Source organism: Triticum urartu, chromosome 5, assembly GCF_003073215.2.
Source record: "Triticum urartu cultivar G1812 chromosome 5, Tu2.1, whole genome shotgun sequence".
Taxonomy (NCBI): domain Eukaryota; kingdom Viridiplantae; phylum Streptophyta; class Magnoliopsida; order Poales; family Poaceae; genus Triticum; species Triticum urartu.
The window spans coordinates 621,681,102-621,752,008 of NC_053026.1; the positions used below are offsets into that span (position 1 = coordinate 621,681,102).

A 70,907-nucleotide genomic window follows, 5' to 3' on the forward strand; every position below is an offset into this window, starting at 1 on the left:
AAAAACTGCAACTTTTGGTACTTAGTGTCTAATCACCCCCCCCCCTCTAGACACCTCTTCTCGATCCTTTCAAAGGGCCTCAAGGGTTGGCCGCGCCCCCCATGGCAAGTCTGAATTGGACTAGGGAGGGGGCGGCGCCCCCCTCTCTTTCCTTCTCCCTCTCCTACTCCTTCCCTCTTGGAAAAGGAAGGGGACTACAGCTAGGATTGGGAATCCTAGTTGGACTCCCCCTATAGGCGCGCCTCTCCTAGGTCGGCCTCCTCCTCCTCCTTCCTTTATATACGTGGGCAGGGGGCACCCCAAAGGCACTTCAAGATTTGTCTTAGCCGTGTGCGGTGCCCCCCTCCAAAGTTACACACCTCGGTCATATTGTCATAGTGCTTAGGCGAAGCCCTGCGCCAGTAACTTCATCATCACCGTCGCCACGTTGTCGTGCTGACGGAATTCTCCTTTGGCCTCAACTGGATCAAGAGCCCGAGGGACGTCATCGAGCTGAACGTGTGCTGAACGCGGAGGTTGATGAAGCTATGTACCTAGGGTAGGGTCATGGGCCTGTCCTAACTGCTCTACCCAAGGACATCTCTAGAAGAAACCACCTTTCAATCGACTTGGAGGTGTTCCACTCGACAGACTCGAAGACGCTCGACCAAGAAACAATCGCTCAACCAAGATCCAACCACTCGACGGCTAGGAGACCTGAAGTCACTCCGCACGCTAACGGTCGGCCATTAAATAGCTTTTATGGTCATCATAGCACTTTATTACTAGCGTTACCAGTAACGCTCTGCCTTAATGTACATTGAACCCTTTGTAACGTGGGCTGGCCGGGGTCCTAGCGCACTCTATATAAGCCATCCCCTCCTCCGAGACAAGGGTTCGCACCTTTGTAACACATATTCATATAATCCAGTCGACCGCCTCCGGGCTCCGAGACGTAGGGCTATTACTTCCTCTGAGAAGGGCCTGAACTCGTAAACCTTGCGTGCTTACAACTTCCCCACAGCTAAGATCTTGCCTCTCCATACTTACCCCCCTACACTACTGTCAGACTTAGATCCACGATAGTTGGCGCCCACCGTGGGGCCGGTATTTTAGCGTTTGTTGGAGAAGTTGCGACTTTTTCCGACCCGAAACATCATGGTTTTCGGCGGAGTTTCGGTGGAGGGCCGCGAGATCCATCTCGGCGCGCTCACGTTCATCGTCGACGACTCTGCTTGGCTCCAGGAGGCTCCGCTCAACGTGGACGCACTCCCTGCTCGCGGGGCAACGCACTTTAGCGCGTGCGTCCGCGGCGTTCTCCTGCGGCAACCGTCGACCCCCTATCGGTCGGCTCCTATGTTGTCCTCACTCCCCGTTTCCCGCCGGCGCAAGCGTTCCGGTCGGTCGAGACTTCAGCGGTGGGTGAGGCACGCGGTGGCGCGTCAGTCGGCCACCCCCCAGGTCGCGGCGATCGAGCCTGACTAATCCCTCTGCGGCCTGTTCGACCTATCGACTGGCTCCGCAGAGATCGCATCCGAGTGCGACAGCAGCAATCCGGCGGCGGAGGTTCTGATGGTCGATGGACCGCCCAGTCCTCCCGGTTTTCCCCGTACCGAAGGAGGCGCGGGTGGAGGCGACCCATCGCTTCTCCATGAGGAGTATCTTCCCGAGCCTCTCACATCGCTGCAGAGAGAAGAACTTCGCCGCCGGAACGTGGATGCACTGCACACTCCTATCGTTGGAGAGACCCCCGAGGCTCGCGCCTTGGAGGACGCGCGCCTGGCAAACTTAGCCGAGCGCACTCAACTAGAGAACCTCCAGCGAGCACTCGACGAGCGTGCGCGACAACGGATTCCCGAATCCAGTCGACGTCAGCTCTTCCCGCCCCCGCAGGTATATCGAACTCTGATTCAGAATTTAGCAGCTGCAGCTCGCATAGCAGAGTCGATTCAGCCTTCCCAGTCGGAGGCTGGCAGAGGCTTGCTGCAGATCAGAGCGTTACTCCGAGCAGCAGGAGATCAGAATTCCGCTGTTTCTTAGTTGCGGAACAGAATTCACAGCAGATCCGTTGCCGCGGACACAGTCCAGTCGGCTCACAACCCGAGATCGCCCCCGAGGCATGAGGGACGTGGAGACCGGCATGACCAGTATGGGAACCATGAGCAGTATGATCACCGAGTCAATCGAGACGGTCGACGTCGAGTGCCCACGCCTCCCCCGAGGAGCGGGTCGTATGTGCCTCGCCAGCAGGATGACAGGCGCCCTCATAGTGGTGGGCGAAGGATTCCAGTCGACCCCAGAGGGCCAGGCTTTGACGCGAGATCCATTCTCGTCCAGGGTTTGGTCGACAGGAACAGGGCTCACCGAGAAGGTCACGACAGAGATGCACCTACCAGCAGCAGAGTGCATGTTTCGGGGCCAGAATGCTTTAGTAGGGCCATCAGGGCCGCTGTGATTCCTCCCAACTTCAGGTTGGCGACTGGAGTCAGTAAGTTCACTGGCGAGTCCAAGCCCGATACTTGGAGGGCTCGGCGGCGGCAATGATGAAGTGGCCATGAAACACCTCCCTCTCATGTTGGAGGGCTCGGCCAGAGCGTGGCTGAACCAGTTAGCACCTAGCAGCATTTACACTTGGGAGGATATAACACCCTCGATGCGACTATAGCTCCCACGTGTCGAGGCACGACTTAGAGACATAGTCACATTGAAGGCATATGTCGCAAGTTAGGCAATCTTCACAAACATCCCATGTAATGTAATAATAAAAGGGGAGAACATAGTTGGCTTACACTCGCCACGTCAATCAAGTACATAAATAACATTACATCATTCAAACACTCATGGCCCGACTACGGCGCCAAAATGAAAGAGAACCCAACATGCGACACGGTCCCAATCACCCCCATCTGGGCACCACTACTGATCATCGGGAAAGGAAACGTAGTAACGCTGAGAGTCCTCGTCGAACTCCCACTTGAGCTCGTACTCGTCACCTGGAGCGGAATCACCTGGACCTGCATCTGGAGTTATAGAATCTGTGAGCCACAGGGACTCAGCAATCTCGCACCCTCGCGATCAAGACTATTTAAGCTTATAGGAAGGGTAAGGCAGATATATGTGGAGCTGCAGCAAGCGTCTAGCATATATGGTGGCTATCTTATCCGCAAAAGAGAGCGAGAAGAGGAGGCAAAGCACGAGCGAGAAACTAAAGAGCAACCTGCGCGAACATTACTCCAACACCGTGTCCACTTCCCGGACACCGCCGAGAAGAGGCCATCACGGTAACACACTCAGTTGATTCATTTTAATTAATTAAGGTTCAAGTTATCTACAACCGGACATTAACAAATTCCCATCTACCCATAACCGCGGGCACGGCTTTCGAAAGTTCAATCCCTGCAGGGGAGTCCCAACTTAGCCCATGACAAGCTCTCACGGTCAACGAAGGAATATACCTCCACCCGAGACACACCGATCAGACTCGGCAACCCGGTACAACAAGACAATTCGACAGGTTAAAACAAGACCAGCAAAACCGCCCGAATGTGCCGACAAATCCCGATAGGAGCTGCACATATCTCTTTCTCAGGGCACACTCAGATAGGTCAAGCTACGAGTAAAACCAACCCTCAAGTTTCCCCGAGGTGACCCCGCAGGCTGCCCAGTTCGGACCAACACTCAGAGGGAGCACTGGCCCGGGGGGGTTAAAATAAGATGACCCTTGAGTCTGCAGAACCCAAGGGAAAGAAAAGGCTAGGTGGCAAATGGTAAAACCAAGGTTGGGCATTGCTGGAAAAGCTTTAATCAAGGCGAAATATCAAGGGGTTCCCATTATAACCCAACCGCGTAAGGAACGCAAAATCCGGGAACATAACACCGATATGACGGAAACTAGGGCGGCAAGAGTGGAACAAAACACTAGGCGAGAGGCCGAGCCTTCCACCCTTTACCAAGTATATAGATGCATTAAGATAACATAGCAATATAATGATATCTCAACAAGTAAATAAATGATGTTCCAACAAGGAACGGCCTCCAATCTTCACCTGCAACTAGCAACGCTATAAGAGGGGCTGAGCAAAGCAGTAACATAGCCAATCAACGGTTTGCTAGGACATGGTGGGTTAGAGGATTGACATGGAAATTGGGAGGCTGACAAGCAAAAGGTAGGCATCGTAGCATTGGCATGGCAAGAGCGAGCAAACTAGCATAGCAAAGATAGTAGTGATTTCGAGGGTATGATCATCTTGCCTGCACAGTTGTCAGAGTTGACTGGATCCTCACAAGCAAACTCAACGGGCTCCTCGGTAGCGAACTCGTCTCCCGGCTCTACCCAACAAGACAAACAAGAAACAAGGACACAATCAACCACGTGCAAGGATCAAGCGATACGATACAATGATGAAATGATGGTATGCTATGCGGGATGCCATGCGGGATGCAAAATGCAAGATATGACAGGAAATGCATGAACCTGGCCTCAACTTGGAATTCCAAGGGTGCCACTGGAAAGATGAGATGAAATCGCTTGAAAACGATATAAAGAACGCCGGAATCGGAGTTACGGTTTGGAAATGGCAAGCGTTTTAAGAATGACACCGGTCTGCAATTTACAGCAAGTAGGCATCTAAATGCAATGAGATGAACATGCTACAGCCACCAAACATGACAACAAAATACATGGTAGGGATGCACACAAGATGCTTAACAAAATGCTAGCACTGAGCCACGGCCGATTCATCCATTATGAGGTTCAAACAAGCATGGCAAAAACGCAAATGCAAAACAGATTCCAGACAGTGAAATTAACACTTGTCTGAAATTTCAGATCACGAAGCCCTCTTCGGAGCAGCAACACAACATGATACATGACCTGATTAAGACAAGTAAGAACATGGCATGGAGCTACTCAACAATCTTAACAAAATACCCAAAGTGACCTGGGGCCAAAAGGGTTCACAAAATATACTAACGGGCACACAAACATAGCTAAAACACAATCAGTTTTCAGACTTAGTGAAAACTGAGACATGCTGAAATATAACTCACGAAGGCATGTTTACGAGCTCGATGCACTCACCACGGTGCAAGTCATGGCAAGACAAGCATAGATCCGTAAAGAAGGCACAAAATTCTAGCTAGACATGGCAAGAACAATGGCATAGCATGCAAGGATCAACTACAACAACGCCGGCAAAATCGCAAACGAGTTGACGATCTTCCCAGATTCACCATGAAGCAAAAGTAGAGCTCGATTGACTCAAGCTAGGGTGCTCCATAATTGCAAACAAAGATATGGATGGATAGAGCATAACAAGATTAACAAAACTCCCTTACTGATCATCCTCAAAAGAGGCATGGATCACTAGGAATCAAGCTGAACATATGGCATCATGAACTAAATAATCCCAGACTTAGTGAAAACAACTAAGTCTCTGAAAACAGATTTATCGGGTGCCTCACTTTGCAAACTTGCACAAGTCACCACACACATCCTAAAAATGCATGGGTTGCACCTCTGGAAATAAGACAAAATTCTTAACAAATATATGAAGGACTCACAGGCATAGCATGCACACAATAATCATGGCAAAAATGACAAGTCTAAGATGAACTAGCAGATCTGACAATTAACTCACGAAGCCTCCTTCTAACAGCATTTTGGGCATCAAGTTGAGCTCAAATGAAAATGATGCAATGGAATGAAATGATGTACTCGTCGAGACGAACATTTTGATATACTATATGCCCAAAACGGAGCTGCGGATGCAAAGTTACGGCACGTCAAAGTAGGCATAAAAATTAGGGTTAGAGACGAAAAAGTCAACCCCTAGATGAATTTCTCAGATCTAGATCATGCACGCGGATCGAGGTCGCCGGATTCTTCGCCGGAGTTCGTCGGGTCGCCGGAGTAGGGGAAGAAGCCGGGGAAGGAAGGAGCTCGCTGGGGCCGGCCGGACTTGGCGCGGGGCGGCGCCTGCGGGCTGGCGGCGGCGGAGGGCGCGGCGAAGGCGGCCGGCGATCTTCACGGGCGGCGGCGATGAAGCACGGCGGCGCGGGCGGCGGAGGACGGCGGCGCTGGCGGCGGGGAACGGCGGCGCGGGCGGCGAATCGCGCGGGCTCTCGGGGGGCAGATCTGGGCCTCGGGCCCGGCGGCGGCGGCGAGGTGGCTCTGCCACGTGGCGAGCGGCGGTTCGCTGGGGCGGCGGCGGCGGACGTGTCCGGCTAGGCTCCGGACATGTCCGGCGGCTGGAGATCTGTTTTTTTTAGCTAGGGTTGGACGGGGAGAGATCCGAGATTTGGAAAGGGGGGCTATTTATAGGCATAAGTGGAGCTAGGAGAGTCCAAATGAGGTGCGGTTTTCGGCCACGCGATCGTGATCGAACGCTCTAGGACATGGAGCAGAGTTTCGTGGGTTTTGGGCCAAATTGGAGGGGTGTTGGGCTGCAACACACACGAGGCCTTTGCGGTCCCTCGGTTAACCGTTGGAGTATCAAACGAAGTCCAAATGATACGAAACTTGACAGGCGGTCTACCGGTAGTAAACCAAGGCCGCTTGGCAAGTCTCGGTCCAATCCGGAAATGTTTAATCCCCACACACGGAAGAAAGCTAGAAATGACCACCGGAGGAGAACGAAGTGCCGGAATGCAAAACGGACAACGGGGAAAATGCTCGAATGCATGACATGAACCCGTATGCAAATGCAATGCACATGATGACATGATATGAGATGCATGAAAACGAAAACAACACACGGAGACAAAGACCCGAACCCGAGAAATAAATACAACTTAACGCCGGAAACGGCAAGAGTTGGATTACAAATTGGGAAAGTTACATCCGGGGTGTTACAGAGGATCTCTCCCGAGTGTTCGTCACCACATTTGAAGGTACGTGCAAGCGGCCGGCAGGACTGACGGAACTGCGGTCTTGTGTACAGAAGCACAATGAAACTTTGAGGGATTACATCCAGAGGTGGATCACGTTACATCACTCGGTGGAGAATGTGCCTGACCACCAAGCAGTGTGTGCCTTCAAGGAAGACGTCAAGTACAGAGAACTGAATTTGAAATTCGCTCGAATTGGGGATATGTCCCTGAATCAGATGATGGAGATTGCCACCAAGTACGCTAATGGCGGAGATGAAGATCGGCTCAGGAGTGGCAAACTCAAGTCAGTCGCCCAAGAACCCGGGGGCAATTCCAATCGGAAACAGAAGCGGAAAGCCGAGCCAGCGGCTCCCGGGGAAGCCTTGGCTTTAACCCAAGGAAAGTTTAAAGGGAAACCTAAAGGGCCCTGGAACCCTAAAAAGGTTAAAGACCAGGACGGAAATGATGTGTTGGACTTGCCATGCCTCGTCCACACAAAGAAAGATGAAGAGGGTAATTTCATTTACCCGAAACATACCACTCGACAGTGTCGACTCTTGATCCAACAGTTCCAGGGCAAGCAGCCCAAAGATAAAGAAAAGGAGTCAAACAAAATTGAGGAAAAAGAAGATAGCGACAATGGATACCCCCAAGTCAATTCCACCCTGATGATTTTTGCTGATGTTGAGAGCAAAAGTCGACTGAAAGTCATCAACCGAGAGGTGAATATGGTTGCTCCGGCACACCAAGTTATTTGAAATGGTCTCAGACTGCCATCACGTTCGACCAGTCCGATCACCCAACGCATATTGCCACCCCTGGGAGGCAAGCTCTGGTGGTCGACCCAGTGGTTGAAGGCACTCGACTGACCAAAGTCTTGATGGATGGTGGCAGTGGTTTGAACATATTATATGCTGAGACGTTGAAAGGGGTGGGCATTCCGATGTCCAGACTCAGTGCCGGCAACATGAGTTTCCATGGAGTCATTCCTGGGAAGAAGGCTGAATCACTCGGCCAGATTGCTCTTGATGTGGTTTTTGGTGATTCCAAGAATTACCGCAAGGAAAAGTTGACATTTGAAGTTGTAGACTTCCAGAGTGCCTACCACGCTATTTTGGGTAGGCCGGCTTATGCACGCTTCATGGCCCGACCATGTTATGTGTATCTCAAATTGAAGATGCCTGGCCCCAAAGGTGTGATCACTATTACGGGCAATCGGAAAAAAGCGGAAGAATGTTTTCAGAAAGGTTCGAAGATCGCTGATGCTCAGATGGCAGTGGTGGAGTTGCAGGAATACCAGAAGACTGCAAACCCGAGTGATTTGTTGCGAGCCAAGAAGCCCGCCACAGAATCGGCTTTCCAGTCGACTGGCAATACGAAGACAGCTCACATCCACCCGACCGATCCTGGCGCTGCTCCGACTCATATCTCGACAACACTCGACTCCAAATAGGAAGAAGCGCTCATCCAGTTCCTCCGTGAGAACTGGGACATTTTCGCATGGAAGCCTTCTGACATGCCAGGTGTTCCCAGGGAGCTGGCTGAGCATCGCCTGAGAGTCGACTCAAAAATAAAACCTGTCAAGGAACATCTCCGACGGTCCGCCGTCCAGAAGAGAAAGGCCATTGGCGAAGAGGTAGCTCGGCTCTTAGCAGCAGAGTTCATCCGAGAAATCTACCACTCCGAGTGGCTCACCAATGTTGTCATGGTCCCCAAGAAGGACAAGTCACTTCGCATGTGCATTAACTTTAAACATATCAATCGGGCCTGCCCAAAAGACCATTTTCCTCTCCCCCGCATCGACCAGATAGTCGACTCGACTGCGGGATGTGAGCGACTGTCTTTTTTAGATGCCTATTCCGAGTACCATCAGATCCGTCTGTATGGACCTGACGAGATCAAAACAGCTTTCATCACTCCATTCGGGTGCTTCTGTTATGTTACCATGCCATTCGGCCTCAAGAATGCCGGAGCTACATTCATGAGGATGATTCAGAAGTGTTTGCTCACTCAAATCAGTCGGGATGTGGAGGCGTACATGGATGATATTGTGGTCAAGTCACGCAAGGGTTCCGACCTGCTGACTGACCTTGCTGAAACCTTTGCCAACCTCAGAAGGTTTGATATCAAGATTAATCCATCAAAATGCACATTCGGGGTTCCTGGCGGAAAGTTACTCGGTTTTCTCGTTTCCGAACGGGGAATCGACGCCAATCCAGAAAAAGTTGGTACTATACTCCGATTGAAAAGTCCTGTGCGAGTGCACGATGTTCAGAAGCTTACTGGTTGGCCGCCCTAAGTCGATTCATATCTCGTCTCGGTGAAAAGGCATTACCTCTTTACCGATTGATGAAGAAATCTGACAAGTTCGAGTGGACTCCTGAAGCTAACGCAGCGTTCGCAGAACTCAAAGCTCTGCTCTCCACCCAGCCGGTGCTTGCTGCCCCAATCAGCAAGGAGCCTTTGCTGCTTTACATTGCAGCCACAGGACAAGTCGTCAGTACGGTACTCACGGTCGAGCGGGAAGAAGAAGGGAAAACCTTCAAAGTTCAGCGCCCGGTGTATTATATTTCTGAAGTCTTGACCCCATCGAAGCAAAGATATCCTCATTATCAGAAGCTCGTATATGGGATTTATATGACCACAAAGAAAGTTGCCCACTACTTCTCTGATCATTCCATTATAGTCGTCATCGATGCTCCGTTGTCAGAGATCTTGCATAACAGGGACGCAACTGGTCGAGTGGCAAAATGGGCGATTGAACTCCTTCCTCTAGATATCAAGTTTGAGGTAAAGAAAGCTATCAAGTCCCAGGCAATCGCGGATTTCGTCGCCGAGTGGATTGAACAGCAACTGCCGATTCAGGTCCACTCGGAGCACTGGACCATGTTCTTTGACGGTTCCAAGATGATAAATGGTTCCGGAGCCGGAGTGGTGTTGGTCTCTCCTAGAGGAGATAAACTCAGATATGTTCTTCAAATCCACTTTGATTCCTCTAACAACGAGGCAGAATACGAAGCACTTTTATATGGGTTGCGCATGGCCATTTCACTCGGCGTCCGTCGCCTCATGGTCTATGGCGACTCAGATTTGGTGATCAACCAAGTGATGAAGGAATGGGATGTCAGAAGTCCAGCCATGACTGGTTATTGCAATGCAGTGAGAAAACTGGAGAAGAAATTCGAGGGGTTAGAGCTTCATCACATACCCTGACTGAAAAATCAAGCAGCTAATGATCTGGCAAAAATAGGTTCCAAAAGAGAAGCCATTCCCAGCAATGTGTTTCTGGAACACATCCACACACCATCAGTCCAGGAGGGTCCCTTCACTGAAGAGGCCCCGCAGCCAAAAAGTGCCACGGATCCGACTGAAGTCAAAGTGCCAGCTGTGGTCGACTTGATCATGGAAGTCCTGGTTATCACTCCCGTCTGGACAGAACCGTACATCGCGTACATCCTAAGGAAAGAACTCCCAGAAGATGAAGAAGAAGCTCGACAGATTGTCCGTCAATCCAAAGCCTTTACAGTCATAAAGGGACAGTTATATAGAGAAAGCGCGACTGGGGTCGGCCAGAAGTGTATTACACCAGAAGAAGGTCAGATGATCCTTAACGATATCCACTCGGGGACCTGTGGCCATCATGCGTCCTCTCGGACCATAGTGGCTAAAGCATACCGAGCGGGGTTCTACTAGCCAAGAGCCAATGAGATGGCCAAAGAGATAGTCGACAAATGTGAAGGATGTCAGTATTACTCCAACATGCCACACAAGCCCGCGTCGACCCTGAAAACCATTCCACTCATCTGGCCCTTCGCTATTTGGGGGTTGGACATGGTTGGACCACTGAGAATAGGCAGGAGCGGCTTCACTCATGTGCTGGTAGCAATCGACAAGTTCACCAAATGGATTGAGGCCAAGCCTATCAAGAATCTTGATGCTTGCACCGCTATCAGTTTCGTCAGAGAGTTGATATTCAGATATGGAGTTCCGCACAGCATCATCACCGACAACGGGTCAAACTTTGATTCCGACAAATTCAGGGCCTTTTGCGCCTCTCAGGGCACTCGGGTCGACTATGCTTCGGTCGCTCACCCTCAGTCGAATGGGCAAGCAGAAAGGGTAAATGGCCTAATTCTCAAAGGACTGAAACCCCGATTGATGCGCGATCTCAAGCACGCAGCAGGTGCATGGGTCGACGAGCTTCCTCAGTCCTTTGGGGATTGAGGACAACCCCGAATCGATCGACCGGAAGAACCCCATTCTTTCTGGTCTATGGAGCCAAGGCAGTCTTACCGAGTGACCTGCTTCACAACGCTCCCAGAGTCGAGCTCTACTCAGAAGATGAAGCGGAACAAGCCCGGCAGGACGCAGTCGACCTCCTAGAAGAATAAAGAGAAATGGCCTTGATTCGATCGACCATCTATCAGCAAGACTTGCGTCGATTCCATGCCAGAAACGTGAAGAGCCGAGCCTTCCAAGAAGGAGACTTAGTCCTCCGAGTGGATCAGCAGAAACCACACAAGCTCGCTCCTACTTGGGAAGGCCCCTTCATAGTCACCAGAATCCTCCACAATGGAGCATACCACCTCTACAATGTCGATCGCCAGATTGATGAGCCACGAGCCTGGAATGCGGAGCTACTCCGCCCCTTTTATACTTAAATTCTCACTCGGATGAGATGTAATAAGAAAAACTCCTGTAGTTTATTTATCAAAGAAAAGGCGTTATAATTTTCCCAGTGATTATTATTGTTTTTTGTTTGCATAAGAAATCCCCCAGTGGGTGGCTTAGCTGCGAATCCGCTTCGCCTAAGTTTGTAAAAATAGTTTCCTACCGAGTGGCGAGCCAGCCTCCCACTCGGGGGCTTAGCTGCGAATCCGTTTCGCCTAAGTTTGAAAAAATCCTACCGAGTGGAGAGCAATCCTCCCACTCGAGGGCTTAGCTGCAGTCCAGCACTCGCCTAAGTTCTCTCACTTAGAGACTTAGCTGTAGTCCGACATTCGCCTAAGTTTGAAAAAATCCTACAGAGTAGAGAGCAATCCTCCCACTCGGGGGCTTAGCTGCAGTCCAGCACTCGCCTAAGTTCTCTCACTTAGGGACTTAGCTGCAGTCCGGCACTCGCCTAAGTTTGAAAAAATCCTACCGAGTGGAGAGCAATCCTCCCACTCGGAGGCTTAGCTGCGGTCCAATACTCGCCTAAGTACGAAACACATCTCATTCCTCAAGGACGACAAGGGGCAGGTCGACTGCCACCTTCTCCTGGGGAGCTTCGCCACAAATACAATGTGCGCTCCATCCCACTCTGCGGTAACAGGGTGTGGGTCGACCGCCATCTTCTCCTGGGGAGCTTCGCCACAAATACAAGACATAGGTCGACTGCTTTCCTCTCGTTTGGAGCTGCGCTACAAATGCAAAAGTTGTCTTGAATGAAGAATGGGTTCACTCGGCAGGAGATTCATAAAGATATTCAACGGTAAAACAAGTTTGGGTAAATTCCAAAGGTTCCAAATCACAGATCGAAGTACTCGGACATGCAGCCCGAAAAAGTTTAACGGTTACAAAAACCACTCGGCATTCCGAGGCAAATTTAAGGTGGGACATAAGAGTTTGTTCACTCCGCGGGAGGAGGGCTGGCAGGCTCGACGAACTCATCCAGGTCGACGCCGTCGGCTATCCGAGTGGCTGCAGCGATGAAAGTCTCCATAAAGGTTCGGAAGTCATGCTTATGGGTGTTGGCGACCTTGATTGCTGCCAGTTTGTCCTGTCGCACCTCCTTGCAGTGGACACGAACCAAAGACAGAGCCACGTCAGCGCCACACCGATCAGCAGACTTCTTCCACTCCTGCACTCGGTCGGGGATTTCATTTAGTCGAGTCATCAGGGACTCAATGTCATTTTGGAGCTCAGCCTCTGGCCAAAGTGCCGGGTCAATCCGCGACATGGCGACCTTCAGTCGAGCTAAGTAGTCCACGGCACTGTCGATGCGAGATTCCAGACGGAGCAGATTCATGGCAGTTTCATCTTTCACGGGAGAGTTGATTGGATCCAAACCAGGCTCAATCCGCCCAGTCTCCTCTTCGAAGTTCTGGCAAAACTCTGCATTCACGATCCAAGGATAAGTCAATTTTCGTACACTGAGTCGACTCAAAAAAAAAGTCAGTCGGAACAGAATGTGCACCTTCAAGCTTGATGAACAGCTTCTTGGCAAGACTTCTCAGATAACTATCCAGATCATCCCTCCTGCGAGCAATGCCTTCCATTTTCTCGCCCTGGATGAGATTCGCCTTCTTCCAGCGCGAGCACTCCTTGTTGGAGTCATTCAGAGCGGTCTTCAGCTTGGTATTCTCTTCTTCCAACTGGCCGACCGAAGCCAGCTTCTGTTCGGCCAGAGCGGTCTTGTCGTCAGCCTCCTTACGAGCAGCGGCCAAATCCTGATCCTTCTTCGCCAGAACTTCTCTCAGTTTTTCTGCAAAGAAATGATGATTGATTCAGAAATGGCGGAAGGGTACTCAAGCCTAAAACTGACCAGTCGACAAACTCATCTTACCTGCGGCGCTGTCTCTGACCTTTTGCAGCTCTGTCCTGGCCAGCTCCAAGTCAAGGTTCAGTTGAATCTGCTGCTTCTCCAAGTCAGCAAAGCGAGCTCCAAGATCATAAGATTTCTAAAATCAAAGGGGAGAAGTTATTTTTACAGCAAAAAAAAAACAACAAAGACAATAAATACTAAGACTACGGTCGACTGCCCGCAGTCCACCATAGTCTCGGGGACTACACCCAGTGGGTGCACTTAGCGTGCCCCCACCGGTTCTGATCCCACTCGACCGGTCCGCCGGAGTCGAGTGAGGGGAATAAAAAAAGAGAGAGAGAAAGTAGAACTCAGACCACAATCGACTGCCAGCAGTCGACCGCGGTCTCGGGGACTACACCCAGTGGATGCACTTGGCGTGCCCCCACCGGTTCTGATCCCACTCGACCAGATCGAGTGGAAGAGATAAACTACCAGTTCGATTTATACATTCGGCAAAATACAAAGACTACAGTTGACTGCCAGCAGTCCACCATAGCCTCGGGGACTACACCTAGTGGGTGCACTCAGCGTGCCCCCACTAGACCAAAAATTCAATCGACACACCCAGTGGGTGTACAGACGCAACGGTTTTCGGAAAGAATCTTCAGGTAGCATATCCTAACAAAACAAGCGGCGACCAACTAACCTGAACGTTGCTCTGGAGAGCCGAGCTGGCATCATAGGCGGCTTGGCTGGCGTCCCGCACCGTCTTCATCTTCTCCATCATAATGCCCGCCTGGCGTATGGCTTCCTTAGCAGCATTCACCTCGTCCTCTGGGACATGATGGGTCGCAAAAACTGAAGGCAGGTCGACAGGGGCCTGAGCAGTCGACGAAGAAGGCAGGGCACTCGACAGTGGCTCAGCGAAGGTAACAGAACCCCGATTGACGTCGCCAGTGTCCTGAACAACTGGTTCCGCCCTCGGCGTCGTCTGTAGCGCCCCGCTTGCAGGAGCTCACCTATTTTTCCTCGTTGAAGGCCTCTTAGGCTCTTCATCATCATCAGCGAGGTCAATAACGTTGGGAGCTATGCAAAGTTCAATCATTAAAGTCACATCACCCAATGGTACGCATTGCAGTTGAATCAACCAAAATAAAGACAGTATGGCAGGGATCATACCCGGATTAGAAGTGACCGCGTCCTCCATCACCTCATCTTCGTCCCTGTAAGCTGAGGTCCCGGAGGTAGCAGCGCTGATAGTTCCAAAGTTCGTCCAGTTAAAACAAGAAAAACAAACAGCGCGGAGCGTCGAGTGAATGCAAAGAGAGGCACTCACGCGGAAGCGACGGGAATATCAATCTTGATTTTCGGCAACGCCTTCCGAGTCTTCGGCTCTACAACTCTGGGGTGCTTTGGCGCCTTCTCAGTCGGGGTTGGCGAAGAGATCCGAGGGCGCTTCGAAGACTGACCAGCTGGAGCAGTTGCCTTGTCACGGGCACTCGGCCGTTCTTGTGGTCAAGCTTGGATCGCCTCTCCCTGCGAGGAGGCGACTCGACTTCTTCTCCACCGCTTGAGTCGTCGCTCCCTCCATCCCCTTCACCATCGGAAGTCCACTCGCCGCTTTCGCCGCCACTCGCCTCGCCTTCCAGAGCTTGCTCCTGCTCCCCGTTGGGCATTGAATACATTTCAATGATGGCCTGAAAGAAAGCAGGTAGATCAAAGTTAGTCGACGCAATATAGGCAGCTACGTGAGTGAATTCAGATTACAAGCAAAAACTCAGAATCAAACCTGCTCGGGTGCGTGGGACTGGTCGAATGGAGGGACTCTCCTGGCTCCCCTGGGATTGTCCTTATTCCCAGTAATGCCAGACAGCCACTTCTCCAGTGTGTCGTCGTCGACCTCCTCCGGGTGGATCCGAGTGGAGTCTTCAAGACCCGAATACATCCACATCGGATGGTCTCGGGCTTGGAGAGGCTGGATGCGCCGCTGAAGGAAGACTTCCAAGAGATCCATACCAGTGACCCCATTGCGAATAAGCTGGACCACTCGGTTGACCAGCACCTTCACGTGCGCCTTATCCTCCGGGAGCACCTTCAAAGGGGAGGGTTTTTCCACTCGGTCCATGGTAAAGGGAGGGAGGCCAGTCGATTGCCCCAGCGTCGACTGGTCTTTACAGTAAAACCAGGTCGACTGCCATCCGCGAACTGAGTCGGGAAGAATCATGGCCGGGAAGGAGCTTTTCCCTCTCATCTGGATGCCAAGACCCCCACACATCTGGATCACTTGGGTCCTCTCGTCACTCGGATTAGCCTTTTTCACTATCTGGGAGCGACAAGTGAAAATATGCTTGAAGAGACCCCAGTGAGGCCGACAACCCAGGAAGTTCTCACACAAAGAAATGAAAGCGGCAAGATAAACGATTGAGTTGGGGGTAAAATGATGGAGTTGTGCCCCAAAGAAGTTCAGAAACCCTCGGAAGAAGGGGTGAGGGGGCAAGGAAAATCCACGGTCGACGTGGGTGGCAAGAAGGACACGCTCACCCTCCTGAGGCTGCGGCTCAGATTCCTTCCCCGGAAGCCGCGCCGAGTCGTAGGGGATCAGCCCCCCTTCGGCCAAGTCGTCGAGGTCTTCTTGGGAGATCCTCGAGTGGATCCAGTTGCCCTGGATCCAGCCCCTCGGCAGGCCGGACCGCGAGGAAGATCCACCCCGGCTGGTCGCCTTCCCCTTCGACCTCGTTATCGCCTTCTTTGCCCGCTCCAGAGCCGCCGTCTTCTCCTTCCCCATTGTCGTCGGCGAGACGCGTACGGTGCGGTGGCGCTGGGGCGAGAGCGAGCGCAGCGGAGGGGCGTGAGGAAGAGAAGAGGAAATGAGATGCACTGTTCGGGAGACTCCGGTCCGGCGCTTTATATCAGGCCGCTTCTGAGTGGCTGACGGGTAGGCCCAAGCGGCTCTGTCAAATCCCGTAACGACCGCGCGCGCGATACGTGGCGAAAAAGGTGGCGCGGGGATCGAGGCGGCTCCGCTCTATCCCATCCAATTACTGCGGCCTCCCCCGTCCCGCGCACTTCCCAAAATTCGGATCCTGCGAAATCTGCGCGCAGCAAACAACTGGTCAGACCAAAGATCTCCTCCGGACCGTCACTCGGAGCCCTACAAGCGAAGAAACTCACTCAACGAAGAATTAAGAATGGATCAAGGCGACTGAAAAGGAAGTTGCTGTCATCACTCAGGTCCATTGATCCGGAACAAGATATGCTCACGGCATGAAAAACGAGTCGGAGGGGTTCTCAACTCCTTCCCCACTCAAACCTCGATCCATTCGGGGGCTAATGATGAAGCTATGTACCTAGGGTAGGGTCATGGGCCTGTCCTAACTGCTCTACCCAAGGACATCTCTAGAAGAAACCACCTTTCAATCGACTTGGAGGTGTTCCACTCGACAGACTCGAAGACGCTCGACCAAGAAACAATCACTCGACCAAGATCCAACCACTCGACGGCCAGGAGACCTGAAGTCACTCCGCACGCTAATGGTCAGCCATTAAATAGCTTTTATGGTCATCATAGCACTTTATTACTAGCGTTACCAGTAACGCTCTGCCTTAATGTACATTGAACCCTTTGTAACGTGGGTTGGCCGGGGTCCTGGCGCACTCTATATAAGCCACCCCTCCTCCGAGACAAGGGTTCACACCTCTGTAACCCATATTCATATAATCCAGTCGACCGCCTCCGGGCTCCGAGACGTAGGGTTATTACTTCCTCCGAGAAGGGCCTGAACTCGTAAACCTTGCGTCCTTACAACTTCCCCACAGCTAAGATCTTGCCTCTCCATACTTACCCCCTACACTACTGTCAGACTTAGAACCACGACAGAGGTGCGGTATGTTCGGTACATGGATCGCGAAGACGTTCGACTACATCAATCGCGTTACTAAACACTTCCGCTTTCGGTCTACGAGGGTATGTAGACACACTCTCCCCTCTCGTTGCTATGCATCTCCTAGATAGATCTTGCGTGATCGTAGATAAATTTTTTGAAATACTGCGTCCCCCAACATGCATATGATTCAACTATGTCAACATTGTTCGGAGATCACACTAGTGAAAGTACAGGCGTGGCGGGCATGCCCGGACGCGCCCAGGCGCCCCCATATCCGCCTCATATTTGGGCTGGATATGGGGGGTGCCGGTCAGCCCGGACATTTGAGGAGCTTGTCTGGGTCAAAAATCATGCCTGGGCGGCCCGCCCCGGCGTATGAGGCGGGTTTAAGAGGTCCGGTTGTAGATGCTCTAAGGCGGTCCGGCGACGGCACCTACAGAAGAAGAAGGAAAGCGTGAGATATTTTCTTGTAGATAAGTTTATGACTTACCGAAGAAGATGAAATTCCATCAACTGCTTTGAAAGAAGCAAACTTTGAAAATAAGCGTGAAGAGTTGAAATTGCTTTTATTGTTTGGGCTTGCTAAATATTAGTCGATTGATATTTAGGGAAGTCTCAGTCGACACACTTAAGTTGTTGGATCTACATTGCTTTACGATTCATGAGCGTTGGTTGTCTCGTGTCATGCCGGCCCATTACGGTGTGACAAACCTGTTTATTTTTTTCATTTTTGTTTTTTCTTTGTGTTGGGCATGGACCCACAATGGATTGGGCATGATGGAGGGTCTCTTTGTCAATTGGCCCTTTTTTTCTGGCGTGTGAGAAATCTCATGTTTGTTAAGCTATACTTTGTTTTTTTAGTTTGATGGTTTATTTCTATTTTACTATTGTTTCACTCAAGATCAAACAGGTCATTCTTATACGACTTCTAATTCATATGGCAATTTATAGAAAATACGATGATTTTTCATTTTTCATTTTCCCTTCTTCCTTTTTCATTGTTCTTTTTTCCTTTTCCCTTTTTTGTGTCCTTGTTTCTACGTTCATGTAGAAACCCTCCTCCCACACTTCCAGGGGGTGTTTTCTCAATTTAAGTGGTTTCTCACACATTCGTGATAGTTGCATGTCCACCCTTGAACCGGAATTGTTGATATTGACTGCAACTGCACTATGTAACACATATACACAACTGCAGAGGTACAAAGTGTGGCAACTTATAATGGAGAGGAAGTGAATATTTGCGTGTTTTTTCGTTTCTATGCCATTGGTGACGAAGGGCGGTGACAACAATGTCTTTGTTTTCCTTTTTAGGGATTGCCAAAACACAATCGATTGAGTTTAAAACATAACTGCAATGTGTTTTAAAATGTCTTTGTTGCAGTCACTGAGGAGGAACGACCAGTTGCATACCCCTGGATTGCAACTAGATGTGGGCATGTCAACTGCAACTGCAAGCGATGCAACGCGCCCCACAACTACTAGAGAGAGCCAGGAAACCACATGTCCACATAAATGAGTTGCAACTGCATGTGACGTGTTAACTGCAACTACACTCTATAACACACATGCACTAAAGGGGAAAAGGGGACAAGGAGGAGCCTGACAAGGCGTGTGTTTCATTTTCTATCCTTTTTCCTTTCATGTTATTTAGTTTATAAATTTGCTGCTTTGTTTCAACCTTAGTTACTTGGCTTTTGACACTGTGCTAATCCTTGTAGATATCAAAACAATTAATTTACATAAGACCCGTGACAATTTGTGTGCGACTGAATCACTCGCACCAAGACTTCAAACCGCTTTTCATGGAGACCAATACGTTTGGAATATTTGCACAAAGACGCTACATAACCCTGTGTGTCTTGCAGGCCATCAATAACATAATTAACAAACCTGAAACTATGCCACAACTCGATGCAAGGCTATATAGTGTATTTGTGAGTGTGAATTACTAATATTGATCATAAATTATTAGTTATTTTAGCAATACACCACGTCTTGATTTGCCTTGTTGAGCCTGCCTAGGGGCATGGGCTCAGCTCACTGGACCTTCGAGGCCGAGCCAAGTCTTGCAGAGCTTTGAGCTCACGTATAGGGAGCTGGGAGTGGGCTGACCCAGTAGCCATGTGGTCTCACCATGCCGATGTCACAGTCATTTTTTCACTTCTCATTGTATTTTGAAAAATATTAAATACATGTATTGTCAAAAAATAATTTCGTTTTATCTTTTAAATTGTTTGCCGCACATTAGGAGAAGTTCATGCAGTGTAAAAAATGGTAGATCAAACGGTTTTAAAAACGTGTGTACATTAAAAAATGTATGCGCCATTAAAAAATCTTCACTTTTCCGAAAAAATGTAGGTGAAAATTTTGAAACGTTTGTTACTATGTAAAAATATGTTCATGCAATTCAAAAAATGTTGCTTCGTCCCATTCAAAAAAAGCATGTTACATTTTAAAAAGGTTCACGTGTTTCAAAAACATGTTTCTGACACGTAAAAATATATTTATACAAATATAAAAAAATGTATAGATTAAAAAGTATGTGTGTCGTTAAAAAAGTTTCAACATGTATTTTAAAAATGTTTAACACTTATTTTTTTTAAATCATTTTTTAAAAAATGATTGGAGAAATGTTTTAGATGTATAAGAAAACTTTACAATGTGTAGGAAAAAATAGATATCAAAACATATATCTTAAAAAGATATTAATAATGTATTTGAAAAATATTAAAATTTTAGAAAAAATCCTAGTGCATACAGGAAATATATAATATGTATAAAAAATTATACATGTGTCGTAAAAAGAAAAAAACTAAAGAAACCAGTGAAAATGAAAGAAAGAAAACCAAAAAAGGAAATAAAATAAAGAGGAAAATGGGTGAACACCCGAAGAAAAACGATGCAAAACAGTAGAAAAAATGATAAAAAATCCCAAATAACTCACGCGCAACTATAGTATTGAATCAACCGAGTAGCACTACGCTGTAAGCGATTTTTTAATGGTAAAACAACACTACTTTATTTAAACTTCAATGTTTCAGGTAATAGGAAAGTGAGCTCGAGGCTCAAGAAACCAAACATAGCGCCCTACTGCATAGTAGTAGGCGAGTAGCTCCCATAGGTAATCGATGGGGCTCCCCACTACAACCGCGTTATTCATGACGAAAAGTGCACTGTTGAAACTCTACAACTTGATCTCCGGTCTCCTTTAGAATCATGCAAATAGGCTCCATGATGGATAGATCCCTGCAAGTCATTAACGACTCTCATATAGTCGAATGTGATACTAATAGTATTTACATGCAGGTCCTCAGCTAGAGATACTGCCCCTTGCATGCCAAAGCCTTGAGCATCACTGCATCCGTAACACCCTCAAATACCACTACAGAAGCACCAAAAATGGTTTTGATCATCTCGTCACTTCCACCTCACTTCGGTTGGCCTACTTAACAATCGCGTCATCCGCATTTAGCTTCGCCATTCCCAACCCTGGCGCTTGCCACTTAGGAATCGTTTGGTTTACTAGCACAACTAGCTTAGCTAGGCCAGGTTAATCTAGCCTGTTCCGGCTAGAGTCGTCGAAAGCAAGGCTTAGTGTTTGGAAAGGCGCAAAATTAAAGCGTTAACCGTCAAAGATGCCCATGATTGTGTGTTTGCTAGTGCGAGAGAGCCGAATTGGCTCACCTCCCTCGGCAAGGTTTTTCTGGCAATTAAAAGCTAGATTGACACGAGAGGCTAGCTTTATTTTCCTAACCAAATGAATATTCTTGCGAGGCAAGGCTAGGAGCTGACCTTGCCTAAGATCCAAACGCACCCTTAGTAACTGGCCGAACATGCCCTTGCCTGCCCCATGTTTCCCTCGCAGTACTTCCATATGATCCCAACTCCTCAAAAGATGTAGGCGAGACCTATTGCTACCGGCAACGTCGCAACGAGCGAGAAATAGCATTTGCGTTGAGTTTGGGCTCATCTCGTTGGTTCACTGGCCTTAATGGGCCGTTCGCCGTCAGCCCGACTGCGCCCTGCCCCCCTCTCTCCGTGGACCGTGGCCACTGAGAGCGGCCCGCTTCAGCCTGGGTTGCCAGGTACAACAACCGTGCGTGCCAAAGACTCCCCGTCGTCTGCCGCACAGCACGCCCTCCGCGCCGCCACCGCCCGCCTGCCTCCCCAGGCCATGTCATGACGGCGGTCCGACGGTGCACCGACCTCTCTTCTCTCCCCTCCCCCGCGCCCCTCCTCTCGCGCCTCAGCTCCGCGGCCTCGCGTCTCCTCCAGGTCAGTCACCACGCCGCCTCCTCCCCCATGCCCGTCTGGCATTCCGTCGAGCACCTCGCCGGCGGCGCACTTCAGCAAAGTTTTGCCCTGTCTCTAACCCATCCATCGCCCTGCTACCTTCAGATGAGGAAGTACGGCTCGAGGAAGGAAGACGGCGGTCGTCTGCGGAACGGGCGGTCCAGCTCCGCTTCAAGGCCAGGTAAATCATCTATGCAGCTCGCCTTCCGCAGCTGTTGTGCAGCTGCACGGGTAGCTTGTTCTCGTTTAGCTCCTGTACTAGTACTTATTATTATCACATTCTCTCTGCACTGGTTTTTGGTGTATGGGAAGCACCCAGTTGTTCGTTTCGAGTAAAGATGTTCAAGTAAATCCTGACAAACAAATGTAAGCCATGTATGTCTATGCAAATCGACTTTATCAACTGTTATTCATGTGCAGGATTCATCGATCCTTCGTCGTGGAAATATTTTGACTCGAGAGCCGTTGGAATCCCCGCGGGCGCTATACCTCGCAATTGTATGACTGTTCTACAAATGCTGAAACGAAAAGGTGCATACAAGTTGCTTGGTTATGTATCCCCGTTTCAAAGCTAAGAGCTTGGACACCACATTCATGTCATGCTTTTTGCTTATTAACACACCACTGTGCTAAAACATAAGAATGTATGCAGTACTCAAGGACAAAGTTGTTTTACAGGATTTGAAGCTTATCTTGTTGGGGGATGTGTGAGAGATTTGCTACTCAAAAGGGCACCTAAAGATTTTGATGTGATCACCACTGCAAGTCTCAAACAGGTTTCAGTTCATTCAAAGATCACTCATGTTTCTTTTTTCGAAAAATAATGATACCATTGTCCCATTGACGTGCTTCTGATTCTTTTCAGATTAAACAACATGTTTTCTCACGTTGTTTCATCGTTGGCAAACGCTTTCCAATATGCCTTGTTAGATGGCGTGGTTCATTATTTGAGGTTTATTATTCATAGGAACATTGGCATTTTGGATACTGGTTCTTAGAACATTGTTGTCTAACCCTCGTTTGCTTATGTTTTCTTTTGTTCTTACAGGTTTCAAGCTTCAAAACAAATACGACTCAAGTGAAAGGAAATGAAAATGTAAACTGCTCAGAAGAAACAGATGGCCATGATGAGGGGGATATTCTTCGCTGGAAGGATTCATTGAGAAGAGACTTTACAGTAAACAGGTAATATGTTCTGTACGAAGTCTTGTACTTCAAATGCTCATCAAATGCAGTTTTTGTGAAATATCATGGGAGCTAAATTACTAACATTGTTTAATGCTTGTATGGCAGCCTATTCTTTAATCCATTCAATTACAGAGTTTATGATTATGTGAATGGAGTAAAGGATCTAAGAAAAAACAAGGTAATAGTGAGTGAGAGTCTTCTCAGGCAGATTCAACCATGTCCTCGTCTACTTACCCTTTTCCTTCTGCTTAACTCCTTAAATCATCAATCAGGTGTGTACAGTGATTCCTGCCCATGTTTCTTTCAAGGAGGATCCTGGTTGGTGTTCAAGAATGTCCTTGATTTGTATTATTATTATCTATCCAAGACAAATTTTGATTCTAATTTCTTTCAGCCAGAATTTTGCGTGGCTTGAGAGTTGCTGCTCGCCTTGGCTTTCAGTTTTCCAGCGAAACTTCTACTGCAATACGTGATCTTTCTCCATCCATCATAGATATCGACAAGGTTTATCTCCCTGAAAGCGATGTGCAAACATATATGTTTTCTCGTGTATTTTCTCTTTACGTTGATGACCTCATTTATTCTGCAGACAAGGTTGGCTATGGAAATGAAATATATGCTATCTTATGGGGCGGCAGAGTCTTCGATTAGATTACTTAGAAAATATGGACTTCTCGATATTTTGCTGCCTTTTCAGGTAAGTTGAGCAACGCGGTCTCGTTGCTAGACAAGTAGATTTCTGGTCGTGACCACTTCTCTTCCAGCTTACTCACTATTGAATGCTCTTTGAATTTTAGGCAGCATATTTGTCAGATCAGTTAAAGGGCAAATCTAGTGACAGAGGGCTGATGCTCATGGTGAGTAACTGAAATGTGCCATGTTGTGTGGAAAGTTGGATTCTAAATATATTGCAAAATTTAAGCGCACACTTAACTCTAGTTTTGCTATTAGTGTGGGTACATATTCATAGCTGTCAAAATGATGGGGCTGGCTTCGTTGTCCTGAGGTATTCCTCACCTTGGCAAAAGATGCTTCCATCAACACTCTATATTAGGTCTCTAGTCATCTGCAGTTACGGGCTTGTGGGGCTATCAACTGGGTTTATTTTTTAATTAGATTGACTTATTGCACATCCCCAGTTTCTTTATTGCTGGGTTATTTGGTGAAAAGAACTGTTTTCCTGTGCACACGTCATGGCACTGGCAGAGTGTTGCCAATAACTAGATGATGTATCTGTCACTTTGACATCTTTCTATACTTTAGAACTACCACTTGTCATGTTGCTTATTTCTGATGCTTTCTAAGTTAGTATTATATTTCAGCAGTACTTGATTCCCTTTTCAAATTGCTGTTGCCATGTGGGTGTCCTTCCCGTTAGTTCATGTGAAATTTGGATTTTAAGATTATGGCTTAATATGTTGTCTCATGCTGTTGATTTCACTTGTGCAGAATCTATTGGCTAATCTTGACAAGTTTTTCTCCGCTGACCGCCCATGCCACTGCTCTTTGTGGTAAGAGTCCTTGAGTGCTGAAGTGCATGTCTCGACTTGACTGTGTTTACGATTATGGGTTTACTCAAGTTATACCAAGGGCAGTAAACCATACAGCATTCCTTTGTTTGTACTTGCTAGTATTAAATTATGCTCCTCGGGAAGTGCTGGTGCTAGATATACCAAGTACCAACCAGACAAGCATAAAGTATAGCTGATCTGGCTTGCACTGCCGTGAGTGATGCAAACCTAAAGTGGTTCTTTTATAGTTCCTTAATCTACTGACTGATTTCTAGTAAAACTAATATACACATTTGCTGGCTCTGTTAAGGGCTGTTTTATCAGCATGGTGGGTGTGTACTTTCGTAATCTGGTGGTTGTTCTAACATTTGTTATGAGCTCATGTCATATTACTAATATCATCACTTTAATTCCTGGGTTTCACATTAGAAGATAATCACGGTTTTGCTATATCACCATATTTATCTTCTTTACATTTTGGTATACAGTTTATTAGGCTATATCATCATAATCATGGCGTATTATTCCCTCCGTCCAAGTTTATTAAGCACCCTAGTATTTTGGATCAAACAAACTTTGGCCATCTAAATATAACTCACAACATATGATTTATGCTACAAAAAGTATGCCATTAGATTTGTATTGAAAAAAAGATACCATATAATTTTTGTGACATATATTCATACGTATTTTATTAGTTAACTTTATGGTCAAAGTTCAACACTAAATACAAGGAGGGCCAATAAACCCAGATGGAGGGAGTAGTTTTCACTTTTCAGTCTGGATGAGTAGAGAAGACAAAGTGCATCTTCTTAGATTTACTTATGCCAGCCTGGAAACTTACATACTTAACGTAGTTCTATAATATCTGCAGTACTCCGTACCACTGTCAGTGTGCATTTACGTTGTCCTCTTTTGTGCCTATACTAGCACCCATTATTCTGAGTAGGCAAACTGTTTTTTCTGTTTCTTTATTTGACAACCAAGTAGCATATCTTGACCCAACAGTCCTCGGTATGAATATTCTTTGTCACTCATGCTCCGGATATTTCATTCACTTGATATTATTTAACAGGCTAGCGCTGTTGGCATTTCACAATGCATTGGTAAATTCTCCACAAGATGCCCAGGTAATCAAGGCTTTTGCTGCACTGATGCATTTTGGAACATGGGACATTGCCATCGAGTTCCTGAACGAAGATGTTGGAGCACCAGTTACATATGTCCCAGAAGCTTTTGGGCGTTCTGGGGCCAAAGTGGATAATCTTATGGAACGGACATCACATCTAGCGTCACTAGTCAAATCTTCGGTTGATACATTGACATGTTTAAATACTCTCAAACAATCAGTGGTCAGATATCCGGGGGCATCACAATTTTCAGGACTTGTAAGTACCGCTTTAGCGTATCCTAATTCCCAACCATGCATCTTCACACCAGCAGTTCTTACATTTTTTTATTGAATTTTCTGTTTTCCTGTTCTGGGGGCAACTTATGTTATTTTCCCGTTTCCAGGCTGAATCAGCAGTGCGTTTTATGAAGCGCTTTTTAATTGCATTTTAATATTTAAATAGTTATTTAGATTGTTTCTGTGCTCTCAAATATTGGTATCATTTTATTATCACTTCCAGACGTTTCTGTTTTACTGGGCAAATAGAAAAATAGAACAGTGGTTGGGGCTCTTATTGATGTCACTTGAATCAATATTGCCTAGCCACTTAAGTTAGCACACAATACACTGCTGAATCTCTGCCAGTTTTAACAAGAGAATATGCATGGATGTAGCAGAACAGTCGCTATATAGTTTAGTTAAATTGCTAATTGCCTCGTATATTTGTTCTCAAGTCAGTCGATAATCATCATGCATACTAAGATTTCTCGTGGGTCTGTTCCCAGGTTTTTGTATCAGCCAGGGAGAAGGGCAGAGTGTTGGGGATATTTAACGGCCTTGATTCTGACCTAACTTCATACGACAAGAGAAGAGGGTCACATGGGATTGACTATAAGTTGCTGGAAGACGGAGTTACTGCCGAGGTCCGATTTGTTCTCGGAAAAGTGATCATGGACACCATGAGTGCTGAGTCACCGTGTGCATCCACCGATGATGCTGCTGCTTTGCCAAGGGCAGCGGCGGATGTTACTGATGCAGACCATCGTCCACTGTCCATGTTATTTCGTAGTGGTGAATCAGAGTGAAGCAGCAACACCCCATCTGTTTTCATCAATGCTGGTAAGCACATTGAAGCCCTCAGATTTGATGGCCTGAAGTTCAGGATGGCCAATACGAACACAATGCTACGATTCTGTCGGTCACTGAACTTACCTTGGGAGGATGCCCTCCTGGTTGTGCAGAAGATCAAGGGTAGGCTGTAGACAAGATACATGTAAGGTTTATCTTGTTTAATTTCTTCCGTTTACTAGGCATGTAAGTGACGTGTGCTAGAGTTAGAGTGCTGTCAGCATGTGGTTGCATTTGCAAAAATTCAATAAGAAAGTGAGCTGATCTTAGGGAAAACGGAACTCTCCGTTTTTATCAATTGCTTCTATATACATGCGAAAAATGAAAGGAATGGCAATCTACTGCTTCAGTTGTGATGATTGTTGTGAGGTAAAATGTTGCTGCCTCCGTTTCGAATTATAAGATGTTCTAACTTTTTTCTGAATCTGATCTATATAGACGCGTTTTAGTATGTTTGTCCACTCATTTTTAGTCTGTATGTAGTCTATATTGAAAACATCTTATAATCCGAAACGGAGGTAGTACTAATTTCTCATCGGAATTCCATTGGTTAGTTTTGCCTAAGATATATTTTGACTATTTTTGTGGATTTTTTAAACAGATAAAGGGTAAATGTTGGAGAGGTGCAAGAAATGAACAGGAGGAAAAATGAGAGAAGACGAGAAAACCGAAGAAAAATAAAGTACCTAAACATAGATAAGAAAGCTTAGGATGGCACTTCAACAATTTAGTTCCTGCGATAGTTTCGGTCGTGCAAATTTAGTTTGAATAAAATTTACGGTGATGTTATCTGGGGAATGTCAGCTGGGAAAGGGGTGGCAAGTGAATGCATTTTTCTATCAGTTTTGGTTGTAAAGCGAGATCAAACGGTGACAGTTTTAGAAGAAAAACGCCCTTCTGTAAAGAAATTGACATCGTTGTTCTAAAGAAAGTGCCACCCCTCGTACAACTAAAACCGTCACCAAAACATTCGCAAATGCCAACCAGTGAACGTTCACTAGCTAAGAGGGTCCTTAAGTTTATTCTTAATGTATGTATGCATATTTAGTTTAGAAGTGAATTTGACTATAAACAAATTTGGGAAATGATTATGATTGGCCGGCCGATCTAGTGTGGAACGTCCGCCGACACGTGGCCTACTGGAACACGCGCACGCCTCAGCAAACTATGACTGTGCAAGTGTGGCAAAAAATGTTGCTATAATCTTTGCGATATGGGTCTTATTGCACAAAATTGGATGTGGCGGAGGTTTTGCAACAAGAATCTTATTACAGGAAATTAGAGAAAAGAAGATTATGCAATAATGGTATTGTTGCGGGAAACTAGAGAAGAGAAGATTTTACAACAGAAGTCTTCTTGCATGAAACTAGAAAAGATTATTAGATGCATCATGAAATTAATTTTCATATGATATAATTTTTTTATTGTAGATGTTGATATTTTTTTCTACAAAGTTAAAGTTTGACTTTGACCAAATATATGGACTAAATAAAATGAAGGGAGTGTTTTCAAGCCTCCGGTAGGGTCATAAATTTTACATGTGAAATTTGGTGGACATGTTATGTGTGGGCGGGATCCGCATCCTCGAGCCGTCTGATTTGTTGATGGAGCCATCATATAGTTTCTTTCATTTTTTATCTTTTCTACAACAAGACTCTTGTTGCAAAATTTTGCAAGAACTTTGTTGCAAAATCTTTTATCAATTTTATATTATGAATCTTGATATCTTCCCCTAATAATAATAAACCACGCATTGCTTCTGGTCGTACGTCACACATTTTTTCAAAAAAGCCCTTGTGTTTTCAGTAATTAAACCCGCCATCCTATTTTAAGTGGATTATAGGAGAAAACGTTTCGCTTATGCAAATAACACCCTGTAATTTGGTATTATTCAACGTCAGTCCGGTGAGGAAAACAGAGATGCAGACGGGATAGAGTGAATGCAAAGAGTAGTCCCGTTCACCGTCGCTCCCGCCGGCGACGACTGGCTTGCCCACGCGAGCGAGGCCGAGGGACGGCCCAGACGGTCGATGGTGGCGCTGTCATCGTTGTCCTCACGCATGTAGACGAGGCAGTGGGGAGGGTGCCGGCGCTGGTCGCAGGGGAGGCCGAAGGGCGTGGACAAGCCAGATCCGGGACGGAGGACGGACACCGGCGGCTTGGGGACATGGATCCCGCAGATCTGAGCGGCGGCTGGCGAACTCGGAGGTGGCGGTGGCGTGAAGACAGCCGTGGTGGTGGTGGCAGCAGCGGCGAGGCTCCTTGTGTGCTCCTGCTCATGGACAAGGGAAAAGAGAAAGAACTGAGAGGCAGAGGAGAGAGAAACGAGGGAGGAGGAGAGGCGCGTTGGAGCTCCGGTAGCGGGCGGCGTGCACGATGGATCGGGTGCTGAGAAAAGAAGGGAATCGGGGATGGGGAGAAGAAAGGTGTGGGGAAGAGACGAGAGGATGAGAGGAGGGGGCTGAGAAGATAAGGTCGGAGGGAAGAGCGGCCAAACGACACGCGTTGCCTGTGTGTGAGACGGCTGGTGCCCAAGCGCGGGCTGGAGACTCAAGGCTTGATTCTCGCCATGCAAAAAACGAGATTAAAGAAAGAAGTTAACTAACTTAGGAGGAATTAGCTAGAAAAAGGATTTTTTTTAACGAGAAAGCTACAAAAGGATTAAATGCTTGATTATGGCCGTTGCATGCATCTGTTTGCTTCTCCGTATCTACATGCACAATTGCACACGATTGACGGGCTTGATTCTACATTTCCTTTTCGTCTCGACGAAGTTTAAAATTTTCAATCATTCGTACCCATTGTAATCCCATCTGTTTGTGTTGACAAAATAATCTCCGAGCGCTGCTGATTTCGGTTCATACGAGTGCATTTTATGTTAGACATTATAATTTTCGTGAGTTTTTGTTGTTCATCTGTTGCAATGCACGGGACTTTTGCTAGTTTTTTTTAATAAATTTAGCGAGGGAGTACATGTACGCGCATTGCGTATTCTAGGTTCGAAGGCGGAAATTAACGAAGACGTAAACCTGCCAGCTTCCCACCTCCCTCCCCCCACGGCCCCACCCCACGGAAACGCTCTGGTCCGTCGCCGGAGAGGCGGAGATGGAGAACGCGGTGGTGCTCCGGGAGTGGTTCGACCGCGTCGACGCCGCCGGCACCGGCAACATCACGGCTCCTCAGCTCCAGGTTCTCCTTATCCCCTCGCCCCCCTACTCGGAAGTGCCGGCGACCAGAATTCGACCACTAACCCGGAAATCCGCTCTCCTCCCGCCAGAGCGCGCTCGCCGTGGGCAACCTCGACTTCCCCCTCTCCGTCGTGCAGCAGATGACCAGGTCCTCCTCCACCTCCTCTGGCCGCCGGGGCTTTCAGCTTGTGCGCTCTGTCTAATTTATCCGATGACTCGAGCTCATTTGGGGATTGGGAGGGTCAATGATGTCTGTACTGTACTGTGCAGGATGTATGACTTCGATCGGAACGGCACCATGAGCTTCGAAGGTTAGCCGCTCATATCCGCATGAACTCTGCTACTCTAGGGAAAGTTGACCATTGACTCCATGCTGTGATCACTTGGAAAGATGATCTGATTTTGACCTCGCTTGCTGTATCCCTTTGTACTTTGCAGAGTTTTTGGCTCTTAACAAGTTCCTTCAGAAGGTACTCCCTCTTTCCATCTATATAGGGCCTAATCATTTTTCGAGGCTAACTTTGACCAAGTGTTATAGTGATAATATATGACATGCAAGTTACACAAAGCATACAATCAAATTCGTACGTGAAAGGAGCTTCCAATGATATAATTTTCACATTATACATTTCATGTATTATTAGTCTTATGAATAGTCAAAGGCGGTCTTGAAAAACACATTAGGCCCTATATAGATGGAAGGAGGGAGTTTGTGGGGTCTCCATTTCGATCTGCTCGGCATTCAGGATTAGTCACTGGCATGCACATTTGTTTTTCCTTGTCGAAAAATTGATAGTATTGTGGCCATGGCATTTGAAGTTTGGTTAAATGAATTGTTAAGTAAATTGGCCTGCTATTCTGTATAATATATGTTACACTACATTTGAGAGGAGTGAGCTTCACTGTAATGCATTCCTATTTCCATGCTTCCTGTTTGACTTGATCGTTTATATGCACTGCTCCTTTTCAATTTGCAGGTGCAGGGTGTCTTCTCCACCCTAGAAAGGTATCACGTCTCATGAGTTTGTAGCCATGTGCGGCATTCATAAATTGTTCAAATGCCACCCTAAACTTTGTTACAGTTTGTATTTTTCTTGACTTTAGGTGTTCAGTTTGTTTGTGCGTGTGTTTTCAGATATCATTCTTGTACTTTTCTTATCCTCTCCTTAATTTCAGGGGTCGTGGATTTCTCAGCCTTGAGGATGTGTATGAGGTGATATGTTAATTTCTCTAGTTTTGAGATGTACTGTCAACTGTGTCCCATATGAGCAACATTACATGGATTTTTTTTTAATTCCCTCCATGTTCTATACAGGCATTAATCAAACTCGGTTTCTCGTTGGATTCACCTGCCTTCTACACTGTCTGTGAGGTACTTCACTTTCACTGCTACTGCATGGTTTATCCTAGGATTATTCATGTCTAGCTTTAGAGGCTCTCCCAGAACGCATCATGAGCTTGTGATTAACTATTGCAGTGATACATTTGAAGGGTGAACCTGTCCAAATTTAAAACTTGAGATGTTATTTATCCTAAGATGCCTTTTCTTGCAAATTGGAGCATCTAGGTGTAAAACTAGTGTTCGTCGATCGCCCGTTGTTGCTGTTCAGAAAACCAGTGTTGGTCGTTGAAGTACTAAGATGAGTTATATGATCATGGGTTTTCATATTTGAGCTTGAAATGGGTCATGCAACTGAGAAAATGTAGGTGGAAACTGAAGTCAACAGTGAATATAAAATGAAGAATATGCAGTATATCCCTGTAAAAAAATACTTGCAGTATGACAGAACTTGAGAAAATGCTACTTCAGCATTCTTTACTTCATTCGTCCGATCATATCCATTTCCTAGTTACGCAGCCTAGAGCCCTTTGCTAGTACTAGCTGCATTTGTGCTTCTTATTCTTTACTTCATTTTGTTTAGCTAATTTCATACCTGTCTATTCTCAGAGCTTCGACAAGAGCAAGAAGGGGATGGTTCGTTTGGATGAGTTCATATCGATCTGCATCTTTGTGCAGTCAGCTCGGTACGCACAACATGTTTCCGACGTGCTTTTCAATGTTTCACAGTACACAGCTGTTGGACATCTTCTACTTTGCAACTAAAACCTAATTGTAGACTGGTCTGTGGTTACTTGATTTACATTTGAATAACAAGGAACATTTTGCAGAATTGTGTTCCGTGATTTGTCTCTCCCAAAGTGCCATGTGCTAAATTTTACTCCCAATTACTGATGAAACATTTTCTCGCTTTCCAGTAACTTGTTCAGCTCATTTGACACAACCAAGCAAGGGAAAGTGACATTGGATTTCAACCAGTTCGTCTACTGCAGTGAGTTTCCGCCCCCCTCTATCTACCGAACTGCTTATATCTCATGCTCGTCAGAGTCTAGACAACCTTATATATTCCTCAAAGACGGATGGAAGGTTTTACCGCCCTTGTTCACTAACTTGCATCTTTCTGCATAATTCTACAGCGGCGAACTGCAGGATATAGCTGTATTACCTGAAACCTGTACATGGAAGACCAAAAAGGAAATGCCACCCTTCACCGGAACCACATGCCAAAGAATGTTCTGGTGGCACATACATTTGGAAGTCCAAATTCCAAGCCATCATTTGGTTTATATTCCTAGTGTTCCTCAGATATTTTGTGATTTTAATGCCATCCAGGTCTGTATACACACACACAAAGAAAATAAAAAAAAAATGCTTATGCATGACTGTATGCTTTGTGATTCTGCATCTGGAAACCCAGGAACTGTACCATGTTTGGATTATTATTCTCCCACTTTCTTGTCCCCCCCTATCCTGCATGAGTTCCAGGGGGAGTTGACCATTGGTTCCTCCATGACGTGATCACTTGAAATGATGTTTTTTTAGAAAAGGACTTGAAATGATGATTTGAATTATTATCAGTATATATTTTGGTTGGTATCCATAATATAAGAGCGTTTTTGCACTACATTAGTATACGGCCAGCCATGTCTGACATCCATAAAGTGTTCTAGTGCCATGCTCTCTGTCTGAAGCAATTTCTTCTACAAAGGCCTAGAAAAGCCCATCTGGCTACCGTGTCAAAGTCAAAACTCTCGCCCTCCCCCAAACCCCACAAAAAAACAAAACCCCGCTCGATCGCTCCCCCCATCCCCAGCCATTCTCCGGCGAACCCGCCCCGTCCGCCGTGCTTCGGTAGATAGATGGAGGCCCTGGCGGAGACGGGGAGCGGCGGCCATCTGGTGCCTCTCCTCGACGGCGTCGGCGGCGGCGGCCTGGACGCGGCCCTCCTCCGCCGCCTCTACGCCGGTCACTTCCTCGCCAGATGGGGCGCACGGTACGTACTACGGGCCTTTCCCTTATCGGTTCGGCGATTAATCCCATCCCACCCTCATTCGACCGCATTCGCGTCGCGTCGCAGCATGTGGGAGTTCTCGGTGGGGCTGTACATGATCCGCGTCTGGCCGGGCTCGCTGCTCTTCGCCGCCGTCTACGGCGTCGTCGAGTCCGCCTCCGTCGCCGTCTTCGGCCCCATGGTCGGCACCCTCGTCGACAGCCTCACGTACCTCCAGGTTGTTCAACGCTCTCTTTCACTCTCTGTTTCCAGAAGATCACGAGAAATTGCTCATTGAACCTATGACTAGAAACAGGGCATCTCAACAAGTTCTCTTTCCCGTGTAAAAAGCTGTTTTAAGGGGATTTCGGCAAACAAGAAAAAAGAAACTACCCCAACAGATCTCGTAAACGCGATTTTTTGGGGGGACCTCGTAGAATCAGCCCATGTGAGCGTAGATTGCAGCGGAAACGATCAAAACAACGAGCTATTTGTTGATATGCATTTCAGCAAACACCTTGTGTGCATGCAGGAAATCTGAACCATATCATGAAATCCACAAGCACCAAGCTATGCAATGTTTACCACAACAATATACTTGCAAGAGCAGCTCGGTACAATATCAATACCCCAACATAATCATCATCTTATCAAATAACCCATGTATGTCATGCCCCCAATAACTATATTTAATAACCAAGTAATAAATCAATCATGAATAGGGATTACTAAATAATTGAGAATGTTAGGTTTCATGTAAACTATGTTAGAGGGTGCTTGGATACGTTTTAGTCTCATGACTAAAAGTAGTGGGACTAAAACTTGCTAGCCTTACTCATGCTTGGATCCAAATACTAAAAAGACTAAAATCAAGTTAATGAGCATTTATTATCCTCCAAACCCTTCAATCCAGAACTCGCCTGTGTTAAAGGAGAGGAGTTAAATGAGGAGAGAGAAGACTAGTCCACATTTTAGTAGGGGTACCCCCGACTAAAACATTTTAGTCTCAAGACTAGTTTTAGCCCCTCTTTAGTCAGGGGTGCTTGGAACTTTAGCCTCTTAAAGAGACTATTTTTAATCAGACTAGGAGGGTGAGACTAAAATTTTTTAGTCAGGGATACCCCTACTAAAATATGGATTAGTCATCTTTCTCCTCATTTAACTTCTCTCCTTTAACACATGCGAGTTCTGAATTGGAGGCTTTGAAGAATAATAAATGCTCATTAACTTAATTTTAGTCTCTTTAGTATTTGGATTCAAGCATGGATAAGGCTAGCAAGTTTTAGTCCCACTACTTTTAGTCATGAGAGTAAAACGTATCCAAGCACCCTCTAAAATAAGTCTCTTGGATCCAAGCACCCTCTTAATAAAAAATTTAAGATAAATAATTTGGGATGGAGGGAGTACAAGTTAGTCCTCCACATTGTAAAAACTGAATATATTACTTATCATAACAATGGTATTATGAAACAACCATCTTGGATATAAACTAATTATGTAAAAATGTGACTCTGATATACCTCATATATATGTGAATGTTTTACAGAACTGTCTTGGATGAGCAGTAAGGATGGGCTGACGAAGAGGAATTTCTTAATCATGATTAGCAGTCGCCAGTGACTTAATATACATGGCAAAATGCAGGTTTTGGGCCTGTGGCTGCTAGTTCAAAGCTTATCCTTCATCGTTGCTGGAGTCTCGGTAACCGCGCTGCTGGTCTACGATGACCTGAAAGTGACGAGCTTCCCCGTCTTCGTGGCTCTAGTCGTGGTCACCAACGTGTCAGGCGCGCTCGCGGCGCTCTCGACTCTCGCCGGAACCATACTGATCGAGAGAGAATGGTACACAATTCCGTTCGACACCCACAACTTAACTAAGGGCTTTGATTCAAAAGAATTTCATAGAATTTTTAAAAGGTTAGAATCCTTAGAAATTTTTTCCTTCATTGGTCGTTTGATTCATAAGATTGAATCATATAGGAATTTCTCCTATGAAATCATGTGTACTACATTTCATTGGAAATCTAGCATTCACTCAAACCTCTTTTCTCACTTCCTTTGTTTTTCATATGTCATCAAACACTCTGTGCTAATCCTATGAGATTCAAGTGGGCATGCTATTCCAATTCTTTATTTTTCTTATTCCCGCGTTTTGAGAATCCTATGAATCAAAAAGGGCCTAACTGTATTAGTTGTACGTACGTGTTGTTGTTAGAACTTGATGGCCGCGACGATGCATGCAGGGTGGTGGTGATGTGCGGCGGGCATCCGCCGGCGGTGCTGACCCGAACCAACTCGGCGATCCGGAGGATCGACCTGAGCTGCAAGCTTCTGGCGCCGGTGCTGTCGGGGTTCGTGATCAGCTTCGTGTCCACGCAGGCCTCTGCGGTGGCGCTGGCGCTGTGGAACGTCGCCTCGGTGTGGCTGGTGTACTGGCTCTTCGTGTCGGTGTACAACAGCGTGCCCGCTCTCGGCGCCAACAGCCTGGCAAGGGACGCGGCGGCCTCGGCGCCGGAGGCCGACGAGGCGGTGCAGGGTTACTCCCAGGACGCGTCGTCAGATTGGAGCGAGAGACTGACGGCGCGGCTCTTCGTCCTGCCCTGCTGGGAGTCCTGGGCCGTGTACGCGAGGCAGGAGGTGGTGCTGCCGGGTGTTGCTCTCGCCATACTCTACTTCTCCGTGCTAAGGCAATTCATTAAGCTGCATGATGAGTTTTTTTACCCAATTTGATGCACGGATTCAGCAATAAATTGGTACAATTTATTGGACCTTGATCTTGTTTCCGTTGCTGCTGCAGCTTTGGCACGCTGATGACGGCGACGCTGGACTGGGAGGGCATCCCGGCGTACGTGACCAGCCTGGCCCGGGGGTTCAGCGCCATGGTGGGCATCGCGGCGACGGTGGTGTACCCGGCCGCGCACGCGCGGCTGTCCACGCTCCGGACGGGGCTCTGGTCCATCTGGACGCATTGGTGCTGCCTGCTGCTCTGCGTCGGCTCCGTTTGGGTGGGCGGCCGCGTGGCGTCGGCGTGGGTGCTCATGGCCGGCGTCGCCGCCTCGCGCCTCGGCCTCTGGATGTTCGACCTGGCCGTCACGCAGCTGATGCAGGACGGCGTGCCCGACGCGGACCGGTGCGCCGTCGGAGGCGTCCAGAGCTCGCTGCAGTCCGTGTTCGACCTGCTCACCTACGTCATGGGCATCATCATCTCCGACCCCAGGGTACGCACGCGGTTCACTCGTGTCTTTTGTTTCGGTCAGTTGTGTTGCCAAACGGCGAGACGAGTATGACTTTGGTGAATGGTGATGATGATCTCCGTGTGCAACCAAATTATTACAGGATTTCGGCGAGCTCATCGCGCTCTCCTTCTTGCTGGTGACCTGCGCTGCGGCCATGTACACGCTGCACGTGTACCGCGTACGCAAGCACCTGTTCCACCTTGACAAGATCTTCACCAAGATGCAATAGTCATGATCTTTGCTTCTCGTGGGTGGGCGTTAGCGTTGACTATGCTCATTCTAACTATGCAGAGGTTGGATGTGTATTCATTATAATTATATCACTCGATGCTACAGTATGAATCGATAAAAGACGCTTGAAAAAAAGAAAAGAAAGTGAGAACATGCGTGTGCATGACTCTAGGATTTGTAGTTTTGTGGTAGTATATGAACACCATGGTTGAGAGTGCATTTTCTATCATGCACGGTACATACCGTGCATTGTCTACAGGGTGGGAAAGCTATCATACTAGTGTACTAATCACCTGCTGTACGTCTCATTTCTGTCATATGGTCAGTTTGTGTGTCAGCCTTTTTGTAAATATAAATAATGTACTGTCCTTTGCATGCCCCCCCCCCCCATCCCCTATCCCCTTGCGACTCTTCTATGTAACTGTTTAGATGAGAACATGCATGCAATAAGTTTCTTTTATATTCTTCTCCCCTATCCCCTTGATATCTTCTGAAATAAAAGTTTCTTTTATATTCTATTTAGACAAATGTTTTCATACCAATGATATATTTTAAACAAGACTTGTAGAAAACTTATCTATGTACCATGAGTTTTTGTGCTCATCAAATTGATCTATAGACAACTTGATGAAACTTGGTACATAGTTTTTTTTACAGTTTTGTAAGGTCTCGCCATGTTTCAGATTCGAATTTTAAAACTTGTCAAAATATATTCAACGGTGATCTTATTTTCAAGTTCCCTTCAAAAGGAACACAAACAAGCAAATGTATCGTAAATCAAACTAATGGTTCAAAAGATAAAATAAATTTAAATTTTAGAATCATACTCTCATATAAAAATAAGGCATGAGTGAGTGTAGTACTGTTGGTATTTACTTCGGGGGTGAGAGGAGAGATATTGCAGGTTACTATAGGAAAAAGTTGTCTGCACATGGAGAAAAAGTGACAGGTTGACAGGGTCATAAATTGTGGTTTACTAAACAGTACAATGAGAACATTCATGCATGGATCCGAATCTTAAAGAGAGTGAGTGGCTGATAGATGCAAGGTATATACCATGCATGGGAGAATGTCTTTTCTCCACCATGGTTGGATTATTCTCCCACTTTCTTGTTCTCTGGATTTCAGTATTTTCTTCTGCAGTGAGAATTCCCGCCATCATCCCATAGCAAGGTTGAAATGGAAATTTAAAAGAAAAAAAACAGTGTTATTTGATGGGCCCAGCCTTCTTTCCATTAGTGTATGGATCAAATGCAAGGTCCAGTAAGCAAGCTCAGCTGAGAAGTGTGGCCCACAGAACAGTCGTGAGAGCTGAGAGGTCAGGCGAGCTCTCACCACTCACCTCCGTCTCCGGCCATGGCGACCATCTCGGCAGCTCTCTCCGTCTCCCTCCTCCCGCCCGCTGCCCGCCGCGCCGTCTCCACCGCCACTTCCTCCTCCCCGCCGCGCGTCAAGGTATAGACACACCCACCAGCCGCACTTTCGAGCGCCCTCGCCGCGTCCTCTGATTCCGTGGTCCACGCAGAGAGCCGCGCGGTTCAGGTGCTGCGCCGAGCCTCCTTCCCCGCAGCAGCAGGAGACCCCCGCGCCGCTGCCCTCCCCGCCGGAATTGCCTTCGTCCCTGTGGGGCGTCTCCACCAGCGCCTGGACCGCGGGCGTCGCGGGGCTGGGGCTCCTGGAGACCGGCTACCTCAGCTACCTCAAGCTCACGGGCTCCGAGGCCTTCTGCCCCGTCTCCGGGGGAGGCTGCGGCGACGTGCTCGACAGCGACTACTCCGTCGTCTTCGGTAATTTCCTCGCCCACAGCCCCACTGCTCATGGGATTGAGGGCTAGTTCTGAAAATTGTACTGCTTTCATTATGCTTGCATTGTCAGTATGTAGGTAGGATTGTATGTTGATAACTTAGCGACATTCGAGATCCGGTGCCCATTATATTTCAAATGTTGCGCATGGTTGCAGATTCAGAATTTATACAACTATGTATGAATTTCCCTTTTATCATTCTGCCGTGGTGTGTGTGCTAAGATACACTTTCACATAATACAGTGCTATGGATGCTCATAGGTAACAATTGGTCTGTCTTAATTCTGTAGGGATCCCTCTTCCATTAGTTGGTATGGTGACATATGGTGTGGTGACTGCACTTTCTCTGCAAGAAAACGGAGAGGAGTTACTCCCTGGACTCGATGACTTGGATATCCGCCTAACCTTGCTTCTGCTTGCTACTTCACTGGCGACTGCGAGCGCTTATTTTCTTTTCATCCTGAACACCAAATTTGTCGGGACGTCTTGCTTATACTGCCTATCATCAGCATTTATCTCCTTCACATTATTTTTCATCAGACTAAAGGTGTGTGCTTTTCTTAAACATATCAGTGTGTTCCTCTTCTTCATTTAGACCTTTTGATAATCAAGTAGCCCATCCAACTAACCTTGTGCTCCACGGAATTGTTGCAGGACATTGGCTTGGCACGTATCCAGAAGTTTGTTGGTCTTCAGTTAGCTGTAGCTGTCATTGTTGCTCTTGCTTTAACAAACTCATATAGTTCAGCTACTACTCAGTTAAAGGGGTGAGACTTCCTCTCACATTGGTTATAAACGTTGAATGATGGGATTGCCTCAGCGGAAATACAAATTATAAGGCGTCTTTTTTTGCCATTTACTTGAAGTTTCATCGAACGTGCAGCAAAACGTTACATTTTACTCTCTATTATGGTTGTATGTTTCATATCCCATAGTGATTTTCTCTTCCGGACAACCATTTTACTTTTCCTTTTTTACTTAGGAACCAGCCATTTTGATTTGAGGTCAATGTGAATTTTAGTCTACATAGTTCGTTTCCTTTAAGATCATCACAAGTGACTAATAGACTTTCCTTTTTCCTTCATTTTATGCAGCACAGGTGATTTCGTATTAGAACCATACAAAACAGAGGTAACATCAGAATCAACCCCTTTTGCTATTTCACTGGCAAGACATCTACATTCTATAGGTGCTAAGATGTATGGAGCATTCTGGTGTACTCACTGCAATGACCAAAAACAAGTACGAGTTCTTTCATCTTCCTTGAATCAACAGCTTTTAATAGTTACTACCACAGGACCTGATTGTTGCTGTGCTAGATCTCCAAAAATGAAGTAGAGCAAAATCAATCAAGACCTACTTTATAATTCTTAGCATATATGGTCATGCAGTTGTTTGGTCGTGAAGCTATGGAAATTCTGGATTATGTGGAATGCTTCCCTAATGGAGCCGGTAAGGGGAAGAAAATGGCCAACGAATGTGTAGCCACTGGTCTGGAAGGTTTTCCAACATGGGTCATCAACGGGAAGGTACTCCCCATAACTTGGATGTTTCCATTAAAGTTCAAGTTCATGATGACACCCATTCAGCGTTTTATGTTGAGGCACGATTTAAGTTCTCGGTGCACATGTGCATTTCTGCCAGTATTGGGCACACACTGAATCTGCAGCTTATCCTCAGATGACATCCTCTGTTTTACTTCGCAGTTGCACGCATCTAGCTTTAGTTTTCCATATATGATGTTGTCGGTCACTACACTACGTCATGGCTTGCCCATGCTTCCTAAGATGATGAAAGCACTATGCTTCCTATGTGTTCACGAACTGACTATGTACCTTCCTTCCACTCAGCTCCTGAGCGGCGACCAGGAACTCTCAGTCCTCGCAGAAGAATCCGGTTTTGTTTCCGAGAGCCCCGAGCAATCCTGAGGCCATGGACCTCGACGAGCAGAAGCACCCCACTGATTCGAAGTGCAGAAATCGAGAGCTCTCTAGAGGCAAGAACCTGAAGCTTGTGGTAGTTAACAGCAATGCCACAAAAATCTCGGCCGAGCTTCAGATGAGGTGCATTCCAATGGTGCATAAGTAGATTATACAACTAAATACAACCACTAACCACTGTAATACTATGTAAAAAACTAAACCTATTTGTCCTCTCATCCAATGGGGCTGAAGGAGAGCATCGAATCCGGGGCAAATTATACTACGACCTTTTTGTAGAGCCTGTAGTTTTTTTTTTTGATAAAAGAAGGGCTTCCCCCTTCCGATTTTCATTAATGAAAACCTAAGCATCCACACTAGACAAGCTACGACAGGAAGCAAACGCGAAAAGAGCTTGTAGTTTGTGCTGTAAAACTTGTAATCCTGGAAAACCACAAGGTTTTCGTAGTAATTCTTTGCACTTGGACATTTGCAGTCCTGGGGAAGTACACTCTGTGTGCCCTCCACCCTTTGAAACGAAGGGTTTCTGCTCTCTGGGAGCATATGGGAATTCCTGAGCTCAGCAACGTCGATAGTTGAGCCATTGATACTTTCTTGGTAAAACTGAATTTCTGCCTGATTTGTGCAGAAAGCCAGAAACGCAAGGAAATGGTCTAATTCTTGCAGCAACTGAGGCAAAGCCGTCTCCCTTCCCCAAAACATATGGATATGCGAATTCACTCGTGTCTCTGGGAAAAATATGTGAGCGTGTAAAGCGTGCATACTCATGTTTCTGGCAAAAGGAGAAATAAAGACTTAATGATCTTTATTTATAGCTCAAGAAATTCGACATATGCACTCCGGGGTTGCGGAAGATGTAGAGAGAGGGAGGGAGGGAGCATGGCACACTTGGGGGTTTCAGAAAAAGAAAACTGAACGGAGAAAACTATAGGATTTATTAGAAAAGTTTTGAAGGATTGTGAAAAGCATGGCACAAATGCACTGTGGTGCTTTATTCAGCAGAAACCTTTATTTTTCTTGCTTTATTAAGGTTATTTTCTGCAGAAGAGACATACACAGCTGGTGCTGCCCTCCGACCTCCAGCACGTTTTTTGTTTGACACGGGTGCCGATGACTTGCTGAAAGGATCGAGAAGAGGTGTCTAGAGGGGGGGGGGTGATTAGACACTAAGTACCAAAAGTTGCAGTTTTTAATTTCTTTAAGTTGAAGTGGAGTTTTGGCACAAGTTTAACAACCACAATGCATATCAAGCAAGCATGCAAAGAGTATATGAGCAGCGGAATGTAAAACAATTGCATATGAAGGTAAAGGGAAGAGTTTGAGGGAGCAAACACAATGTTGACACGGAGATTTTTGGCGTGGTTCCGATAGGTGGTGCTATCGTACATCCACGTTGATGGAGACTTCAACCCACGAAGGGTAACGATTGCGCGAGTCCACGGAGGGCTTCACCCGCGAAGGGTCCACGAAGAAGCAACCTTGTCTATCCCACCATGGCCGTCACCCACGAAGGACTTGCCTCACTAGGGTAGATCTTCACGAAGTAGGCGATCTCCTTGCCCTTACAAACTCCTTAGTTCAACTCCACAATCTTGTCGGAGACTCCCAAGTGACACCTAGCCAATCTAGGAGACACCACTCTCCAAGAAGTAACAAATGGTGTGTTGATGATGAACTCCTTGCTCTTGTGCTTCAAATGATAGTCTCCCCAACACTCAACTCTCTCTCTCATAGGATTGGATTTGGTAGAAAGAAGATTTGAGTGGAAAGCAACTTGGGGAAGGCTAGAGATCAAGATTTATGTGGTTGGAATGAAATATCTTGACCTCAGCACAAGTGTAGGTGGTTCTCTCTCAGAAAATATGTATTGGAAGTGTAGGCATGTTTTGATGGCTCTCTCCTCGAATGAAGAGTGGGTGGAGGGGTATTTATAGCCTCCACACAAAATCTAACCCTTACACACAAATCACCAAACTCGGTGGGACCGAATCATGAAACTCGGTCAGACCGATTTAGTTCAAAATGTGAACGCTGGGATTCTCGGTGGGACCGACATGTCAACTCGGTGGGACCGATTTCGTTAGGGTTAGGGCATAACGTAATCTCGGTGAGACCGATTACACAAACTCGGTGAGACCAATTTTGGTAATGGACTAACAGAGAGTTGGTCAGGTAAACTCGGTGGGACCGATTCGCTCATCTCGGTTGGACCGAAGTGTTACGAAAGGGAAACAGAGAGTTTACATTGCAATCTCGGTGGGACCGATCGCTCATCTCGGTTTGACCGAAACGTTACAAAGGGAAACAGAGAGATTACAATCCCATCTCGGTGAGACCGAGATCCCTATCGGTGAGACCGAAAATACTAGGGTTTCTGGCAGTGGCTATGTTAACTGAACTCGGTGGTGCCGGATAGAAATAATCGGTGGGGCCGAGTTGGATATTTGGTGTGGGACATATGTGGATATGAGAAAGTAGTGGAGGGTTTTGGAGCATATCACTAAGCATTTTGAGCAAGCACCTCATTAAGCAACACCTCATCCCTTCTTAATAGTATTGGCTTTTCCTATAGACTCAATGTGATCTTGGATCACTAAAATAGAAAATGTAGAGTCTTGTGCTTTGAGTTTGAGCCAATCTTTTATCCTTAGCATTTTGAAGGGTCCACTCTCTAATTCATGCCATGCCAACCATTGAGCTTTCCTGAAATATTCATCTTGGAATAGTATTAGCTCAATGAGCTATATGTTGTTAGGAATTACCAAAACCACCCAGGGATAGTTGCATTCTTGCCACCGAGTCGTCCCACTCGGTCACACCGACAGGGTCAGTTTATATATATGGACGGGCCAAAATTTGAAAAAATTTCCGAACCTCCTCGCCCGCGCATAACCTACTCTGCCTCCTCGGGTCTCCGGATCGTCTTCTCGTCGCCAGCGACCTACCGCCGCTGGTCTCCGCCGCCGTCAACGGAAATCTTCACCGCCGTTGCCGCCGTAGCAAGTTCGTTGTCGAACTAGGGTACGAACTTGATCATTGTGCTAATCCTTAACTCCGATTCTTAGCACATTGCTTTACCATGATTCTTGCCACGAATGAAATCATCCTGTCCAGCGAAAACATCCCGTAGACTAGTTTTGATTTGAAAAATTTAGGGTTAGGTCTCCGCCGAATTCATCTCGGACCGACCGAGTTGTAGAAATCGGTCTCACCGATTTTGGCTTAGGCCAGAGCACACGCGTTTTCGGTCTGACCGAAAATTGCAAATCGGTGTGACTGAGTTCAATTCTCTGTGAAACCCTAGCAGTCTCGGTGCCACCGAACTGTGACTCGGTCTGACCGAGTTCACTAGTTTAGGTTCCAAAAACTGCATCGGTATCACCGAGTTTACAAATCGGTAGATCCGAAATGCTTTCTATGAAGAACTAAAACTAAGTTTTTGAGTCAATTATTTTTGCAAAACTCATGTACTTTGTGATGCTCATCTACTCTACCTCATCTATAATCCATTCACAGGGTCTGCTGATAGTTTGCCTGCATGATGTCTGACCAAAGTGATAGCCAGAACAATTCTGAGGAGCAGGTTCAACTGAGTGAGGGCACTAGTCCCTCCAGTTCATCTGAAGATGGCAGTAGGAGCACACCAAGTAACTTGCCAAAGGCAGCCACCAGAACAAGAAAGAAGAAGACCTCAAATTCAGAGGATGAGGATTATGCGGCTGTTGAGGAAGAAGTCAGCTCCAAGAAAAAGGTGCTGAAAAAGGAGTACGGCTCAGCTGCTACAGTCAAGCCAGGGATGCATAAGAAGGCACCAGCAAAGAGAGTCCCCATGTCTAAGGCCAAAGCATCCACTGCTGAAGCCTCCAAGCCTTCTGAAGAGGTAGTTGGAGAAGGCAGGAAAAGGAAGGGAAGGGTCAAGAAGACCACTGCCAGAGTGCTTGGCAGATCATCAATTATGAGAGACGATGATGAAGAGGATGCTGCACCAACACCCAAAGCTCAAAAGCTCATGGGAGATGCAATCAGATCAGGGGCTGCTCCATCTAAGCCCAAAGCTGCTTCCAAGGCAGCTGCTCCAGCTCAGAAGCCCAAGAGAAGCACTAGAAACATTTCTGCTGAGGAAAAGATTAAGGCCCCAGTGCCTGAAGCTGCCGAAGAAGATGGAACTCAAGTGCTAAGGAATCTGAAACCCAAGATCCCTGACCACAATGATGCACATCCAGTTGCAGAAAACATGAAAACCAGGAAGGATGCAGGATTGAGAATATGGAGAGAGTCTGATCCATATGCTATCAGGAGAAGAACTGCCGTGGACTACAGGTTTCACACTAAGGAACATCAGGACTTCTATGAGACAGTGTTGCTTGACAATAAGCCCATTGTGTGTGACATGAAATGGGTAGACTGGGAGTACATCCAGAAGAATGAAGATCACTATCCTGGAGTGTATAACAGTTTTAAGGCATGTGGAGTTGATGAATTCGTTGCACAAAAGCTCACCAATTGGAATGATGAGCTGATCATGCAGTTCTACTCCACTGCCCATTTCTATCCAGATGGGAAGATTGTATGTATGTGTGAGGGTACTAGGTACCAATCCACGGTTGATGAGTGGGCCAAGCTTATAAATGCTCCTGAGGAACATGAGGATGACTTGGATGTTTATGCAGAGAAGAAGAAAGACCACAACACTATGGCCAACGTGTACAAGGAGATCCCAGATGCTGCCTTGGATACACACAAGTTTGGACCTGTCCACTACCTGTTGTCTGGTATGCCTACCATAAACTGGATATTAAGGCACACACTACTACCCAAGTCAGGTGATCACAAGATGATCAGAGGACATGCTATAAACGTGCTACACATATTTGATGTCCCACAGAAGTTCAAGGTCATGAGCCTGATTGTTGAGACAATCAAGATGACTGCTGCTGATCAGAAGAGGAGTTGTGGGTATGCTCCACACATTTAGGAGCTCATTAACTCAAAGATGGGCACCGGCACATATCTTTTGGACAAGGAACACCTGTCCATCTATCCTGAATTTGAAGACAACACTGTGGTGATGGATGAAAATGAACCATCTTCAGCTCAAGCACATGAGAAGAGAGAGAAGGCAAAGGCAGAGAAAGCTGCAAAATGCCAACTGTTGAAGAGGCATCTCAAGTGTTCTTGAAATACAAACAAGATCAACTTGGATATCCGATCCAATCCACCCTGAGGATTGAGAAGGGCTTGGCCACCCTGACTAAGAACCAAGAGAGTTTGGAGAGGATTGTTGAGCAGAAGTTCTATGATCTGGATGTCAAGGTAACTGAGATCCAAACTGTAGTTGAGCAGCTACAGGAGGAAGCAGAGGAGAGGAAGGGCAAGTCTACTACTGATGCTTTCAAGCGAGTGCCACAAGGTCCAAGGTCTGCTACAGTGCCTGTGATAGATACTCGAGCTTCAGTGTCAGCACCAGCAGCCATAGCTCTAGTGCCACCTCCAGCACCCACTCCATCAGCTCCAACTACTTCATCGGAAGCCTTCGTCCTTGGATTTCTCTCTACACCACCTCCCGAAGATCAAGCCTGAGAGTCGTTTAGCACTATGCATTTTTGAACTTTTTGGTAACTTGTTGTCAAAGGGGAAGAAAAATGTATAGATCATAGGCTTCGAGAGAGAGTGTTGTTTTTTATCTCTCTTGCTATTTTGGTTACTTCTTTATTGAGTGCTTGTGTGAGATACTTTATGTCCTTGTGAGATACTTGTTGATCATGTGTTTGATCATATGCTACCCTTAATGTTTGGTTGAATGATGCTATCTTTTATATCTCTTATATGATCATTCACTTGCTTGGTGATGAGTGCATGCTTTTAATCTCTATCATTTTGAGCGCTCCACCAAGATGCATGTGACATGGAAGAGTAACCCATGATCCTAATCGATTGTGCATTTGCATTCAAAAGCAAATTTTAAATAATGCACAAATTTAGGGGGAGCTCTTGCTTATCACATACTTCTCAAAGCGACGATGTTTTTCAATCTTATTTATCATTTGTCGAAGCTTTGATCTATATGTTATCATCAATTACCAAAAAGGGGGAGACTGAAAGTGCAACTATCCCTGGGTGGTTTTGGTAATTCCTAACAACATATAGCTCATTGAGCTAATGCTATTCCAAGATGAATATTTCAGGAAAGCTCAATGGTTGGCATGGCATGGATTAGAAAGTGGACCCTTCAAAACGCTAAGGATAAAAGATTGGCTCAAGCTCAAAGCACAAGACTCTACATTTTCTATTTTAGTGATCCAAGATCACATTGAGTCTATAGGAAAAGCCAATACTATTAAGAAGGGATGAGGTGTTGCTTAATGAGGTGCTTGCTCAAAATGCTTAGTGATATGATCCAAAACCCTCCACTACTTTCTCATATCCACATATGTCCCACACCAAATATACAACTCGGCCCCACCGATTCTTTCTATCCGGTGCCACCGAGTTCAGTTAACATAGCCACTGCCAGAAACCCTAGTCTTTTCGGTCTCACCGATAGGGATCTCGGTCTCACCGAGATGGGATTGTAATCTCTCTGTTTCCCTTTGTAACGTTTCGGTCAAACCGAGATGAGCGATCGGTCCCACCGAGATTGCAATGTAAACTCTCTGTTTCCCTTTCGTAACACTTCGGTCCAACCGAGATGAGCGAATCGGTCCCACCGAGTTTACCTGACCAACTCTCTGTTAGTCCATTACCAAAATCGATCTCACCGAGTTTGTGTAATCGGTCTCACCGAGATTACGTTATGCCCTAACCCTAACGAAATCCGTCCCACCGAGTTGACATGTCGGTCCCACCGAGAATCCCAGCGTTCACATTTTGAACTAAATTGGTCTGACCGAGTTTCATGATTCGGTCCCACCGAGTTTGGTGATTTGTGTGTAAGGGTTAGATTTTGTGTGGAGGCTATAAATACCCCTCCACCCACTCTTCATTCGGGGACAGAGCCATCAGAACATGCCTACACTTCCAATACATATTTTCTGAGAGAGAACCACCTACACTTGTGTTGAGGTCAAGATATTTCATTCCAACCACATAAATCTTGATCTCTAGCCTTCCCCAAGTTGCTTTCCACTCAAATCTTCTTTCTACCAAATCCAATCCTATGAGAGAGAGAGTTGAGTGTTGGGGAGACTATCATTTGAAGCACAAGAGCAAGGAGTTCATCATCAACACACCATTTGTTACTTCTTGGAGAGTGGTGTCTCCTAGATTGGCTAGGTGTCACTTGGGAGCCTCCGACAAGATTGTGGAGTTGAACCAAGGAGTTTGTAAGGGCAAGGAGATCGCCTACTTCGTGAAGATCTACCCTAGTGAGGCAAGTCCTTCGTGGGCGACGGCCATGGTGGGATAGACAAGGTTGCTTCTTCGTGGACCCTTCGTGGGTGGAGCCCTCCGTGGACTCGCACAACCGTTACCCTTCGTGGGTTGAAGTCTCCATCAACGTGGATGTACGATAGCACCACCTATCGGAACCACGCCAAAAATCTCCGTGTCAACATTGCGTTTGCTCCCTCAAACTCCTCCCTTTACCTTCATATGCAATTGTTTTACATTCTGCTGCTATACTCTTAGAATTTCATGTGTAGGTTGATTACTTGTTTGTGCCAAGTTGCTAAAATCTGCCAAAAACTAAAATTGGGAAAAGGCTAGATTTTTATTTGGTCAAGTAGTCTAATCACCCCCCTCTAGACATACTTTCGATCCTACACTTGCGCCTGCGACCAGCACAACGCCTTGCACAAGGCGTCAAAACAGAATGGCATCGTCGAAACCCGGTATCTGCAATCCTCTGCACGCAGACACCACATTATTACATTAAAAGTAAAAGGAAACAACACATTATTGCATTACATGTGTAATTGTACCACATTATTACATTAAAAGAAAAAGGAAACAACACATTATTCCATTACATGTGTAATTGTAAATGTCCACGCATCGGTTAACTATTAGTTTGGTCTCTCGTAGCTTCACACCGCGAGCAAAGAAGAGAAAAACATGCTAGACCCTAGATGTGGGGGAGGAATAAACTCGTAAGGGGCATGTTTGGTTCTCTACATGAATTTGGGCCTCCTGCATGTGTGGTTCGGTTGAGTCCGGCTGAGTAAATATAGACAGTAAACCATGTTGTGCGGTGCGTTTGGTTGCCCACAAAGCTCCAGGCTGCATGGGAGCACAACAGACGTACGACGTTTGGTGGCAAGTCTTTGCTCGCCAGGTAAAACTTACTGTTGTTTGGCTACGTGTAAGACATACAATGTGGTTACATCTTTTTTGAGCGGTGAGGTTACAAGCACACACAGTCATAGGCACACCACTTTCAACAAGCATACACACAGTCATACACACCACTTTCAACAAGCGTACGCATGGCTACATTAACAAGCATACACATAGCGACACAATGACAGGCATAATAGTGACAAGCAAACATATGCATAACCACACAATCATAGGCATAATAGCTCAGGACTGACAGACTAACAAACAAATATTACAACTCTTGGATCATGACAAGTTGGGTCATGATGGACGCACTTGACCACCACACCCGCGTCAGAAATGTCGAACACGATGGACTTGAAACTATCCACAGTGAGGACCTATGGCAAAACAAACCCACCCTTGATCCATGGCATGCCTCCCATTGACATCTCAGAGCTTGACCCTTTAGATGCAGCTGGTGTTCGTCCTTAGAACGATTTCCTGACAGTGCCCATGTGCCAGTGGAAGGCATCATGGATTAGAAGTAAATATAACCCAGGTGCTAAGCACATTGCAGAAGTGGGATGGACTTAGGTCCTTATGAAAGCGGCCGATATTTGTCGGCCTCCCTTGACTCCTCTATGAACTGTTGCCTTGTACTACAACCTTGCCCTTGGAACGGCTGCCCGAAGAATCATTGTCAATGACCAACTTGTCGGAAGGGCAATGCAATGAAGAACATTAGGCTCAACACGCCATTGAACTACAATGTGTAGGATCATGACAATGTGTATGTCATGGGTGATGATCTTCACTGCTTGTTGTCATATAGAAGGATAAAGGTGGTACAAGGATCAGAACTACAATGTGCAGAACCAACCCTCATACCAACGATCACCCTAATACATGGACTGCACATCAGTGAAGATCATTGCTCAAGACAGTCCAAGTTAAATTGTTCTTCCCCCAATTCAGATTGATATACCCCCTAATAGAACTTAGCTTTCCAAAAATATAACCCTACATTGACACACAAACTGAGCCCTATCAACCCCTAAATAGATGTAACATCCACGATGCGGTTATATCTCCCACGTGCCGGGGCATGACTTAGAGGCATAACCGCATGGTAGGCATGTCGCAAGAGGGGTAATCTTTACACATCCCATGTACTGAATAAGAATGGGATAAAGAGTTGGCTTACAATCGCCACTTCACACAATACATAAAAATAGCATTACATCATCCAGAATACAATCAAAGTCCGACTACGGAACCAAATAAAGAAAGACAACCCCAAATGCTAGATCCCCGATCATCCCGACTGGGCTCCACTACTGATCAAAAGGAAATGAAACACCACAACGAAAAGGTCTTCATAGAGCTCCCGCTTGAGCTCGCTTGCATCACCTGCACTGGTATCATCGGCACCTGCAACTATTTGGAAGTATCTGTGAGTCACGAGGACTCAGCAATCTCACACCCGCGAGATCAAGACTATTTAAGCTTAAGGTAGGAAAAGGGGGGGTAGTGAGGTGGAGCTGCAGCAAGCACTAGCATATATGGTGGCTAACTTACGCAAATGAGAGCGAGAAGAGGAGCAAAGCATGGTCGAGAAGCTACAAAGATCAAGAAGTGATCCTGAAACTACTTACGTTCAAGCATAACACGAGACCGTGTTCTCTTCCCGGACACCGCCAAAAAGAGACCATCACGGTTACACATGCGGTTGATGCATTTTAATTAAGTTAAGTGTCAAGTTCTCTACAACCGGATATTAACAAATTCCCATCTGCCCATAACCGCGGGCACGACTTTCGAAAGTTCAAAACCCCACAGGGGTGTCCCAACTTAGCCCATCACAAGTTTCTCCCAGGACGGCCCGATCAGACTCAGAATCCCGATTACAAGACATTTCGACAATGGTAAAACAAGACCAGCAAAGCCGCCCGAATGTGCCGACAAATCCCGATAGGAGCTGCACATATCTCATTCTCAGGGCACACCGGATGAGCCAGACATCGGGTTGGCATAGACCCTCGTTGCCCAGGGGGCGCCGGACATCGCTCAGGTTGGACCAACACTTAGAGAAGCACTGGCCTGGGGGGGGTTAAAATAAAGATGACCCTCGGGAGCGCGACTCCCAAGGGAAAAGTAGGTGGTGGTGAGGCAAATGGTAAAACCAATGTTGGGCCTTGCTGGAGGAGTTTTATTCAAAGCGAACTGTCAAGGGGTCCCCATAACACCCAACCGTGTAAGGAACGCACAATCAAGGAACGTAACACCGGTATGACGGAAACTAGGGCGGCAAGAGTGGAACAAAACACCAGGCATAAGGCCGAGCCTTCCACCCTTTACCAAGTATATAGATGCATTAATAAAATAAGAGATATTGTGATATCCCAACAATAAACATGTTCCAACAAGGAACAAACTCCATCTTCACCTGCAACTAGCAACGCTATAAGAGGGGCTGAGCAAAAGCGGCAACATAGCCAAACAACGGTTTGCTAGGAAGGTGGGTTAGAGGCTTGACATGGCAATATGGGAGGCATGATATAGCAAGTGGTAGGTATCGCGGCATAGCAATAGAGCGAGCAACTAGCAAGCAAAGATAGAAGTGATTTTGAGGGTATGGTCATCTTGCCTGAAATACTGCAAGGAAGAAGAACGAGTCCATGGAGAAGACAAACAGACGAAGTCGAACGAATCCTCACAAACGTGATGTTATCGGAACTAACCCGAAGAAGCAACACCGGAAAGAAGCAAACAACAAGGTAAACAACCATCACATAACAATGGCATGATGCACAACCAAGTATGATGCATGTCCGGTTTAAAGAGGCATGGCATGGCAATTTGCACAAACAAAACTACAAATTAAGTGGAGCTCAATATGCAACGAGTTGCATATTGACGGAACACCACATGACTTATTTAGTTCTCTCCCGGTTATGTACCCAACAATATTAAATGTTTGTTAGCATGGCAAGAGGTGAAGCATAATAAAACTACTTAACTAGGCAAGTTTAAAAGAGGCCGTAGCAACAAACAACAAGTCCGGAAACTCCTCATGTGCATATTTTTAGGTTTGGTACTGTTCTGCCCTAAACCATATTTTAGAGTTGTTAAGCATGCAAAGTAAAGCCACCATGTTAAACTAGGCATTTTTCTACCCCATTTACATATAAAGTTTATTTAAAATGGAGCTACGGTTATTTAGTTATGAAATAAACCATTTTAGCATGGCATAAGAGTAAATCTACACAAACAGCAATTTAAACATTTTAAACATGGGTGAAAGTGACATATTATGAAACTAGACACAATTTTAAGCATTTTTCATATATAAAGTTTTTACATGTGATGCATAGTTTGTGAGATATTAAATGTATGAACATTAGGGTCTTTTCTGTAAAACAACGTTCTCTGGAATATTAGGAAAATCGTAGAACAGGAAAAAAATAAGCCACGGGCCGAAACTGGCTGGGCCACCACAGAGCAGAGGGGCTGTAGGAGCTGCTCACTCATGGGCTAAGGCCCGGTTCGGTGGTGAGGCAGGCAGGCTTGGAGCTGGGCCAAGCAGGAGGCCGCGGCTGGGCTTTGGGAGAGGGGCGTGCTGGGCCGATGGGTGATACGTCCATTTTGCATCATGCTTTAATATCAATATTTATTGCATTATGGGCTGCTATTACACATTATGTCACAATACTTATGCCTGTTCTCTCTTATTTTACAAGGTTTACAGAAAGAGGGAGACTGCCGGCAGCTGGGATTCTGGGCTGGAAAAGGAGCAAATATTAGAGACCTATTGTGCACAGCTCCAAAAGTCCTGAAACTCCACGGAAGACGTTTTCCAAATATATAAAAAATACTGAGAGCAAGAACTTCACTAGGGGGGCCACACCCTGCCCACGAGGGTGGGGGGCGCGCCCTACCCCCTGGGCGCCCCCCCTACCTCGTGGGCCCCTGGTGGCCCTCCGGTGACCATCTTCTGCTATATGAAGTATTTCGATGGGAAAAAATAAGAAGCCATCTTCTCGGACGAAACTCCGCCGCCACGAGGCGGAACCAATCTAGGGCTCTGGCAGAGCTGTTCTGCCAGGGAAACTTCCCTCCCGGAGGGGGAAATCATCGCCATCGTCATCACCAACGCTCCTCTCATCGGGAGAGTGCAATCTCCATCAACATCTTCATCAGCACCATCTCCTCTCAAAACCCTAGTTCATCTCTTGTATCCAATTCTTGTCTCCAAGTCCGAGATTGGTGCTAGTAGGTTGCTAGTAGTGTTAATTACTCCTTGTAGTTGATGCTAGTTGGTTTAATTGGTGGAAGATCATATGTTCAGATCCTATATGCATATTAATACCCCTCTGATTATGAACATGTTTATGCTTTGTGAGTAGTTACTTTTGTTCCTGAGGACATGGGAGAAGTCTTGCTATTAGTAGTCATGTGAATTTGGTATTCGTTCGATATTTTGATGAGATGTATGTTGTCTCTCCTCTAGTGGTGTTATGTGAACGTCGACTACATGACACTTCACCATTATTTGGGCCTAGAGGAAGGAATTGGGAAGTAATAAGTAGATGATGGGTTGCTAGAGTGACAGAAGCTTAAACCCTAGTTTATGTGTTGCTTCGTAAGGGGCTGATTTGGATCCATATGTTTCATGCTATGGTTAGGTTTACCTTAATACTTTTGTCGTAGTTGCGGATTCTTGCAATAGAGGTTAATCATAAGTGGGATGCTTGTCCAAGTAAGGGCAGCACCCAAGCACCGGTCCACCCACATACCAAATTATCAAAGTACCGAACGCGAATCATATGAACGTGATGAAACCTAGCTTGACGATATTCCCATGTGTCCTCGGGAGCGCTTTTCTCTATATAAGAGTTTGTCCAGGCTTGTCCTTTGCTACAAAAAGGATCGGGCCACCTTGCTGCACTTTATTTACTTTTGTTACTTGTTGCTCGTTACAAATTATCCTATCACAAAACTATCTGTTACCACTTATTTCAGTACTTGCAGAGAATACCTTGCTGGAAACCGCTTATCATTTCCTTCTGTTCCTCGTTGGGTTCGACACTCTTACTTATCAAAAGTACTATGATAGATCCCCTATACTTGTGGGTCATCAAGACTCTTTTCTGGTGCTGTTGCCGGGGAGTGAAGCACCTTTGGTAGGTGGAATTTGGTAAGGAAAAATTTATATAGTGTGCTGAAATTTACTGTCACTTGTTATTATGGAAAGTAATCCTCTGAGGGGCTTGTTCGGGGTATCTTCACCCCGACCAGTAGAGCAAAGAGTTGCTCCTCAACCTACTGAAAATGAAAATGAAAATGACGGCTTTGAAATTCCTTCGGGTATGATAGAAAAACTGCTAGCTAATCCCTTTTTAGAAGATGTTGTTAAGAAGAAGGTCTTCCCTTTATCTTTTAAGGGAGACACATCGACATGGTATAGGCTATGTGATGATATGGGGTCTTGGAATTACAAACGATTGAAATTGGAATTTCATCATAAGTTTTATCCTATGCATCTTGTTCATCGTGATCGCAATTACATATATAATTTTTGGCCTCGCAAAGGAGAAAGCATCGCTCAAGATTGGGGGAGGCTTAAATCAATGTTATATTCATGCCCCAATCATGAGCTCTCGAGAAAAATGATTATTCAAAATTTCTATGCTCGGCTTTCTGATAACAATCGCACCATGCTTGATACTTCTTGTGCTGGCTCTTTTATGATGAAGACTATTGAATTCAAATGGGATTTATTGGAAATAATTAAACGCAACTCTGAAGATTGGGACCTCGACAAAGGTAAGGAGTCAGGTATAAGACCTAGTTTTGATTGTGTTAAATCTTTTATGGATACCGATATTTTTTGTAAATTTAGCACTAAATATGGACTTGACTCTGAGATAGTAGCTTCTTTCTATGAATCTTTTGCTACTTATGTTGATCTCCCCAAGGAGAAGTGGTTTAAATAGCATCCTCCCATAGAAGTAAAAGTAGCTGCACCTATTAAAGTTGAAGAAAAGATTGTCACTTATAATGATCCTATTGTTCCTACTTCTTATGTTGAGAAACCACCTTTCCCTGTTAGGATAAAGGATCATGCTAAAGCTTCAACTGTAATTCGTAAAAGCAATATTAAAATATATACACCTCCTAAGCAAGTTAAAGTTGAACCCAATATTGCTATTGTTAAAGATCTCTTGTCCGATAATATTGATGGGCATGTTATTTATTTCTGTGATGAAGCTGCTAGAATTGCTAAACCCCGTGCTAAAGATAAACCTAGACATGTGGTAGGCATGCCTGTTATTTCTGTTAAAATAGGAGATCATTGTTATCATGGCTTATGTGATATGGGTGCCAGTGCTAGCGCAATACCTCATTCCTTATACAAAGAAATTACGCATGAGATTGCACCTCCTGAAATAGAAGATATTGATGTCACAATTAAACTTGCCAATAGAGATACTATTTCACCAATGGGAATTGTTAGAGATGTTGAAGTCTTGTGTGGGAAAACTAAATATCCTGCTGATTTTCTTGTTCTTGGTTCCCCACAAGATAGCTTTTGTCCCATTATATTTGGTAGACCCTTCTTGAACACTGTTAATGCTACCATAGATTGCAAAAGGGATGTTGTTACTATCGGTTTAGATGATATGACTCATGAATTTAATTTCTCTAAATTTAGTAGACAACACCGTGAAGAAGAATTACGTAGTAAGGATGAAATTATTGGTCTTGCTTCTATTGGCGTATCTCCTAGTGATCCTTTAGAACATTATTTGCTAGACCATGAAAATGATATGTTTATGAATGAAAGAAGGGAATTAGATGAGGTATTATTTAAACAGGAACCTATTCTGAAAAATAATTTACCTTTTGAAATCCTAGGGGATCCTCCTCCACCCAAGGGTGATCCCGTGTTTGAGCTTAAACCATTACCTGATACTCTTAAATATGCTTATCTTGATGAGAAAAAGATATATCATGTTATTATTAGTGCTAACCTTTCAAAGCATGAGGAAGAGAGATATTGAAAACTCTGAAGAAGCACCGTGCTGCTATTGGGTATACTCTTGATGATCTTAAGGGAATTAGTCCCACTCTATGTCAACATAAAATTAATTTGGAAGAAGATGCTAAACCAGTTCGTGATCATCAACGACGGCTGAATCCTAAAATGAAAGAAGTGGTAAGAAAGGAAATACTAAAGCTCCTTGAGGCAGGTATAATCTATCCCGTTGCTGATAGTCAGTGGGTAAGTCCTCTCCATTGTGTCCCTAAGAAGGGAGGTATTACTGTGGTTCCTAATGATAAAGATGAATTGATTCCTCAAAGAATTATTACAGGTTATAGGATGGTAATTGATTTCTGCAAATTAAATAAGGCAACTAAAAAGGATCATTACCCCTTACCTTTTATTGATCAAATGCTAGAAAGATTATCCAAACATACACATTTTTGCTTTCTAGATGGTTATTCTGGTTTCTCTCAAATACCTGTGTCAGCCAAAGATCAATCAAAGACTATTTTTACATGCCCTTTTGGTACTTTTGCTTATAGACGTATGCCTTTTGGTTTATGTAGTGCACCTGCTACCTTTCAAAGATGCATGATGGCTATATTCTCTGACTTTTGTGAAAAGATTTGTGAGGTTTTCATGGACGATTTTTCCGTCTATGGATCTTCTTTTGATGATTGCTTAAGCAACCTTGATCGAGTTTTGCAGAGATGCGAAGAAACTAATCTTGTCTTGAATTGGGAAAAGTGCCACTTTATGGTCAATGAAGGTATTGTCTTGGGGCATAAAGTTTCTGAAAGAGGTATTGAAGTTGATAAAGCCAAGGTTGATGCTATTGAAAAGATGCCATGTCCCAAGGACATCAAAGGTATAAGAAGTTTCCCTGGTCATGTCGGATTTTATAGGAGGTTCATTAAGGACTTCCAAAAAATTTCTCGGCCTCTGACTAATTTATTACAAAAAGATATACCATTTGTTTTTGATGATGATTGTGTAGAAGCATTTGAAATACTTAAGAAAGCATTGATTTCTGCACCTATTGTTCAGCCACCTGATTGGAATTTACCCTTTGAAATTATGTGTGATGCTAGTGATTATGCTGTAGGTGTTGTTCTAGGACAAAGAGTTGATAAGAAATTAAATGTTATTCAATATGCTAGTAAAGCCCTAGACAATGCTCAAAGAAATTAAGCTACCACTGAAAAAGAATTCTTAGCAGTTGTATTTGCTTGTGATAAGTTCAGACCTTATATTGTTGATTCTAAAGTAACTATTCACACTGATCACACTGTTATTAAATATCTCATGGAAAAGAAAGATGCTAAACCTAGACTTATTAGATGGATTCTCTTGCTACAAGAATTTGATTTACATATTATAGATAGAAAAGGAGCTGAGAACCCCATTGCAGACAACTTGTCTAGGTTAGAAAATGTGCTTGATGACCCACTTCCTATTGATGATAGCTTTCCGGATGAGCAATTAAATGCCATAAATGCTTCTCATACTGCTCCATGGTATGCTGATTATGCTAATTACATTGTTGCTAAGTTTATACCACCTAGTTTCACATACCAGCAAAAGAAAAAGTTCTTCTATGATTTGAGGCATTACTTTTGGATGATCCACATCTTTATAAAGAAGGAGTAGATGGTGTTATTAGACGTTGTGTACCTGAGAATGAACAGGAACAGATCCTACGCAAGTGTCACTCCGAATCTTATGGAGGACACCATGCTGGAGATAGAACTGCACATAAGGTATTGCAATCTGGTTTTTATTGGCCTACTCTCTTCAAGGATGCCCGTAAGTTTGTCTTATCTTGTGATGAATGTCAAAGAATTGGTAATATTAGTAGACGTCAAGAAATGCCTATGAACTATTCACTAGTTATTGAACCATTTGATGTTTGGGGCTTTGACTATATGGGACCCTTTCCTTCCTCTAATGGATATACACATATTTTAGTTGCTGTTGATTACGTTACTAAGTGGGTAGAAGCTATTCCAACTAGTAGTGCTGATCATAACACTTCTATTAAAATGCTTAAAGAAGTTATTTTTCCAAGATTTGGAGTCCCTATATATTTAATGACTGATGGTGGTTCACATTTTATTCATGGTGCTTTCCGTAAAATGCTTGCTAAATATGATGTTAATCATAGAATTGCATCTCCTTATCACCCACAGTCTAGTGGTCAAGTAGAATTGAGTAATAGAGAGCTCAAATTAATTTTGCAAAAGACTGTTAATAGATCTAGAAAGAATTGGTCAAAGAAACTTGATGATGCATTATGGGCCTATAGAACTGCATATAAAAATCCTATGGGTATGCCTCCATATAAAATGGTTTATGGAAAAGCATGTCACTTACCTCTCGAACTAGAACACAAGGCATATTGGGCTATTAAAGAGCTCAATTATGATTTCAAACTTGCCGGTGAGAAGAGGCTATTTGATATTAGCTCACTTGATGAATGGAGAACCCAAGCCTACGAAAATGCCAAGTTGTTTAAAGAAAAAGTTAAAAGATGGCATGACAAAAGAATACAAAAGCGTGAGTTTAATGTAGGTGATTATGTATTGCTATACAACTCTCGTTTAAGATTTTTTGCAGGAAAACTTCTCTCTAAATGGGAAGGTCCTTACGTTATCGAGGAGGTCTAACGTTCCGGTGCCATAAAAACCAACAACTTCAAAGGCATAAATCCGAAGGTGGTGAACGGTCAAAGAATCAAACACTATATCTCAGGTAATCCCATAAATATTGAAACCAATATTGTTGAAACCGTAACCCCGGAGGAATACATAAGGGACACTTTCCGGAACGTTTCAGACTCCGAAAAGGAATAGGTATGTGGTACGGTAAGTAAACTGACTCCAAAACAGTTTTAAGGCAATATTTCTCCGTTTTGGAATATTTAGAAAAATAGAAAAATAAGTAGCAGCCCGGGAAGGACACGAGGGCTCCACGAGGGTGGAGGGCACGCCCTACCCTACTGGGCACGCCCCCCTACCTCGTGGGCACCTCGTGCGCTTTCCGCTCCGTTTTCGTACACGACACGTATTTTGATCGGTAAAAATTCATTATATAATCTCCCAGGGGTTTTGACTCCCGTATCACGCAAAAATCTTCTGTCTTTGTTTCGAGCTATTTTTCTGACAGATCTAGATTATCATGACGTCTCCAAGTGCTCCCAAGGACAAGTTCTTCGAGAAGGTCATCAACCCTTACCTCGCGGAGGTGTACCGACACCCTCAAACCATTGAGATGCATGATGGGTTGCTGCACATCCGTGATGCTGAGGGACCGAAGGGGACCGGAAGCATGGAGACGAGGCTCGAAGCAATGGAGCAACAAGTTTTCAAGTGTCAGGGGATGGTGGAGCGTGGACTCAACTCCAACCACATGATGATCGCAGAGTTCACCAACAAACACAAGCTGGATGCCGACAACATCGGGGAGACCATCTTCAAGCTTCACAAGAAAATCGAGCACCTTCAAGCTCAAATCTATGACCTGCAAAGCCAAAACTGTGAGTATGAATATAGATTCAAAAGGATGAGTTTGGCTGCAGATTTGAGGATCCCGGAGACTCGGTCATCCTTTTATGATGGTGAGCCTATGCCTTGGAAGAAGGACGACAAGCCTACGCCATCAACAAAGTCACCACCGTCTCCACCAACAAAGAAGAATTGAGTATCTGGTATGGGCACTCCACTTGGCAACTGCCAAGCTTGGGGGAGTGCCCCGGTATCGTATCACCATCACTTTTATCTTTACCGTTTTTCTTAGTTCGATCCTTTTGGTAATATCTTGATCTAGTAGAGTAAAAGTTCCTAGTATGATCTAGTTGTGAGTTTTTCTTTATTATCCTTCTATGTAATCAAGTCCGTGAGCTATATATAATAAAGATTAATGTTGAGTCAAGGGCTTGATTATTTGCCATGATCCTAAGTGAATAAAAGAAAAGAGAAAGAAATAAAAAGAAACAAAGAGATCATGTGAGCCTTATGGAGAGTAATGAGCTCACATAGAAAAAGTATGATGGATAAAAGTTGTTGAGAGTTAATAAACATAGTTTTGGTCATCGTTGCAATTAATAGGAAGTAATAAAGAAAGAGAGGTCTTCACATATAGATATACTATCTTGGACATCTTTTATGATTGTGAGCACTCATTAAAATATGACATGCTAAAGAGTTGACGTTGGACAAGGAAGACAACGTAATGGGTTATGTTTTCTTACATCTCAGATAAATTATATTGTCTTGGGATCCTCCAACATGTTGAGCTTGCCTTTCCCCCTCATGCTAGCCAAATTCATCGCACCAAGTAGAGATACTACTTGTGCTTCCAAACACCCTTAAACCAGTCTTGCCATGAGAGTCCACCACACCTACCTATGGATTGAGTAAGATCCTCCAAGAAAGTTGTCATCGGTGCAAGCAATAAAAATTGCTCTCTAAATATGTATGACTTATTAGTGTGGGAGAAAATAAGCTTTATACGATCGTGTGATATGGAATAAATAAAAGCGACAGACTGCATAATAAAGGTCCATATCACAAGTGGCAATATAAAGTGACGTTCTTTCGCATTAAGATTTTGTGCATGCAACCATAAAAGCGCATGACAACCTTTGTTTCCTTCTGCGAAGGGCCTATCTTTTACTTTTATCTCCTACCTTGCATAAGAGTCATGGTGATCTTCACCCTTCCTTTTTACATTTTATCCTTTGGCAAGCACAGTATGTTGGAAAGATCCTGGTATATATGGCTAATTGGATGTGAGTTTTCATGAACTATTACTGTTGACATTACCCTTGAGGTAAAACGTTGGGAGGCAAAACTATAAGCCCCTATCTTTCTCTGTGTCCGATTAAAACTTCATACCCATAAGTATTGCGTGAGTGTCAGCAATTGTGAAAGACTATATGATAGTTGAGTATGTGGACTTGCTGAAAAGCTCTTATATGTTGACTCTTTCCTATGTTATGATAAATTGCAATTGCTACAATGACTGAGATTATAGTTTGTTAGTTTTCAATGAAGTTTACGATTCATACTTGAAATTGTGATTGAATTATTGCTCTAGCATAAGAAATCATATGACAAGAATTATATAAGTTGATGTTCTAAGAATGATCATGATGCCCTCATGTCCGTATTTTATTTTTATCGACACCTCTATCTCTAAACATGTGGACATATTTTTCGATTTCGGCTTTTCGCTTGAGGACAAGCGAGGTCTAAGCTTGGGGGAGTTGATACGTCCATTTTGCATCATGCTTTTATATCGATATTTATTGCATTATGGGCTGTTATTACACATTATGTCACAATACTTATGCCTATTCTCTCTTATTTTACAAGGTTTACATAAAGAGGGAGAATGCTGGCAGCTGGGATTCTGGGCTGGAAAAGGAGCAAATATTAGAGACCTATTCTGCACAGCTCCAAAAGTCCTGAAACTCCACGGAAGACGTTTTCCAAATATATAAAAAAATACTGAGAGCAAGAACTTCACTAGGGGGCCACACCCTGCCCACGAGGGTGGGGGCGCACCCTACCCCCTGGGCGCGCCCCCCTACCTCGTGGGCCCCCTGGTGGCCCTCCGGTGACCATCTTCTGCTATATGAAGTCTTTCGATGGGAAAAAATAAGAAGCCATCTTCTCGGACGAAACTCCGCCGCCACGAGGCGGAACCTTGGCGGAACCAATCTAGGGCTCTGGCGGAGCTGTTCTGCCGGGGAAACTTCCCTCCCGGAGGGGGAAATCATCGCCATCGTCATCACCAACGCTCCCCTCATCAGGAGAGGGCAATCTCCATCAACATCTTCATCAGCACCATCTCCTCTCAAAACCCTAGTTCATCTCTTATATCCAATTCTTGTCTCCAAGTCCGGGATTGGTGCTAGTAGGTTGCTAGTAGTGTTAATTACTCCTTGTAGTTGATGCTAGTTGGTTAAATTGGTGGAAGATCATATGTTCAGATCCTATATGCATATTAATACCCCTTTGAACATGTTTATGCTTTGTGAGTAGTTACTTTTGTTCCCGAGGACATGGGAGAAGTCTTGCTATTAGTAGTCATGTGAATTTGGTATTCGTTCGATATTTTGATGAGATGTATGTTGTCTCTCCTCTAGTGGTGTTATGTGAACGTCGACTACATGACACTTCACCATTATTTGGGCCTAGAGGAAGGCATTGGGAAGTAATAAGTAGATGATGGGTTGCTAGAGTGACAGCAGCTTAAACCCTCGTTTATGCGTTGCTTCGTAAGGGGCTGATTTGGATCCATATGTTTCATGCTATGGTTAGGTTTACCTTAATACTTTTGTTGTAGTTGCGGATGCTTGCAATAGAGGTTAATCATAAGTGGGATGCTTGTCCAAGTAAGGGCAGCACCCAAGCACCGGTCCACCCACATACCAAATTATCAAAGTACCGAACGCGAATCATATGAACGTGATGAAACCTAGCTTGACAATATTCCCATGTGTCCTCGGGAGCGCTTTTCTCTATATAAGAGTTTGCCCAGGCTTGTCCTTTGCTACAAAAAGGATTGGGCCACCTTGCTGCACTTTATTTACTTTTGTTACTTGTTGCTCGTTACAAATTATCCTATCACAAAACTATTTGTTACCACTTATTTCAGTACTTGAAGAGAATACCTTGCTGGAAACCGCTTATCATTTCCTTCTGCTCCTCGTTGGGTTCGACACTCTTACTTATCAAAAGTACTACGATAGATCCCCTATACTTGTGGGTCATCAAGACTCTTTTCTGGCGTCGTTGCCGGGGAGTGAAGCGCCTTTGGTAGGTGGAATTTGGTAAGGAAAAATTTATATAGTGTGCTGAAATTTACTGTCACTTGTTATTATGGAAAGTAATCCTCTGAGGGGCTTGTTCGGGGTATCTTCACCCCGACCAGTAGAGCAAAGAGTTGCTCCTCAACCTACTGAAAATGAAAATGACTGCTTTGAAATTCGGTGGTTTTCTACGGTTAGGGGGGTTTTCTGGAGCGTTTCGAAGCGTCCGATCGGGATCCGGTGGTTCCAATCGGAGGGGGGGTTAGAGAGCTAGTTGTGGGCTGTGTAGAGGGCCATGAACTGAGAGGAGAGAAGAGAAGTGCAGCCCGGCAAGGTTTTCGGAGACCGAAAACGTCCGACGTCAGACCGGCTATACTGCCGCTATAGTTATCCGTTGGGGCATCAAACGAACTCCGAATGCGATAAAACTTGGCAGGCGACCTACTAACAACATAACAACACCGCATGCCAACTTTCAACCCATTCCGAGAACATTTCCCGACCACTTATAAAATACTATTTCGGACGTGCCGCGGGCGCGTGCAAGTGTGGACGGGTTCAGAACGGATGACGGAAAGAACTGGGAGACCCGGATGAATGCAATTTTTGAAAACATGATGATGCAATGCACATGATGACATGGCAAGATGCAACACGCAAGCGAATGACATGGCAACAACAGCGAATAACTGGAAGACGCCTGGCGCAACAGTCTTGGGGCGTCACAATAGAGGCCTGTAAAACCCTAAACCGGATGCTAAATTGAACCCTAATCCGGCTGGGAAGGGCTTATCGCCATGTGATGTCTACTACACAACCTTCTTCTTGTAGACGTTGTTGGGCCTCCAAGTGCAGAGGTGTGACGCCCCGAGACCGATGTGCCAGGTGTCTTCCTGTTATTCGCCGACGTTGCCATGTCATTTGCTTGTGTGTTGCATTTTATCATGTCATCATCCGCATTGCATCATCATGTTTTCAAAACTTGCATCCGTCCGTTGTCCGTTCTGAGCCCAGACACACTTGCACGCGCCCGCGGCACGTCCGAAATATTATTTTATAAGTGGCCGGAAAATGTTCTCGGGTTGGGTTGAAAGTTGGCCTGTGGTCTTATTATAGTGTAGATAGACCACCTGTCAAGTTTCATCGCATTCGGAGTTCGTTTGATAGCCCAACCGTTAAACTATAGCGGCATTATAGCCGGGCACACGTCGGACGTTTTCGGTCTCCGGAAACAGTCGCCAGGCCTCTCCTCTTCTCTCTTCTCAGCCCTTTGCCTTCTGCACTACCTCTCATCGCCAGGCCCTACCTAACCTCTCTTGTCAGCCTGCGACCCTCCTCGCGCGCATGTCCGAAAAGCTGTCTCGGACCCGACCCGGACTGTCGCCACCGTCGTGTCCAGATCATCCACAAACATCTACAAAACATCACCGTTTTCTTATTTGGACTCCCTAGGTATTTTATTCGCGACCGTCCGATTAAGATCGGAGGGACCAGATGCCCCTAACTCAAACCTACCTACTATATATATCTAGACAACCCACCTAATTTCTAGGGATCCTACCTCGTGCCGCCGCCACACTCTTTCTCGGGATCCCTCCCGATCCAAACCCACCAATCACCAGACCTCTCTCGATCCCCTCTGCCCGAGCTCCTCCCGTAGCTCCCCATCGCCCTCGACCCTACCTCGTCGTCCGGCCGACATCGGCGACCGAAACCTCGCCGGAGATGAGTGCCTCAACAACCCCGCTCCTTTTTCCCTCCTGCTTCTCAACCTCTCCTTCTCACGATCTTCCCTTTCCTTTCTCTATTTTCTCTCACAGGGATCCATGGCGCTGCCGCTTGGAGCTCTGCCTCCATCGGCCACCTCCTCGCCTCGTCGCCATCGACCTGCAGAGGGACACGCCATGGCCACCCTCGTCTTCAAGTCACGTCGCCCGTGCCCGGATTTGGCGCCCTCAGCATGCCCATGCACGGGTTCTGCGCATCCCCGTCCTCTCCTGCAACCCTTTATCGAACTCCATGGGCAGCCTCCCATGTTCGACTCTTCGCGCTGCCCCGTTTGACCTCCATTTCCAGTCCCTCGTCGCCACCGCTTCGCCAGGCGCCTCGTCATCGGGGAGCACCCCAGCACTGCTGTTGTACTCCTCTTCTTTCTTCTCTCTCCCCCCTTTTCCTTTCCTGTCGCTCTCCAAGTTCTCTGAACTCTCTGTCTTTCTTCAGGAGTTGCAGCAACCTTCGAGTTCGAGCAGCCGCCTCCTGCACGGATCGAAGACCTCCTGTTGCTCGGATCTGGACGCCGCTGAGCTTCCGCGTCGGATCGTACTCCTCCGCGCATCCCCGACCTCTGGCCTCGCCGTGCCGTCCCCGTGCAGGTTCCTGCCTCTGCATCGTCCTCGTCCGAGCAGAGGACGACTGCTTCTTCATCGCGTGCAAGGGCTGCAGCCGCGGCAAGGCCCAGCCAGCGTCTCTGCCAGCAGCCTTGCGTCCCCCCCCAACTGGGCCTCAGCCCACTAGGTGAAGCCACACCCCAGCGCCCCACCTTCCTTTCCTGCTGTTGGGCCAGATTCTTGTTTCGGCCCGTAATGTTTTTTTAGATCTGGTGTTTTTGTCTTTTTTTCCAGAGGCTGCCAGCTTTACAGAAAACCCCGCATAGTTCTTGCATATAATAACTCCCAATTGGTGCATCGGATTAAAATGAATTATATATGAAAATGCTTAGAATTATGTGTAGGTTAATCATTTGCAACTTTCATCCATGTTTAAAATGTTTAAAATGTTGTTTGGTTAAATTTGCTCCTATGCCATGCTAAAATGATTTATTTCATAACTAAATAACTGTAACTCGGAATTTAATAAACTTTATATGTAAATGGGGTGGAAAATGCCTAGTTTAACATGGTGTCCTCACTTTGCATGTTTAACAACTATAAAATATGGTTTAGGGCAGAACAGTACCAAATCTATAATATGCGCATGAGGAGTTTCCGGACTTGTTGTTTGTTGTTCCGGCCTCATTTAAACTTGCCTAGATAGGTAGTTATCATTTGCTTCACCCCTTGCCATGTTAATCAACATTTAATATTGTTGGGTACATAAACGAGATCGAACTAAATAAGTTGAATGTGGTGTTTGTCAATAGGCATCCCGATGCATATTGAGCTCCACTTAATTTGTAGGATTGCTTGTGCATTTTGCCATGCCATGCTTCATTAAGCCGGACATGCATCATACTCGATTGTGCATCATGCCATGTTTATGTGATGGTTGTTTACTTTGTTGTTTCTTTCTTTCTGGGTTACTTTTCGCGTTAGCTTCGGTTTTGTTCCGGAGTTGTGAGGATCCGTTCATCTACGTCCGTTTATCTTCTTCATGGACTCGTTCTTCTTTCCTTGCGGGATTTCAGGCAAGATGACCATACCCTCGAAATCACTTCTATCTTTGCTTGCTAGTTGCTCGCTCTTTTGCTATGCCTATGCCGCGATACCTACCACTTGATTATCATGCCTCCTATATTGTTGAGCCAAGCCTCTAACCAACCTTGTCCTAGAAAACCGTTGTTTGGCTATGTTACCGCTTTGCTCAGCCCCTCTTATAGCGTTGTTAGTTGCAGGTGAAGATTGGAGCTTGTTCCATGTTGGAACACGGATATTTTGTTGGGATATCACAATATCTCTTATTTAATTAATGCATCTATATACTTGGTAAAGGGTGGAAGGCTCGGCCTTATGCCTGGTGTTTTGTTCCACTCTTGCCGCCCTAGTTTCCGTCATATCGGTGTTATGTTCCCAGATTTTGCGTTCCTTACGTGGTTGGGTTATAATGGGAACCCCTTGACAGTTCGCCTTGAATAAAACTCCTCCAGCAATGCCCAACATTGGTTTTACCATTCGCCACCTAGCCTCTTTTTCCCTTGGGAGTCGCGCTCCTGAGGGTCATCATTATTTTACCCCCCCAGGCCAGTGCTCCTCTGAGTGTTGGTCCAAACTAGAGCCCTGTGCATCGCCCCCTTGGGGAAACTCGAGGTTTGGTTTTAGTTGTATGGAGAGCTCATCTGAGTGTGCCCTGAGAACGAGATATGTGCAGCTCCTATCAGGATTTGTCGGCACATTCGGGCGGTGTTGCTGGACTTGTTTTACCATTGTCGAAATGTCTTGTAACCTGGATGCCGAGTCTGATCGGAATGTCTTGGGAGAAGGAATATCCTTCGTTGACCGTGAGAGCTTGTGATGGGCTAAGTTGGGACACCCCTACAGGGATTTGAACTTTCGAAAGCCGTGCCCGCGGTTATGGGCAGATGGGAATTTGTTAATGTCTGGTTGTAGATAACATGAAACTTAACTTAATTAAAATACACCAACCACGTGTGTTACCGTGATGGTCTCTTCTCGGCGGAGTCCGGGAAGTGAACACGGCGTTGGAGTAATGCTTGACGTAGGTTGTTCTAGGATCACTTCTTGATCACAGTTTCTCGATCGTGCTTTGCCTTTTCTTCTTGCTCTCTTTTGCGTATGTTAGCCACCAAATATGCTAGTTGCTTGCTGCAGCTCCACATCATACCTTACCTTACCTATAAGCTTAAATAGTCTTGATCACGAGGGTGTGAGATTGCTGAGTCCCCGTGACTCACAGATACTTCCAAAACCAGTTTGCAGGTGCCGATGATATCGTGCAGGTGATGCAACCAAGCTCAAGGAGGAGCTCGTTGAAGATCTTGTCATTTGTGTTGTTTTCGTTCTAGTTGATCAGTAGTGGAGCCCAGTTGGGGTCGATCGGGGATCTGTGTAGCTTTTGGGGTAGTCTTCTTTTATTTTGGCTCCGTAGTCGGGCCTTGATTGTATCTGGTTGATGTAATGCTTTATTCATGTAATTGTGTGAAGTGGCGATTGTAAGCCAACTATGTATCTCTTTCCCTTATGTATTACATGGGTTGTGTGAAGATTACCTCACTTGCGACATTGCTTTCAATGCGGTTATGCCTCTAAGTCGTGCTTCGACACGTGGGAGATATAGCCGCATCGAGGGCGTTCCAAGAGGTTTGTAGGACAATAGCAAATTTCCCTCAAGTGGATGACCTAAGGTTTATCAATCCGTAGGAGGCGTAGGATGAAGATGGTCTCTCTCAAGCAACCCTGCAACCAAATAACAAAGAGTCTCTTGTGTCCCTAACACACCCAATACAATGGTAAATTGTATAGGTGCACTAGTTCGGCGAAGAGATGGTGATACAAGTGGTATATGGATAATAGATAAAGGTATTTGTAATCTGAAAATATAAAACAGCAAGGTAACTAATGATAAAAGTGAGCGTAAACGGTATTGCAATGCTAGGAAACAAGGCCTAGGGTTCATACTTTCACTAGTGTAAGTTCCCTCAACAATACTAACATAATTGGATCACATAACTATCCCTCAACATGCAACAAAGAGTCACTCAAAGTTATGGTAGGGTACGAAACCACCTCAAAGTTATTCTTTCCAATCAATCCGTTGGGCTATTCCTATAATTGTCACAAACAGCCCTAGAGTTCGTACTAGAATAACACCTTAAGACACAAATCAACCAAAACCCTAATGTCACCTAGATACTCCAATGTCACCTCAAGTATCCGTGGGTATGATTATACGATATGCGTCACACAATCTCAGATTCTATTCAACCAACACAAAGGACCTCAAAGAGTGCCCCAAAGTTTCTACCAGAGAATCACGACGAAAACGTGTGCCAACCCCTATGCATAGGTTCATGGGCGGAACCCGCAAGTTGGTCACCAAAACATACATCAAGTGGCACGTGGTATCCCATTGTCACCACAGATATCCACGGCAAGCCATACATCAAGTGTTCTCAAAACTTTAAAGACTCAATCGGATAAGATTACTTCAAAGGGGAAACTCAATTCATTACAAGAGAGAAGAGGGGGAGGAGAAACATAAGATCCAACTATAATAGCAAAGCTCGCGATACATCAAGATCGTGCCAAATCAAGAACACGAGAGAGAGAGAGAGAGATCAAACACATAGCTACTGGTACATACCCTCAGCCCCGAGGGAGAACTACTCCCTCCTCGTCATGGAGAGCACCGTGATGATGAAGATGGCCACCGGGGAAGGATTTCCCCCTCCGGCAGGGTGCCGGAACGGGTCTAGATTGGCTTTCGGTGGATACGGAGGCTTATGGCGGCGGAACTCCCGATCTATTGTCCGTTTTGGAAGTTTTAGGGTATATGGAGTTATATAGGCAGAAGAAGCACGTCAGGGGAGCCACGAGGGCCCCACGAGGCAGGGGGGCGCGCCCCTACCCTCGTGAGATCCTCCATCCTTCCTTCACGTGGGGTCCAAGTCCATCGGGTGGCTTTCGTTCCAAAAATAACTTCTCTAGTTGATTTCGTTCCATTTCAACTCCGTCTGATATTCCTTTTCTTCAAAACACTGAAATAGGCATAAAACAACAAATCTGGGTTGGGCCTCCGGTTAATAGGTTAGTCCCGAAAGTAATATAAAAGTGGATAATAATGCCCAACAATGCCCAAAACAGTAGATAATATAGCATGGAGCAATCAAAAATTATAGATACGTTGGAGACGTATCAAGCATCCCCAAGCTTATATCCTGCTCGTCCTCGAGTAGGTAAATGATAAAAAAGATAATTTTTGATGTGGAATGCTAGTTGTCATAATTTCAATGTAATTCTTCTTACTTGTGATATGAATATTCAGATCCGAAAGATTCAAGACAAAAGTTCATATTGACATAAAAATGATAATACTTCAAGCATACTAGCTAAGCAATCATGTCTTCTCAAAATAACATGGCTAAAGAAAGCTATCCCTACAAAATCATATAGTCTGGCTATGCTCCATCTTCACCACACAAAGTATTTAAATCATGCACAACCCCGATGACAAGCCAAGCAATTGTTTCATACTTTTGATGTTCTCAAACTTTTTCAATCTTCACGCAATACATGAGCGTGAGCCATGGACATAGCACTATAGGTGGAATAGAATGGTGGTTGTGGAGAAGACAAAAAGGGAGAAGATAGTCTCACATCAACCAGGCGTATCAACGGGCTATGGAGATGCCCATCAATAGATATCAATGTGAGTGAGTAGGTATTGCCATGCAACGGATGCACTAGAGCTATAAGTATAAGAAAGCTCAAAAAGAAACTAAGTGGGTGTGCATCCAACTTGCTTGCTCATGAAGACCTAGGGCAATTGACACTAGTAGAAAAAGGGTCAAATGTGAAGCACATTAGTGCCGGTTTGAATTTGAGCCGGCACTAATGTGACCATTAGTGCCGGTTCCAACGGCTAGGCGGGCGGGCATCATTAGTACCGGTTCATGGGCAACCTTTAGTACCGGTTCATGCCACAAACCGGTACTAATGAGGCCAGTGCGGCTGTGGTCAGGCTGGGGCCCCCACGAAGACCTTTAGTACCGGTTCATGGCATGAACCGGTACTAGAGTTTCTTAGTAAGCTGATTTTTAGTCCCACCTCGCCAAGAGAGAGGCAGTATGAGCGGTTTATAAGCCGTGAGTGCAGAGACAATGACGAAGAGGCGCAATGCTCACCTGCACATTGATTAGCTTCAAGCCTTTCGGAATAGCATAGATTGCACTGAGCTATGTGCAGTGCAGTCTACACTATTCCGAAAGGCTTGAAGCAAATTAACCAGCATTGCACCTCTTTTTTATTTTTAATAACTTATTTGAACTCTGGACTTCTTTTGTGTTCAGTATGCAGCATTCAAAGCGACGTCATCAATTTCCAACATGTTCTGACATCATTTGTTGTTTTTCGGTCATTTACCTAATTGTTTAGAGAGCTAAATGACCGTGAAATTGAAAATCACTACAAAATGAATTCTGAAAATGTTGAAAATTGGCATGGTATCATCATTTCACCCGCATAGCATGTGTGAAAGAGTAGAGAGGGTCACAGCATAAATTGGACAAACTCTTTCGGAGTATCAGGGTTTCGGACGAGAACTCATCTGTTACACGGGCACTTCAATGTTTTTTAAACTTATTTGAACTCCAGACATGTTTTGTGTTTAGTATGCAGCATTCAAAGTGACGTCATCAATTTTCAACATGTTCTGACATCATTTGTTGTTTTTCGGTCATTTACCTAATTGTTTAGAGAGCTAAATGACCGTGAAATTGAAAATCACTACAAAATGAATTCTGAAAATGTTAAAAATTGGCATGGTATCATCATTTCACCGGCATAGCATGTGCGAAAGAGTAGAGAGGGTCACGGCATAAACTGGACGCACTTCGTGTACAAACTGGACAAACTCTTTCGGAGTATCAGGGTTTCGGACGAGAACTCATCTGTTACACGGGCACTTCAATGTTTTTTAAACTTATTTGAACTCCGGACTTCTTTTGTGTTCAGTATGCAGCATTCAAAGCGACGTCATCAATTTCCAACATGTTCTGACATCATTTGTTGTTTTTCGGTCATTTACCTAATTGTTTAGAGAGCTAAATGACCGTGAAATTGAAAATCACTACAAAATGAATTCTGAAAATGTTGAAACTTGGCATGGTATCATCATTTCACCCGCATAGCAT

The 70,907-nt window shown here is 45.5% G+C and overlaps 4 protein-coding genes across 4 annotated transcripts; all 4 read left to right on the forward strand.

Annotated features, from left to right (window-relative positions):
* Positions 1–21,327: 21,327 nt before the first annotated feature.
* Positions 21,328–26,828, forward strand: LOC125511333 (poly(A) polymerase I-like). Its single transcript, XM_048676679.1, has 14 exons — positions 21,328–21,516; positions 21,640–21,715; positions 21,955–22,065; positions 22,213–22,310; positions 22,400–22,486; positions 22,583–22,719; positions 22,828–22,900; positions 22,995–23,040; positions 23,117–23,226; positions 23,312–23,419; positions 23,520–23,579; positions 24,172–24,233; positions 25,309–25,621; positions 26,130–26,828. Exons 1-14 carry the CDS (start codon positions 21,421–21,423, stop codon positions 26,427–26,429), a joined length of 1,677 nt encoding a protein of 558 aa, XP_048532636.1. The 5' UTR covers positions 21,328–21,420; the 3' UTR covers positions 26,430–26,828.
* Positions 26,829–29,490: 2,662 nt separating this feature from the next.
* On the forward strand, positions 29,491–32,386 carry LOC125511335 (sorcin-like). The gene is made up of 10 exons (XM_048676681.1): positions 29,491–29,661; positions 29,750–29,808; positions 29,931–29,971; positions 30,099–30,130; positions 30,638–30,666; positions 30,837–30,873; positions 30,976–31,032; positions 31,609–31,685; positions 31,917–31,990; positions 32,136–32,386. Exons 1-10 carry the CDS (start codon positions 29,578–29,580, stop codon positions 32,153–32,155), a joined length of 510 nt encoding a protein of 169 aa, XP_048532638.1. The 5' UTR covers positions 29,491–29,577; the 3' UTR covers positions 32,156–32,386.
* Positions 32,387–32,540: 154 nt separating this feature from the next.
* LOC125511334 (solute carrier family 40 member 1-like) lies at positions 32,541–36,846 on the forward strand. The gene is made up of 6 exons (XM_048676680.1): positions 32,541–32,992; positions 33,077–33,227; positions 34,634–34,830; positions 35,232–35,675; positions 35,786–36,206; positions 36,325–36,846. Exons 1-6 carry the CDS (start codon positions 32,859–32,861, stop codon positions 36,451–36,453), a joined length of 1,476 nt encoding a protein of 491 aa, XP_048532637.1. The 5' UTR covers positions 32,541–32,858; the 3' UTR covers positions 36,454–36,846.
* An 876-nt stretch (positions 36,847–37,722) lies between these two features.
* Positions 37,723–40,477, forward strand: LOC125511336 (thiol-disulfide oxidoreductase LTO1-like). The gene is made up of 7 exons (XM_048676682.1): positions 37,723–37,910; positions 37,981–38,242; positions 38,550–38,806; positions 38,914–39,026; positions 39,354–39,501; positions 39,651–39,788; positions 40,110–40,477. Exons 1-7 carry the CDS (start codon positions 37,812–37,814, stop codon positions 40,185–40,187), a joined length of 1,095 nt encoding a protein of 364 aa, XP_048532639.1. The 5' UTR covers positions 37,723–37,811; the 3' UTR covers positions 40,188–40,477.
* Positions 40,478–70,907: the final 30,430 nt, after the last annotated feature.

What these genes read in the sequence shown, in the direction of transcription:
- LOC125511333 (XM_048676679.1), top strand. Translation starts at nt 21,421, where the DNA reads ATGACGGCGGTCCGACGGTGCACCGACCTCTCTTCTCTCCCCTCCCCC. An exon ending in ACAAATGCTGAAACGAAAAG is followed by an intron (nt 22,066 to 22,212) that starts GTGCATACAAGT and finishes GTTGTTTTACAG; the next exon opens with GATTTGAAGCTTATCTTGTT. An exon ending in GGCGTGGTTCATTATTTGAG is followed by an intron (nt 22,487 to 22,582) that starts GTTTATTATTCA and finishes TTGTTCTTACAG; the next exon opens with GTTTCAAGCTTCAAAACAAA.
- LOC125511335 (XM_048676681.1), top strand. Translation starts at nt 29,578, where the DNA reads ATGGAGAACGCGGTGGTGCTCCGGGAGTGGTTCGACCGCGTCGACGCC. An exon ending in TTAACAAGTTCCTTCAGAAG is followed by an intron (nt 30,131 to 30,637) that starts GTACTCCCTCTT and finishes TTCAATTTGCAG; the next exon opens with GTGCAGGGTGTCTTCTCCAC. An exon ending in GTCTTCTCCACCCTAGAAAG is followed by an intron (nt 30,667 to 30,836) that starts GTATCACGTCTC and finishes CCTTAATTTCAG; the next exon opens with GGGTCGTGGATTTCTCAGCC.
- LOC125511334 (XM_048676680.1), top strand. Translation starts at nt 32,859, where the DNA reads ATGGAGGCCCTGGCGGAGACGGGGAGCGGCGGCCATCTGGTGCCTCTC. An exon ending in ATACTGATCGAGAGAGAATG is followed by an intron (nt 34,831 to 35,231) that starts GTACACAATTCC and finishes CGATGCATGCAG; the next exon opens with GGTGGTGGTGATGTGCGGCG. An exon ending in CTCTACTTCTCCGTGCTAAG is followed by an intron (nt 35,676 to 35,785) that starts GCAATTCATTAA and finishes TTGCTGCTGCAG; the next exon opens with CTTTGGCACGCTGATGACGG.
- LOC125511336 (XM_048676682.1), top strand. Translation starts at nt 37,812, where the DNA reads ATGGCGACCATCTCGGCAGCTCTCTCCGTCTCCCTCCTCCCGCCCGCT. An exon ending in TATTTTTCATCAGACTAAAG is followed by an intron (nt 38,807 to 38,913) that starts GTGTGTGCTTTT and finishes GAATTGTTGCAG; the next exon opens with GACATTGGCTTGGCACGTAT. An exon ending in CATGGGTCATCAACGGGAAG is followed by an intron (nt 39,789 to 40,109) that starts GTACTCCCCATA and finishes CCTTCCACTCAG; the next exon opens with CTCCTGAGCGGCGACCAGGA.